This window comes from Polistes dominula, unplaced genomic scaffold, assembly GCF_049000335.1.
Source record: "Polistes dominula isolate Pdom_NZ unplaced genomic scaffold, Pdom_raw_medaka contig_6, whole genome shotgun sequence".
Lineage (NCBI taxonomy): Eukaryota > Metazoa > Arthropoda > Insecta > Hymenoptera > Vespidae > Polistes > Polistes dominula.
This window is the reverse complement of record NW_028301069.1, coordinates 100,756-172,844: the sequence shown is the minus strand read 5'-3', so window position 1 is coordinate 172,844 and position 72,089 is coordinate 100,756. Positions and strand designations below refer to the sequence as shown.

At 32.2% G+C, this 72,089-nt stretch overlaps 6 protein-coding genes across 6 annotated transcripts; all 6 read left to right on the top strand.

The window, feature by feature from the left end:
• Positions 1-21,960: 21,960 nt before the first annotated feature.
• Positions 21,961-24,029, top strand: LOC149031340 (uncharacterized). Its single transcript, XM_089176280.1, has 2 exons — positions 21,961-22,819; positions 23,011-24,029. Exons 1-2 carry the CDS (start codon positions 21,961-21,963, stop codon positions 24,027-24,029), a joined length of 1,878 nt encoding a protein of 625 aa, XP_089032406.1.
• A 342-nt stretch (positions 24,030-24,371) lies between these two features.
• On the top strand, positions 24,372-24,920 carry LOC149031339 (uncharacterized). The gene has a single exon (XM_089176279.1). It carries the CDS (start codon positions 24,372-24,374, stop codon positions 24,918-24,920), a length of 549 nt encoding a protein of 182 aa, XP_089032405.1.
• A 33-nt stretch (positions 24,921-24,953) lies between these two features.
• Positions 24,954-25,675, top strand: LOC149031338 (uncharacterized). The gene is made up of 2 exons (XM_089176278.1): positions 24,954-25,030; positions 25,090-25,675. Exons 1-2 carry the CDS (start codon positions 24,954-24,956, stop codon positions 25,673-25,675), a joined length of 663 nt encoding a protein of 220 aa, XP_089032404.1.
• A 78-nt stretch (positions 25,676-25,753) lies between these two features.
• Positions 25,754-27,268, top strand: LOC149031337 (uncharacterized). The gene has a single exon (XM_089176277.1). The coding sequence runs from the start codon at positions 25,754-25,756 to the stop codon at positions 27,266-27,268; it is 1,515 nt and encodes a 504-aa protein (XP_089032403.1).
• A 26,175-nt stretch (positions 27,269-53,443) lies between these two features.
• On the top strand, positions 53,444-55,251 carry LOC107073561 (zinc finger BED domain-containing protein 5). Its single transcript, XM_015334255.2, has 3 exons — positions 53,444-53,473; positions 53,621-53,653; positions 53,920-55,251. Exons 1-3 carry the CDS (start codon positions 53,444-53,446, stop codon positions 55,249-55,251), a joined length of 1,395 nt encoding a protein of 464 aa, XP_015189741.2.
• Positions 55,252-58,703: 3,452 nt separating this feature from the next.
• On the top strand, positions 58,704-60,800 carry LOC107072262 (uncharacterized). Its single transcript, XM_089176276.1, has 2 exons — positions 58,704-59,046; positions 59,128-60,800. The coding sequence occupies exons 1-2, from the start codon at positions 58,704-58,706 to the stop codon at positions 60,798-60,800; spliced, it is 2,016 nt and encodes a 671-aa protein (XP_089032402.1).
• Positions 60,801-72,089: the final 11,289 nt, after the last annotated feature.

Here is a 72,089-nt window from a genome sequence, read left to right as displayed (position 1 = left end):
GCAAACCAATGCCACATCAGCATGTCAGAGGGGCTCATGCGAAGGAGGTCTAAGAAGTGGGCCACGGACCGCTTCAGGGATCTCTGGGTGCAAGGCCTTGGCATGAGACACACAAAGGCTCTGTTTTCAGGGCCTTCGGAGAAGCTAGGTACCGAGTTTATTAACCTGGATCGAGCCCAACTGAGGCTGGTTGTAGGATTGGTAACCGGGCACTGACACTTTAGAAAGCTCCTTACGCGACTGGGCCTTGCACAAGACGATTTTTTTAAACAAACCAATTTTTCTAAGATGCAGTAAATCTAGAAACATCTTTAGATTACTAAAAAATGTACAATGATAATATAACATTTTTCTTGTAATTTTATCGGTTTTAAATTACTAGAATTTTTTTCATTAAAGGTTCATGAATCTTAACAATATATTAAGATAGAATTTTTTTATTCCTATAATTTTTCTATAGTGCAGTCAAGAAAAAAACAAACTTTTAATATCTGAAAAAAATAGATACATTTTTCAACAAAATTACTGTAATTCGATCGATTTTTACCGTAGGTAATTTATGTATTTAAAAAAAACGAAATATTTGGAAGATTATGACATCGGATTAGTTATGACCAAGGATTCCTCAATTAAGTGTCCTCTGGTAATTAGTTGCTGGGGATGAGGAAGAAAGGATTAGAATAAAATTAATAAAACACGTGGTTAAGCCGAACAAAGAAACAATGCCTTTTTTATTGGCTTGTCAGGGAAAAGCTTTGCGGCATAAAAACACTGAATGATATTTGATTATAACAATGAGAGTCTACCACGTGGTGTTGCCAGACGGGAAAATATCGTCGATGTGAAATGTATATAATGGAAAGATCTCACCTCTCGCTCGCTTCGGTTACGTTCATTAACTAATTTAACTTAACTCCTTTGATTTAGATATATATTCACAGGCGTCCAGTGATGAAATGAAAGAACGTCCTTTTGTACTGGCCCAGCAGGGCGTATGCGCTAAGGGTGCGAGAGGTAGGGGTAACTATAGCAGCGCTTCGATAGTTACTAGTATCGATGCTCGCAATGAGTATCGATCTAGAATCCTAATCGATAGAATCAGACGCGCGCGATTTAACTATAGCTAATTACCGTACGATCATTTTGGATCGTACAAGCATCGATATTTGCATTTTTGTAGAATTGGTAAAATAGAACATAAATGATCTATTGTCGTTCATAGAGGGATCTGCATTACTGACAATATCGGTCAGTAACCAGGTCAGTCGGTAAGCGGGGTCGGTAATACCGACATTGGGTTCTTCCAGTACTGACTTTATCGGTCGACGTTATAGTGGAGTGGTTTATTCGAATTTATTATTTTAACGTGCATAAAATATTCACACGTTCTTTAACTTTGTATTATATTTCTTATTCATAGTATGCATGAAATATTTACACGTGCATATTTGCTGACGGCGCGGTTGCCAGGATTCGCACTTAATAACATTTCAATGTAATTGACACTTATCTCTTTTCGGAGAATTCGCGCTTGATAGTAACTAATATTTATTCAGTTTCGAGAGGTGTGATTGTCAGCGAATTCTTCTCCTTGACTTGAGTCTCACGGTTTGGAAGTCAGTAGTGGGGGAAGCGTTTAGCATTAGTGGGAGGTACTGCTACCAGTGATCCCATTCGTACGATGATTATCGTCCGCGTACGATAATTTGAGGCCACGTACGATCCAAAAATCGTGGTGTACGATCCAATTTAAAATTTCGAAAACTTAATGACCTTTTTTTTTTTTAGTCAATAAATTTTGGAAAGGTGCACCACCACCCCTACCACTAATACCACCCCTACCACTACCACCACCACCACCCCTACCACCACCACTATCCGTGTACGATCTCTGTACGAACAAGTCTATCTCCCTCGTGGACCGCCGTTTGTATCGTTTTTTATGATAGGGGTTTTGAACTTGATGACTAAAGAAAAAAGAAAAAAAGGTCATCAACTTTGAAAAAAATGGAACTTGCACTCTTTTTCCACATTTTGAAAATCTCGTCCGAGAAATTGTCGGATTTCAAATTTTCCTGGGGCGTACGATAATTTTTCGGCGCGTACGATAATTTTACGCTCCTGTGTCGATCAGACGAACTAAAGTCTCTGAGATCACTGGTATTTGTGCCCCTTTTCTAGAGCACTATAGGATGAGTACTCTCATCCGCCATTTTCACTCCTACAGAGAAGACACCAGTATCGTTTTGTATAGTAAACACGTTTGTTGACATCAAGCGAGATTTAATTATTTATTGATAATGTAGGAAAATTGGTATTTAGTCATTTCATCTTCAGTTATATATATATATGTAAGAGTGCGAGTGTATGGTGTACATGGAAGTGGTTGATGAAAGATTTGTAGCGATATGGATATGAGTGTGAGTGCACGCAGCGATATGGATACGAGTGCATGTGGCAAGAAAGAAAAGCGTACGATATCGGCTGATATCATCGTTTGTAAACACCCTGAAATCTCTCGAATGTTCCTGAACCGGAAATCGGGAAAAAGTCTCTTTGTTTGACCGATTGGGAATAGTCTGGAGATTTCTAAAATGATTAACGGAAGTGATCGGGACCATTGGTGGGGTGAATGCATATATAAGCGCGGTGAAGAGGGCGGTCTTTGGCCCTTCTTGATTCGGTGTGACGAGTGAGTGTTATACGAGTGTAGTTATGGTTTTCTAACTCTGGTTACTTATTTTTCTTTCGGTTTTTATCTTAAACCTTAATAGTTAGGTCTTTGTTATATTATAATAAACATTTCTTTTATTCAATAAAATCATCTATATATTTGTCTGTCTGTTTGAAACCACGCTAACCACCACACCAACACCACCCCCACAATAATTGTATTATAAAAATACTGGATTTGTTTAGTAATATATATTAAATATACTGAATAACATATTACAAATAAAAGCTTAATAACTCTTATTTTTATTTTAAAACGGATGAAAAGTATGCCAGTAAAAAAGGAAGACAACAACAAAAGATCAGTCGCTGCTAAAAGCAAAATGGTATTATATTCTTATTTTGAAACATTAATTATTTATGTTTATGTTATATAAGTATGTAAATTAATTGTAAATTTAAAAATAATAATTGTATCTTTTTTAGAAGTGTGAAAGTGGAATAAAATCTGTTGACGAAGAGACCATTATGTCTTTGCTTGCTGAAAATCTATCTATATGAAAATCTATGAGGGCTCAAATAGAGAGAATGAATGCAATTTTAAAAGAATATAAATCATATTCAGCAGCTTCAGAATATTTAAGCTAATACAATGTTTCATAATCATGAACCTAATTAAACATGGTAAAAATTGTATTTATTTAAAAAAAAAGTAATGAACTGCACATAGCATAAGTGAGTAGTTAGAATTGTACATTTGAAATAAAATAAATTTGTATCATTTATATGAATATATCTATATTTATTTATTCATTTGTTTCGTTGTAAAAATATTTTAAAATTACTAGGTGCCCCGGCCACGCGTTGCTGTGGCTAATAAATAAATAGATAGATCTGAATCTACGCACGTAACATTTGTCTTCTTTTCCTCTTTTTCTTAATATCGAACGAACTGCGCATGAACGGTAACATAAGATCACCACTTACTTCACATCATATAATTTCACATTGTCTGAATATACGCACATAACATTTGTTTTTTTCTCTTTTTTCTTAATATCCTTTTAAAGGAAAAATAATTGTTGTGGGTCACTTTTATCACTCAAGGGTATAAGAAATATAAGAAAAAACTATTCTCATACCTACCGAATATACACAAAAAATTTCATAAATCGGCCAAGTCATTTCGGAGAATAAGAATAACAAACACTGTGATAGGGGAATTTTTATAGAGATAAGATAAATAATAAAATAAACATCATTAATAACAATGCACAATATATGTGCAGCAATTGCATAAATTAAATGTTTAAAAATCTTCATTTCATAGTCGTAGATCCGTATACTTTGGTATTGTTTTCAGACAGAAATCACTATTTGTCTACGATTATTACACGATTACAATATTTTTTCTTCTTCATTCATTCACAAATAATTAAAAAAATTGCAAAAAATAACGATAAAACTCACAGACTAACACTCACTACATATGTTTTTTTAAAACTGTGTGCTCACTCGAGGAGCAAAAATGGCGGATGAGAGTACTCATTTCTATAGTGCTCTACGTCTACTTGTCGCTAATGCCATCTACAGAAAAGCTATATGTCGACCGCTTTTTTTTAAAGTGGTTTAAGTTTAGTTTCTCTTGTTTCGAGAAAATTAAAGATTTGCATATCAAAGACTACTCATTTTTTTTTTTACCGATCAAATTTATATTGTACAAAACATATGCCCTTTATATGAAATTAAATATTAATTAGTAATCTATAAAAAGTTTACATTAAAATAAACATAAATTACGTGATATCTCTTTTTTTTTTTAAATGAACTTACACCACTTCCTAAAGATACGGTTAATATATGTCTATACATAATATATATTACTACTATATTTATATAATATAATATATAGGGGAGTTCACTAAACGTCGAACAGCACCTAGCGCCGGCCACTCATATATTTTAAAATATAATAATCAAAAACGGGTAATTGTGGTGCAGGGTCATACGAGTTTATCAAGTTTATCAAGTGACGCTTAATTCAGCATCAGGAGTGGCTGATTTTTGTTGTTGGAACGAAAACACAGCATCGCGTAAGATTCAGGTAAGTTTAAAAATCTTGATTACTCTTTATTAATACAGAATAAGTATAATAAACATTTTTAACTAGTAAAAGATAAAAAGTTTGGAAGTATAAAAATATTATTATCATTAAAGGAAAAGTAAGGATAAAATTTAGTAGCCAGAAAGCGACGAGAAGAAAAAATTTTTGTTGTAGAATGAAAGGCTACTTTTAAGTTTTTTCCATTCGGATTGATAATAAATGATAGGCAAGCGTAAAAGGGCCCGTGTATCGGTTTGAAGAAAGATATTAAGCCGTGTAGCACGACTATGCTCTATCGACGGATTTACAATAGAACAATCTGATTTCAAATAAACTTTAAATCACAGATAAAACAAATATATTGTCGCACATTTTCGATTGTGAATGAAACAATAGAATAATCTGATGAAAATGTAATTCACAAACGGTAATTATGTTTATGTAAACTTTTGTGTTAAAAAACAAAAAGAAAAAAACTGTAAGAAATAGGAAAAGAATGGCAGAGGGAATTTCAAGAGGCGCAAGGATTCCAATATATTCAAACGATTTCCTTGTCTATATATACTTTTTCTATTTTATCCGTAAGAATCAATATAGTTGATGTCGATTTCTTACAAAAGTAAGATGTCAAGGTAAGTTCGAGGGATTTACAGGACTAGGAGAATCACTCTCGTAAACACCCATGTGAAGTCATCTAACCAAACTTGACACGATAGTCTTTTCTTTCAACGTCGTCTTGTGAAATGGTAGAAATATTTGCTTGTTAAAGGACATTGTTGCTTGCTTCTGAATGAAACGAATCCATTTTTTTTCGAAAGTCACTACATCATAAATGTAATAAAAAAATAATATTTTTATGTTTGTTGTAACAAAATATAAGTGACGAAAACTTTTATCCTGAAAATTATCTTTGAGTAATGTGCAGATTGATTAGGTTCAAAAAAAAAGATCTTTTAAAAGAACAAAAGTAATGTTTAACATAAATTATATTTTAGATATTTATAAAATAAAGTTAAATATTTGAATAATCAATAATTTAGTAGAATATTTTTACAATTATAAAATAAATTTACAATAAATATGATAATATTATGTTTGTCCAAACATTATAAGATAACCATATCTATATTGGAGGCTCATTTAAATTTGCACTGATATTTTTAGAAACCCTGTCAAATATCAAAGAATTATTTTATTATTACTTGACGTAAAAATATTTCTACAGAAGATAAATCTTCTTCAATGATACTTTAACGATACGGAAACGGTTAATGTGTTCATTAGATAGGTAAAATGCGGAAAACTCTCGATTCCATACATTAAAGAAACAAATAAAATTATCTTTTTGAGTTTTTTTCTAACGTCCACTTCTCATTTATCTAAAAAAAAATATAATCAAAATAGTTGAAAGGGGTGTAGAGTCATACGATCAAGTTTATCCAGGGACGCTCAAGGCAACATCAGGAGCGGTCGATTTCTGTTATCGGCAGGAAATTACTGCATCGTCTAAGATTCAGGTAAGTTTTACAGCTACATATCTGTGCTTAGGTCAATGTGGTATTTGTTCATCAATAAGAAGCCCCATTATTATACGTTATATATGGATTTTTCGTATATTTTCAAAACGGATTTGGTATATATCACGTATTGTCGCTTTTATCCTGTCCCCTAGTACCAAACAGAACTAGTCCTTTTACGCTTTAAACTCAAATCTTCATATTCAAAATAACAAAAAAAAAAAAAAAGATAAGTATTTATATACACAGTGAGTATCAGAGTTATCTTATATATCATTGTTTATAAACAATAATTGATACAAAATATTTTCAAATTAATATACAAAGCTAATCTATTTAAAAAGTATTTATTCGTTTATTGAATAATTTTATATCAATTTTATTACTTTCGAAAGAATATTTTATTCTATATAAATATATTATTTCAGATAAATGATAAAAAAAAGAATTTAGGTATATTATATCATTTGTATCCAGTATGTCAAATATAAAATGAATTCTTTGAAACGACTGTTCGTAAATCAGTATTATTTTTAATACCTAGTAACGGTTTATGTAATATTATATACTGAAGAAATAAATCATAAATAAACTTTAATACTGATCATCAAAAATTGAAAACCAATATTTTTTTTTTTTATGTTTCAAATAAACAAACAAACAAACGAAAAAATAATAAAATTTTCCTTTATATTCCGCCGATTTCAAAAAGAAAGTAATATTTTTATTATATATATTACTATTAGATATAGAACTTTGCTTACGTCTTTTTTTACTTTTTATTTGTTATATTTTTTCACACTGTTTATGAACGATTGAGCTATAGATATGCTTATTTTACTTTCTTCTGCTAACTTTCGTCTGGAGTTAGATACGGAATTCATCCAATAAAAAAACGGCATATTATGCACTAATTCTTTATCTTCCGACTCTGTGCGTGGTGTTCTTGAAGTACTTGGTCTTTCTAAGTTGAAATTATATTTTTTGAAGCGTTTATACCATACACGACATGTACTTAAGGACTTAATATCTTATATATATGTAGGGATTTAATTTATTTAGGGTGAGAGGTGCGAGGTGAACATACACCCAGTTTAATCCTACTAATAAGATTTATTTAAAACAGGTATTAGAAAAGGTACAATATTAGTTTCACAATCTTACGGTTACAACTTAGATGAGCGACTGAATTCTTACGACTGTTACAACTGATACAACTGCGACCGTTACAACTGATATCTAACTACCTACGATTTACTACATTCTACTTCTACAACTGAGACTGCTTTACTTCTACCACCGAGACTCTGCTTTCTTTTTTTTTTTATTCCTTTCCATGTCTTTTATATCAGAAATCACCTACACCCCTTTTTGAGAGGGAAGAAGCTTACAAATCTTACTGACCAATAGCATAAGGACCCACCCCATAGTCCACCGACAGGTACAGCCTATGGTATTTCGGTAGTGGGAACTATGCATACAGAAACTTAATCTAGCACATCGGAATGTTACACCTTTTTATGGCATCGCATATGTTACACAGGTATCAGAAATTCTTTTTTTCAAAGGGTCCCTACACTGCACACATGGTTTTTTATTACACCAATATCCTAATAACCCTCAAGGTTCGTTTATGGTTTTATGGCCCACCTAATCTTTTCTTTTAATCTGGATAGATTTCTCTTTTTCAAATAAAATGAGATCTACAGAAAGGACTGAATACTAGCTTTTGTCTACCTCTGCTACACTTAAAACTCTCCTACATTCGGCCATTCTGCAGAATCTTCGGTCCCCGAAGATTGAGTTTCTTCTTCGTACTGTTTATCGCGTTCTTTTCTTTTTCTCAACAGGCCGTTTTCCAACGTGAAATCTTCATATGGTCGCGGTTCTGCAATCGTCTTAATCGCTTCTATTTTCTTTTCTTTCGGATATCAACATTGTTTCGTCTTTTTCAATCTCTTCTTCTTTGATTTCTCCCGTGGGTTCCACCTTAACCGTTGTTTTTATTTTTTCTTGAATTACAACTGCAGATACTGTAGGCTTTTCAAGCTTACTTTTTACAACATCTATCATTGGTATTCTTTCTTTGCTTTCTTCCACCGTGATCTTTATCAAATCTTCTACAATTTTTATTTCTGGTTTGATTTCTGCTTCCTCTTGTATTTTTTCAACACGTTCAGCTAATACTTCTTCTTTAATCTTCATTCTTTCCTGTACAACATCTTCTTTTAATTCCTCTTTGTCTACTGGTTCTGCGATCTCTTCTTTGGCTGGAGGCACGATTTCTACTTTTTCGTCAAACTCTTTAAATTTTTCAACTTCACTAGGTGAGACACTTTCGACACTTTCTTCCAAGTATTGCGTTATCTGTTCGTATAAAATTTCTTCATCACATGGAGCTAATCTACGCGATTTTAACACTACGGATTTATTATCATGCAACTTAATTCGTACTCCTATCGGAGTTTTTACCTTTTCTACGGGTTTATGATCTTTAATCAACTGATTTACTTCCCTTCGCTCACTGTGGTCTAACATCTAACTTACGCACCGTTATATCAAAAACACCTTTCGTTGTCTCTTCGTTCAACACTGTGTCAGCGTTTTCTTCGTCGACGGATCTTGCATAATCTTCTTGATCGGCGTGGTTCTTGATTTCTTCCTCTACATCTTCTCGTTCGGCGTGGTTCTCCTCTCTCTCTTCTCTTCCTGGTTCTTGATTTCTTCCTCTACATCTTCTCGTTTAGCGTGGTTCTTGATTTCTTCTTCTACATCTTCTCGTTCGACGTGGTTCTTGATTTCTTCTTCTAAATCTTCTCGCTCAGCGTGGTTCTGGATTTTTCCCTTCTCTTCGTTTTCTCGTATTGTACACATTTTCACAACTTTATCCTGTATCGCCATCGACTTTGAATCTTCCGAAGCGGCGATAAGGTTGACACGTTTTCCACAAGCCTTTGAAATGTGTCCAAATTCGTTACAACGGAAACATTTTGGACCTTTCTCTACCATCGGACATTGTTTTATCTTATGATCGAGTGAACCACACGAGAAACATCGTAATTTTGTCATCTTAACTTCCTCCGTTCTTCTTTCTCTTTTGTCAACATTATCACCTCTGCTTGAACTCTTCGTAGCTCTTGACTTTCCTTTCATAATGTCGTAAATTTCCATATTTCTTTTTAATTCTTCTAGAGATCGTGATTGATACAGAATCCCTTTATTCATCTCATCGTCTACCACCCCGTTAATTACGTATTCTATCAACGCTCTTTCTTCTACTTTACCAAATGCTGCTATTCCCTTCATCACGTAGATATATTGACGACCTGTTTCGTCCGGCCGTCTCTTTCTTTCAACCAACTGAGCGTGAATCGTCGCGCTACTAACATTATCTTTAAACTCACCAGATAACTTCCTTTTTAAAGCTGCCCACGAGATGATACCTTGCTCCGATTCTACAAATTGCTTAGCGGAACCTCGCAGCATCAGTTTTCCATAGATCAACTTTTGCAGATCATTCCATTGGAGGATTTCTGCCATCTCTTCGAATTGGTTTATCCACTTTTTTACTGAGACTAAACCATCTCCATCAAATTTTGGAAGACTATCTTCCACATCTCGAATCGAAAAAGGCGACGGTGCACTTCTCTTCGTTTTTTCGTATTCATATTCCGATTCTGTGTCTTCGTCCATCTCTTCGTCTGTTTCTTCGTCTGTTTCTTCGTCTGCTTCTTTATTTATTTCTTCGATATGTGTGAGCAGTCTCTTTCTTAATACTTCCTTCGTGCCGCTTGTTGATAACTGCAGCTTCCTTGCTTCTGCTTTTAATTCAACTGATTTCATTTTCTTAATCATTTCTTTTGTCAACTGGGTCTTGTTATTTTTGCAACTTTTGCGGACAACCGTTCTGTCCAATTATTTACCTGAGCCGCAGTCTACGGGTTCTACGTGTGCGTCGGTCATCTTACGGTGTTACAACTTCACAACTTCACAACTTCACAACTTCACAACTTTACGATTTCACAAATTGGCAGATTTGCAAATTGACAATTTGGCAACTTGACAACTTTACAACTTTACAACTTTACAACTTTACAACTTTACAACTTAACAAATTGACAACTATGCAATTTGACAACTTTGCAACTTAACAACTTTGCGACTAAACAACTTAACAACTTTCGTCATGTGAAACTAATAGCAACTTTTTCTTTTACCTTTTCAATCCCGGACGAGCCCCCAAATGTAGGGATTTAATTTATTTAGGGTGAGAGGTGCGAGGTGAACATACACCCAGTTTAATCCTACTAATAAGATTTATTTAAAACAGGTATTAGAAAAGGTACAATATTAGTTTCACAATCTTACGGTTACAACTTAGATGAGCGACTGAATTCTTACGACTGTTACAACTGATACAACTGCGACCGTTACAACTGATATCTAACTACAATTAAAACTACTTCTACTTCTCTTCTGAGACTGCTTTACTTCTACCACCGAGACTCTGCTTTCTTATTCCTTTCCATGTCTTTTATATCAGAAATAACCTACACCCCTTTTTGAGAGGGAAGAAGCTTACAAATCTTACTGACCAATAGCATAAGGACCCACCCCATAGTCCACCGACAGGTACAGCCTATGGTTTTTTCGGTAGTGGGAACTATGCATACAGAAACTTAATCTAGCACATCGGAATGTTACACCTTTTTATGGCATACCTTTATGGCATATAAATATATATATGTAGGAGAGTTTTAAGTGTAGCAGAGGTAGACAAAAGCTAGTATTCAGTCCTTTCTGTAGATCTCATTTTATTTGAAAAAGAGAAATCTATCCAGATTAAAAGAAAAGATTAGGTGGGCCATAAAACCATAAACGAACCTTGGAGGGTTATTAGGATATTGGTGTAATAAAACCATGTGTGCAGCGTAGGGACCCTTTGAAGAATTTCCGATACCTGTGTAAACATATGCGATGCCATAAAAAGGGGTAACATTCCGATGTGCTAGATTAAGTTTCTGTATGCATAGTTCCAACTACCGAAAACCATAGGCTGTACCTGTCTGTGGACTATGGGGTGGATCCTTAGGCTATTGGTCAGTAAGATTTGTAAGCTTCTTCCCTCTCAAAAAGGGGTGTAGGCGATTTCTGATATAAAAGACATGGAAAGGAATAAGAAAGGAGTAGTCTCGGTTGTAGAAGTAAAGCAGTAGTCTCGGTCGTAGAAGTAATGTAGTCTCAGTCGTAGAAGTAGAACAGTAGCAGTGGTAGCCGTAGTTAAATATCAGTTGTAACAGTCGTAAGAATTCAGTCGCTCATCTAAGTTGTAACCGTAAGATTGTGAAACTAATATTGTACTTTTTCTAATACCTGTTTTAAATAAATCTTATTAGTAGGATTAAACTGGGTGTATGTTCACCTCGCACCTCTCACCCTAAATAAATTATCCCTACATATATATATATATACATAGGACGAGCGCTTTCATTTCAAACTTTTTGGGCATTCGGGAGAAGAATTGGTCGGTGGGCCCTGGATAGCTCAACTGGTTAAAAGAGCAGTCGCCCGGAATGCGAAAGATCCGTGGTTCGAGTCTTGGTCCAGTCGGTCAGCGGTCCAATTTTTTTCACGAATCCCATATATATATGGGATTCTATATATATATATTAATGATATATCATTTTCCAATCGTTAAATTTAATTTCTTAAATTTTACAATTTTTTCAGAAAAATAAATAGAATATATATATATATATATATATATATATATATTCATACATAAAATAAATTTCATTTCTATAATTTTACAATTTTTTCCGAAAAATAAATAGAAGACAAAATATATATATTATATTATATTAAAATTTTACATATAAATTACCAGAAGGTATAGAACTTTGCTCCTGCTCTATTTCTTTTAATTTGTTTTTATATTCCTGACTGCTTTAGTATTTGGAAACTGTAAATTTGCTCACTCCTACCTCTGCTGCTATCTTTCTTTGAGACATACTCGGGTCTTCAAGTCTCAAACGCACTATTTTTTCAACTTCCCATTTTCTTTTTAGTGCGCTTGAAGTAAGTCTTTCTAAGTAGAAATCACATCTTTTGAAGCGTTTATACAACACACAACATGTACTTAAGAATTATAATATCCTATGTATATATATATATATATATATTACCAAGAGGTATAGAACTTTGCTCCTGCTCTTTTTCTTTTAATTTGTTTTGATATTCCTGACTGCTTAGGCAATGTGAAACTTTAGATTGGCTTAGTCCTAATTTTGCTGCTATCTTTCTTTGAGACATACTCGGGTCTTCAAGTCTCAAACGCACTAATTCTTCAATTGTCTGTTCTTTATTTAGTCGTTTTTTAGTAGATTTGCTTATGTTAAAATCACCTTTTTCAAAGCTGTTATACCACTTATAACATGTTGAATAGGATATAATACCCTGGCCATAAGCATGTAAGAGCATTCGGTGAGCGTCAGTGGCTAGTTGATTACTATTAAAATACACAGTACCACCTCCTGCAAATGATGTTTAGTCGGTATATAATTTGACATTTTTAATTACAAATAAATATATAATGTAAACACAAGTCACTGCTAATACTGTCAAGTTATGCTCACAGAATATTGAAGAGTATTCCAAGCTGTCTTATATATATGTATTCGACGTCTACTTGTCGCTAATGCCATCTACAGAAATCTATAAATATATATATATATGGGGTATTCGTCGTCAAATTGGCTACTTTTGACTCCGATGCCTTTTGATTTGGAGGAAAGTTTTTTATCCTATTATACCCTATGAAAAACAATTTTCAGAATATTTTATATCTTTTTACCAAACCCAAAAAACTTATTAATTTTTAAAAAGAATGGTTCTTTTATTTAAAATGGCTATAACTTTTCCAAAGTCTAACCTATTGGGACGTATTTATTTTTCAAATTTTTGCTTTTATATGGGCATCTGAGAAAAACATAAAAATAAAATTTTAAAACTAAAATATCCATGAAATTTTCGCATTTTTTGAATAAAATCATTATATTCTCGAAGTTCGGTGTACGATCCGAAAGGATCATACGGTAATTAGCAGTATTCAAAATTCGCGCGCATCCACCTCCATCGATTAAAACTCTAGATCGATACTCATTGTGAGCATCGATCAACTACTCCGTAACTATCGAAGCGCCCCTCTAGTTACCCCCACCTCTCGCCTCCCCACTTCTCACTCCCAGTCGGTACACCCTGCTGGGCCAGTACAAAAGAACATTTTTACAGTCCATTATCGGAAGCCTGTGAATATACATCGAAATCAAAGGAGTTAAGTAAAATTAGTTAAGGAACGTAAGCGAAGCGAGCGAGAGGTGAGATCTTTCCATTATATACATTTTATATTGACGGTATTTTCCCGCGTGGTAATACCACGTGGTGGACTCTCATTTTTATAATTAAACCACATCCAGGGTTTTTATGCTGCAAGGCTTTTCCCTGACGAGCTAATAAAAAAAGGCATTGTTTCTTTGTTTGGTTCAATCACGTGTTTTATTTTACACCTTAACCTAATCCCTTATTCTCCACTTCATAGCATACAATCAATGATCAGAGGAATTTTCATTGAAGAGTCCTTTGGTCATAACATTCCCCATTCTGCGTTTTCTTTTTTATTCTCTAAAAAAACTTTGACTAATTCTGCTATTATCCTTACCAGTCCCAGAGTCGGCAGAGTTAGTTTATTACAATTTTTATTTGATCGAAAAACAATTTTTAAATTATCAAAATTTAAAATGTTTTTTTTTGGAAAAACTTTGTTTTTTGAGCCTATAAATTAAGTATATAATATTATAAAATTGTTTAATTGCATTAATTTAAGGGTTTATACGCAGTAGAATTTTCAAAAAATCGATTTCTTTTTTTTGCATTTTCGGAATGTACATATATTTAAGTATATTCTCTAAAAATTTAAAGCTAATCCGAGAAATTTTTTTAAAGATAACCCTGAATTTTTAATTCTACGTCAGAGTGTTAGAAAGCAAGTAGAGTAATAACTGGAGTAGAAGCTGCTCATACGACTCCGCGAGCTAATAAAAAAAAAATACAAAATCAGTTAAAAAATGCGAAAAAAATTGCAAAAAAAAAGTACTTTCAGGGAAAGGTAAACTCGCGGATAAACTAATAGATATGCTGGCAGTTTACTATGTTTTGGCAATAAACAGAAACCTTGATTCTGTGGATAATATGTATATTGCAATTTGGGGAACATATTATCACTATTGTTCGACTTATGAGAAGCCTCAACACGAAATGTGCCCAGGTGGAGAAGGTTCATGGTGTAGTTGGCAGCAAGTGCTAGCAAAAGACACATTATCTTCTTACACCACATGATTATCCAACTTTGCAAGCTGATGTTGCTGAAGATATATATCCAATTTATGAAGACTATAGAAACCTAAAATTATTGGAAATGTATGTTGGTGGATTTACACAAAAATATAATAAGAGTTATAATCAGTTAATAAGGAAAACAACTCCAAAAATTGTTCCATGTTGCTCTAAAGTTGTTGAAATAGTGGCTTACATTTTAATTGAAATGTTTAATAAAGGTACAAAATAACTATTGTACTTCAGTGAGTGCATTAGGACTTTCATTATGCAGTGCAGCTCCTGCTTACGTCGACAGAGAGGACGCAGAGCGTGTGATGATCTCCGACACGAGAACGCATGGGAGCTCCGAAGAAGGATAAATTGCTCGACGACAACAACAGCTGGAATTATTAGAAGCTACTGATACGGCAAAGGGGTCCCAATTATTGCACTAGAATAGATGATACCATGTAAAGTAAAGAAAAAAGAATTTAACTATGTGTAAACTACTTCTGAAATTATAAACGCATTTTTCTCAAAACGTTGTTACAAAAGTTGGTGATCTCGATTTCTCAGAAATGGCTTAACCAATCCGTCTCAAATTTTTACAGAATCTTCTTATATATATTTTCCTCAGGTGATAAACCAATAAATACAAATTTTTAAAATTTACTAATATTTTTTTTTAAATTATTTTTGAAAGGAAAATTTAAGTCAAAAACAAAACATTTTTCCAATACCTGCCATTTTGTCAAAAATCAAAATATTTATTATTACTTTCTTTCGATACCTGCATTGATCTATTGTTTAAAAGAATCCACAACAGTTTTTGATTTCAAATAATCCAAACCGCTGAGACGGAGATCAACGCTAAGCACCTTTTTTGAAGGTCCTTCGAGAGATCATCTACAGAAGCAGTGCAAATTAATATTTTTACATGATCGACGCGATATTGTATTCTCAAAAAAAGCCTCTATTTGAATTACCATCACTTGTAATTGATAAATAAAAACTGTTTTTATAAAAAATTCATAAAAAGACGTCCTTTTTGAGCCTCGCAACTAGGCATAACCCCTTAAAGGACTTCTTTTTTTTTGCTGCGTGCTTCAGAATGAGACGAATCATTTTTTTTTAATAGCATATTCGAAAGAAGCTGCACCATAATTATAATGATAAAATAATGTTTTTATGTTTGTTGTAACAAAAGATAAGTGAGAAAATCATTTATCCTGAAAATTATCTTTGAGTAAGCTGCAGATTAGTTAGGTTAAAAAATAAAATCTTTAATAGAACAACAGTAATGTTTAACATAAGTTATATTTTAGATATTTATAAAATAAATTTAAATAATCGAATAATCAAAAAATTAGTACAATATTTTTACAATTAATAAAATAAATTTACAATAAATATGATAATATTATGTTTTTCCAAAGATTATAAGATAAGCATATCTATATTTGAGGTACATTTAAATTTGCGGTTAAATTTTCAGAAACCCTGTAGAGTATCAAGGAATTATTTTATTATTAGTTGACGTAAAAATATTTCTACAGTAGGTAAATCTTCTTCAATGATACTACAACGATACGGAAACGGTTAATGTGTTCATTAGATAGGTAAAGTACGGGAAAATCTTTATTCCACACATAAAAGAAATAAATCAAATAATCTTTTGAGTTTTACCCTAGCGTCCGCATCTCATTTATCTCAAAAAATAATAATCGAAAAAGGTGAAAGGGTACAGGGTCATATGATCCAGTTTATCCAGTGACGCTCAAGGCAGCATCAAGAGCGGTCGATTTCTGTTATCAGCAGGAAAAACACTGCATCTTCTAAGATTTCATTAAGTGTTAAGCTTCATTTCCTGCTTAGGTCAATGTGGTATTTTTTCATCTATAAGAAGCCCCATTATTATACGTTTAATATTGATTGTTCGTTTATTTTCATAACGGATTTGGTATATATCACGTATTTTCGATATTGTCCTGTCTCCTAGTACGAAACATAAATAGTCCTTTAACGCTGTTCAGTGAGACCTACATTCAAAATAACAAAAGAAAAAAAAATAAGAAAAATATTTATATATACAGTGAGTCACAGAGTTAGTTTATATATAATTGTTTATAAACAATAATTGATACATAATGTTTTCAAAATTATATAAACGGTTAATCATTTTAAAATTTACTTATACCTTTGATAATTAAATTAATATCAATCTTATTACTTTTGAATTAATATTTTATTCTATATAAATATATTATTTTAAATAAACGATAAGAAAAAAGAAATTAGGTATATTATATCCTTTTTATTCAGTACTTCAAATATAAAATGAATTCTGTGAAACAAATATTCGTAAATCAATATTATTTGTAATACCTACTAATGGTTAATATAATATTATATACAAAATGAATTTATCATAAATATACTTTTACAATGATCTTAAAAGTTTCGAAATTTTTTTCGAACAAACAAACTAAAACAAAAAATAAGACATATATAAATTTTTCTCATTTTAAACTGACCGATGTTCCAAAGTTTTCAATAAAACAATAACATTTATATTATATAAATATGTACATATATATTAATAAAATATCATTTTTCCAATCGTTAAGCTTAATTTCTTAAATTTTACACTTTATTCCAAAAAATAAATAGAAGAGAAAATAAATATATTATATTGTAATAATATTTAATATATACATATATATTACCAGGAGGTATAGAACTTTGCTCTTGCTTTTTTCTTTTAATCTGTTTTGATATTCCTGACTGTTTACGCGTGTTTGAACTGTACCTATGCTCACTCCCACTTTTGCTGCCATCTCTGCTTGAGTAATACCCGGGTCTTCAAGTCTTAAACGCACTAATTCTTCAAGTTGCTGTTTTCTACTTAGTTTTTTTAAAGTATGTCTTTTTAAGTTGAAATCACCTTTCTCGAATCTTTTATACAAAGCATAACATTCGAAGTGAAATCTCTCTCGTACTAGGTGACACTTCCAGCGATTGTATATTTTTACAACAAAGTTTAATTCTTATTTTTAATTATGTTTATGCAGAAGTTGTATTTTTGGTAATTTATGTTGATTCTATAGTTTGTTGACTTCACTTATTAATAAATAATGTCAATTTTTTCGAAATAGTTTTTATTTTATTTCTAAAAAATCTTATGAATCCGCTACTTGGCGACTGAACATTTAAAATGAACATTATATATTTTTAAGTATCAGAAATGATTGTATTACCTATCCAATCGACTACTATTTCACATTCTATATTAGTATATATAATTTATATTGTAAACGATCATTTAATCATTTACTTATACACTATAGTTTTATAAAATACTAAAATCTCGTAATTGTTCTCAGTTGCAAAAACATATAAAATGAATGCACTATTAATTGTTAAATAAAATTAAATATTTTTAGTACACTAACCAATTAGTAAAAAAAAATCATGTGTGCAGATTACACGTGTTAGAAGTGAAACCTTCAAAAATCTAATTTCGAGAGAAAGAGACGAATGGACAGTATTAAGAGTAAGATAATTGTAGGATTTATTTATTATAATATTATTACTATATATAATAAGGGTCACCGGTATGGTCTCTGGGTGGAATAGCTGATAAAAAGTGCACTTTTCACAATTCAAACAATAAAAAACGGAATGCTGAATGCGATAGTTATAAATAATCACCAAAATGGTAGGATGTTTATCAAAGGAAATATAATTCGTCAAAAATTAGGTAAAAATAAATAATCCTTTTTTTCAACTCAGGTATAAAATCTTTTTTGTTAGTATGGTTTTCTATTTCCTATTTTCATCTAAATTCTTACGCTATATAACAAACATTTTAGGATAGATGAAATAAAGACGTTACGAAAAACATATGGAAAATACTGCTGGACTGAACGAAGATTCTGGTAAAATGCCTGATTCTGGTAAAATTTAATGTTTAAAGACGCCTTGTAAGTCTATTTATTATCTCGTACTTATTCCGAGTTCAAACTTCGCGGAAATTACGCGAGGTTACGCCGTAACACGACAAAGTGGTGACGAGTAAAAGCAGCTCCTATGAATTTTCATGATTTACACGAATCGTCGTCGTATTACGCAGAACCGGTCTATCCGTTCGACGAGTTACCTTCCATGCTTTTTTAAAAGTAAACGTTTTCAAAAAAACATAAGATTTACGATTAAAATTAGAATGAAATATGCAATAATATTATAATAATATTACAATTCTTACTTAAACAATTATTATATTAAATTAAATCGTTAAATTTTAATAATAGATGATTTAACACACATACAAATGAATAATTTAATTATACAAACACATACTCTAATAATAGTTATATAAATTAACAATGTTCTTATACTAGCTCGTATTTCTTTGATACAAAATTAAATTTAAAAAATTAAAAACTGCAACAATTATGATATCGATAGAAAGTAAAAGTTAAAAAATTATCAATGACTATTTCAATTATTCAAGGATAATAACATGAGTACAATGATACTATTCTTTCCGCGTTCCAGAACGTACACGCATTCACGTGAATAAACTATTGTCTATTGTCTTTTATATTTACAATTTCAAGGTTATCTAGAAAACATCTTTAACGCAGAAAAACCTAATAAATCATCGTGAGAATGTAGATGGATAGATAAATAGATAAATAAATGAATAGATGAGATATATCAGAATATCTTGATTGTAAGTATATTTGTGATATCGATAAGTTACACGTTGCAGTCTCCGAGTGAATATAAAGGCTGGTAGATGGTTTACAGTGTTCGGACCAATGGTGGAACCGGTACTCCCGTTGCCACGCCCTACGTCTCACTGAACAATCGCTACCTGGACCGGGAGAGATGCTGCGAGAGGTTGATTTAAAATTGTCCTATTCAAGCTAACTGTTGCAATCCTTTTATTAACAATACTTCATCGTTATTATGATTCTTATTACGTGAAAAATGTACGAATAAAAATAATACGTATGTTACATTTTTATTTAGTTTCTTTAATACGTACCGGTGTACCATACACAATAATAATAATAATGTTCAGGATTGACATATATTATTAAGACAACCCCCCCTTTTTGGGCATTGTAACAAGTGTGAGTGTGTCTGTAGTGGTATTGTCACTACAGCGCGTTTGTTAGTCAGGTGTGTCTGTGTTGCGTCATCCGCGGTATTGTCGCGGACTACTTGGTGCGTGTAATGTATGTATTAATGCGCGAATCTTGGGCTAGCGTGCTCATCGCGCTATGTGCGTCGCGCCGTCAGTCGCCTCTTGTATTGCCGATCTACTAGACGTACTACCGAACGTCATTAACTCAGCAGTCGCCTCTTGTATTGCCGAGCTATTAGACGTACTATCCAACATTTTGTGGTCCTTCGAACCGACTTCACTTTCTATTCTAATTTTACATTTTCTCAGCCCTAAATACTAAACATTTTTTGGTCCTTCGAGCTAGATATCACTTTTATTTTACTTTTACATTTTTCGCACTAACTTTTGTTAACTCTCTTAGTTCAAATATTGCCATTACAAGTGATTGTGTAAATTTTTAAATATCGGCACGAGGCGACTCAGGGAGTTCTCCCAAAAGATTTCAGTAAAAGCACCTGTGTTTTGTCAGTGTGCTGAGTGGTTTAGAGCACTCATTAATTCTGTCAAAATTTTTATTTGACATACTAATTCATTTCTTAAATTTCTCTCATTAAATAGAGATCTTTTTGTAAGTCTCACGTCTTACGTTAGCAAATCATCACTCATCATTTATCGAGAGTTGCGTCCGCGCATCTCGAATCATCTCATTAAAAAGCCTTATAAAATTATAGCATACTAAAATTCCAATGCGTCATGTAAATTTTAGTTAGACATTAAAATAACGCAGGCAGCCGAGAGTTTCAAGCATCAAGGTCAACTCAAGCAGTAACAGTACGACAAGGACTTCGAACATCGCAGCATTTCGGAAGGTTGGACCTTAAAAGGACGCAGGCTGCCGAGAGTTTTAAGCATCAAGGTCAGCACGAGCAGTAGCCGTACGACAAAGACTTCGAACAGCGCGGCATTTCGCGAGGTAAACAACTTTGGCCTTCAATGACTCATTCCTTGTTAGATCTAACGAAGCAAGAGAATATCAGTGAGTATAAACTAAAAGTCACGCGAACATTCTCTTCCGAGAGAGAATATTATTTTCAAAAATAAATTGTGTGTTAGCATTAGCTTAATATGCCAGGTTATTTTCAGTTGGATTGCGAAATGAAATATTATTTCCTTTAGTCAAAGGTTACATAGTTTATAAATAAGCTTTTATTTTCCTCTTGAAAATAGATATTATAACCAAAAGTAATATGGAAAAAATTTAACTGATAATATTGAATGTCGTATTGGCTTTGTTTACTCGTTTGCGTTCTGCTACATGAAGTATCTTTCTGTATACATCTTATATTTAGAATAATGCTATACACCCTTGATGATAAACTATTCATTTAGCTAACGAAAATAATTCTATACTTGAAACCAATAAAGTAAAATTTCTTTAGAAATAATAATTTAATAAAACAATAAATTTACAAATAATATTTTAAATCGTAAATACGCGTAGATTTTAATTTAAATTTATTAATTATTAAATTGTTAAAATTAAATATTTCTAATATTTTTACAAGTAATTTTGAATAATATTCGTTAGAGCTAATAATTTCTTTGGATATAATATTTGTTTACATCAATCGTGTGAGCATTAAGCGAGACCAAGCTAAGGGTCAACCATATACAGACTCAACTTTCATCTATAATCTTTGGTAATCACATTATATTAATTATAATCATACATTCTTTTTAATAATTTACATATTGGTAATTTGAGAAAATTTATATATATATACTACTTTAGATATAAAATTGAATTAGATGATATAAAGATTGTATACACTGTTGCACTCTCACAGCCGTACATGTTAGTCGGTAACGGTACCATTTAGTAACCTATTACCCTGTTGTGGTTAGGATATATCTCTAGTATTGCACTAGTAGAAAATTCATCATTTGATTAAGCGTTTCTCATTTTGAAACCATTAACTATACTTTTGAAGTCTCTTATTGTTATTAGGCGACTATACAGTCCTTTTGTAGTATACTTGTAGGACAAATTACTCTATAGAAAATCAATTCAAATAATCACTATTTCAATTATTAATTCAAGGTATTCGTTCACTAATTCACTTATTAATTCAAGGTAGTAATCAAAATAAGAAAAAATGGAAGTATTGTACTCCAATCAGAAAAGGTTGCAAAATCAAATTGCAAATGCCTTTTCCAATTTTAAAAAATTAGGCCAGTCTAAAATGCTAGCTGGTCATGGTAGGGCAAGATTACAGCAAATGAATGAAAGATTTGAACAGTTCAAGAGAAATCACAATGACATATTAGAATTAAAGGATATATCTGTTAATCACGATTACTTTGAACATGACCTCTTCGATAATGTAGAAGAGAATTATTATAATAATTTAGGTGAGTTTAATGAGTTTTTAACCCCTTTAAATACATCTGTCGGTGAAAGCCACCAAAACCAATCTTTTAATAGTGATAATTCTGTTAATTTTCAAAGTTTACCTACAATAGAAATACCCACCTTCTCTGGCAAATATGAAGAGTGGTCTAACTTTAGAGATATATTCAAGGCTATTATTCATAGTAAGGCTGACTTATTACCAGTGTTAAAACATCAATATCTAAGATCTCATCTGACAGATGAAGCGTCTGATCTCATAAAAAACATTCCTTTAGCTGGGGAAAGTTACCCACAAGCATGGAATACTATTCTAGATTACTATGATAATAAGCGTAGGTTGGTCACTGAATATGTTAAAACAATTGTCACTGCTGGGCAAATGAGTAACAGTTCTTCTTCATCTTTGAAAAAACTTATGAAAGAAACAATTGGCCCCCTCGATACCTTAAGAAATATGGGGAGAGATGGGTATACAGATGTTGTCATAGGGTTAATAACTAGTAAATTTGAATTTTACACAGCTAGAGAATGGCAAAGGTATTTAGGCTGTTCCACTGAAGCTCCTAGTATGGATCAATTGAGAAGTTTTCTTTCCTCTCAAGGTTATTACGTTAGAATCCTTTACGCAAAAGCCACCTATTAACAATAAGAATGTAAAGGAAACTATTTCGAAATCAACAAAAGAAACTAATGTCAAATCAGCCCACCAAACTAATGTAAAACCCGGTATTTCTTGTACATACTGCAAAGAGGAGTCATTTTATCTCTAAATGTCCGGATTTTTTAAGATTAGGTTGGACTAGTAAAACGGAATTTGTAGGGAAAGCCAAGCTTTGTATTAATTGTCTCGGGAATCATCCAAGCAAGATCTGTAAATCTAAATACACTTGCTTCAACTGTAAAAAGATGCACCATACTGTTATGCATAGGGATAAGGATCTTACAAGGACTTCCAATAAGGAGTCTGAATGCATTTCGTCTGAAGTAAAGCAACCAATTGATAACACAAGTTTAAATGTTTATACTACTCAGATCAATAGTAGTCACTCAGTTTTGTTAGCTACAGCTAGGGTTTTAGCTTATACCAAGTCTGGTAAGCCAATAATAGTTCGTGCATTGATAGACCCTTGTTCTCAAACATCATTAATTTCAAGATCCTTAACTCAAATGCTTCAATTAAAACAGAATAAGGTCTGTATCAAACTTACTGGTGTAGGTGAAAAGATTATGTCGGAAGTGACTAGTGCTGTTGACCTTACTTTAAAGCCTTACTTTAAATCAGATTTTTCGTTAAAAATTAATGCACTGATGGTAAATAAAATCTCAGCTTATCGTCCACCTGATCATTGTCATTACATTTGCAACAATACATTGAATAATCTTCAACTAGCTGATCCAGAGTTTTACAAATCTGATCAAATCGACTTATTGTTAGGTTCTTCGGCCCATGCCTTGATAATACAAGATCAAGTGCTTAAGTTAGGCATAAATATGCCTATCGCTTCAAAATCCTCTTTAGGGTGGTTATTATCTGGGCCTGTCAGCTCAAATAACGATAATAACAAGACAGGTACTGTAACAAGTCTTCATGTTACTGAAGTAGTACCACTTACCGAATTAGTGAAACAGTTTTGGGAAGTAGAGGAAATTCCAAAGCCTTCAGAATACTTAACTAATGAGGAAAAGGAGTGTGAAAAGATCTTTTTAAAGACACTCATCTTATTACAGACTCTGGCAGATTCAGTGTTAAATTACCTTTTAAAGCTTCAACTGATTCACTACATGCTGAGTCGCAGAAAAGCTATCAATTAGCTAAAAATATGTTACTTAGAATGGAGACTCGTTTCAATTCAAATGTAAAATTGAAATCTCCTTATAGCTCATTTATGAAAGAGTACCGTGACCTCAATCATATGAGTCTAGTTAGTTCAGATATCTTCAGTGCCCCGTTGGTACTTACCACATCATGGGGTTATAAAGGAAGCCAGTACTACCACAAAGCTTCGGGTAGTCTTTAATGGCTCAGCCACTGTTGGCAAAAACACATCTCTCAACGCTGTTTTACATGCAGGACAGAATCTGCTGCCCAACATTTTCGATTTAATTTTAAAATGGAGAAACTATAGATTCGTCTTTATTGCTGATATTCAAAAGATGTTCCGACAAATTTTAATTCAGCCTTCAGATAGACCATATCAATCAATACTTTGGCGGGAAAATCCTCAAGATGACTTCAGTATTTATGAACTAAATACTGTCACCTATGGCCTAGTTAGTGCCCCTTTCTTAGCATCTAGAACTCTGAAGCAATTGGCTGAAAATTATAAATCAAAATTTCCTTTAGGTGCCTCTGTTTTAGAGAATGAAGTCTATATGGATGATTTCATCTCAGGAGGACACTCTTGTAAGGAAGCTAAGCAGAAAATAGACCAGTTAATAGATATCACTCAAAGAGGTTGTTTTGAACTTCGTAAATGGACAAGTAACTGCTCTGAGTTACTTGAAAAAATCCCTTTAGACTATAAAAACGAAGAACAACTCACTCTTTTAACCTCGGAAACTTACACCTCCATTTTAGGTTTAGTGTGGAAGCCTAATACTGATTCATTCTGTTTCAAGATTGAGACTGCACCACAAAATATTAAGTGGACCAAACGATCTATGTTGTCTCAACTTGCGAAGTTTTTCGATCCATTAGGTTGACTATCCCCTACAATCATTAAGGCAAAAATTCTGATGCAAGCCACTTGGCTTTTGAAAATTTCGTGGGACGACCCATTACCATCAAAAATAGCCGATGATTGGATTAGGTGGTTAGATGGGACGAAATTATTAGAAAAAAATATAATATTTCTCGTTGGAATCATTTTAGTCCTGACATTGAACAGCTTGAACTTCACGGTTTTGCTGATGCTTCCAAGGAAGCTTATGCTGCAGTTCTATACTTGCGCATAGTTGTTAAAAACCAAGTCCACACTCAATTGTTAACTTCAAAAACAAAAGTGGCACCAATCAAGATACTCAGTATCCCTCGCTTAGAACTGTGTGCTGCTAGTCTTCTAGCAAAGCTAGTTCAGCATTACACATCTTTAACCGCTAGTGACAAATTGGAGACTCATTTGTGGACTGATTCAAAGATAGTACTACATTGGCTCAATGACTTGCCTTCAAAGTGGCCAACATTTATTGCTAATAGGTGTTCCCATATTCTAACATCAGTTCCTGAAGCCTCATGGCATCATATATCTTCTAAGGATAATCCAGCTGACATTGCGTCACGTGGAATTTATCCATCTCAGTTATTAGAGTCTAGTCTTTGGTTTAATGGACCCAATATAATTAAACAAAATACTTGTAAATATCCTACTCTTAGTATAGATTTAATGGAGAAGTCGCTTGAGGATCTTCAACCCTCAGTTATTCATACTACTCAAGCTGAACCAGTTAAAGCTTCTTAGGAACTATATTATCGGTATTCTGATTGGAATAAACTGCTAAAAGTTACAGCTTACTGCATTCGCTTTGCTGTCAAACTTATGCAAAAATCACAAAGGTTGCAACCAGGTTATGTTATCAATAACCTTCAATTCTTTGACTTTACAGATACCATCAATGCTAATCATAAGCATTTAACAATGAGTGAGATAAACAATGCCAGAAATTACTGGATTTTTACTCATCAAAACCTGCATTTTGAAAATGAGATAAAGGCTCTCAAGAAATCAGAATCTGTTAGTAGAAACAGCAATCTAGTTAAACTCAACCCCTTCTTGAAAAATGATATTCTTAGAGTTGGCGGAAGAATAGGCCAAGCTGAACTGATCGATGATTCTAAACATCCTTTGATACTCTGTCCCAATGATCACTTGACTAATATCATTGTCAGGTATTACCATAATTTATTATTACATGCTGGTGTTCAATTAACACTTTCAGCACTTAGACAACACTATTGGATTATGAGAGGCCGACAGGTTGTTAGAAGTATAACACATAAGTGTTTAAGATGTAGGAGGTATGCAGCAGTTCCTCAGCATCAGTTAATGGGCGACTTACCATCAGTTCGTGTTCAAATTGAACCTGCATTCACAAAGACAGGTGTGGATTTAGCAGGTCCATTTTCTATCCGCTTATCCAAAAGTAGAGGAAAGGGTACGCAAAAGGGTTATGTTGTAGTTTTTACCTGTATGGTAACAAAAGCAGTTCATCTGGAAGTCGCAGAAGATTATTCTGCTTCTGCTTTTATTGCTGCATTTCAACGGTTTGACGCACGTCGAGGGCCATGTACCGACCTTTATAGTGATCAAGGCACTAATTTTATTGGCGCTGATACTGAGTTTAAACTTAAGCTGAAGGAGTTTCTTGCCTCTGACAGCCTCCATAACAAATTACTAAACTTGAGTGTAAATTGGCACTTTAACCCCCCAGCTGCTCCTCATTTTGGAGGACTCTGGGAGGCAGGGGTAAAGTCCTTGAAATATCACTTAAAAAGAGTGATTAAAGATCAGATTCTAACCTTCATCGAAATGTCAACCTTACGTTGTCAGATAGAAGCGTGCCTCAATTCGCGCCCACTGGTACCTTTATCAGATGATCCTTCTGACCTTCTAGTACTGACACCCTCTCATTTCATAAAAATGAAACCCTCTCGTATTATAGCTGAGATTTCTGTTAGTAAAGACTCTCTCTCTCCTCTTAGAAGGTGGAAGTTTATAACTTTTAGCTTACAACATTTTTGGAAACAATGGTCTTCTGAATATTTAAATTCCTTACAATCTCGTTACAAATGGGCTTTAAGGACTAGATCTATGCAAGAAGGTGATCTTGTACTTATTAGAAATCAAAACTATCCTCCTGGCCATTGGCCATTAGGTCGCATCATAAAAGTATGGACTGGTACAGATGGACTTGTGCGAGTTGTGAGAGTGAAAACGGCAACTTCAGAATTAGATAGACCAATTACAAAGTTAGTATTGCTTTTGCATAATGATGATTTAATTAATAATTTTGATGATGCGTTGAAACGTGAGTCTAATATTAATATTAAGTAAAAATTTAGTAAACCGATTATTGTAAAATGTTTACCTAAGAAAAGGGAAATCGTCATATGTCAAAATTAAATAATCTTTCAGTTTTTTTTTGTCAATTTAATAAGTTAATTTTCCTTATTTTATTTGTAATGATAGCACTTAAAAAATTGATGATGATTTAAGTTCAAACATATCATATTTAATGATACTGTTTTCTTTTTTTTTTTTTCTCTTCGTTTTCTAGCTAATGTAAGATGACACATTAGAATTCTGACTTTTCATTTTGTTTTTCATGGATGCACCCGACGCTCCGCTGATGCATCAACCGGGGAAGTATGTTCAGGATTGACATATATTGTTAAGCAGACCCCCTTTTTTGGGCTTTGTAACAAGTGTGAGTGTGTCTGTAGTGGTATTGTCACTACAGTGCGTTCGTTAGTCAGGTGTGTCTGTGTTGCGTCATCCGCGGTATTGTCGCGGACTACTTGGTGCGTGTAATGTATGTATTAATGCGCGAATCTTGGGCTAGCGTGTTCATCGCGCTATGTGCGTCGCGCCGTCAGTCGCCTCTTGTATTGCCGATCTACTAGACGTACTACCGAACGTCATTAACTCAGCAGTCGCCTCTTGTATTGCCGAGCTATTAGACGTACTATCCAACATTTTGTGGTCCTTCGAACCGGACTTCACTTTCTATTCTAATTTTTACATTTTCTCAGCCCTAAATACTATACAAATAATAATAATAATTTTAGCCATTTTTATTCTAAAAAAAATAGAAATATTTTAATGTAAAATTTATCTTTTGTTAAATATAATGAAAATTGTTACTCGTATTATTATTAACAAAAATGAAGAAAATCAAAATTTAGGAACACTATTATCATTATATTTGGATTCGGATTTGAGATACCGAAGCGAGTAGACGTGTCACGCGCGAGTTAGAACGCGAGTGTAAACAAATCGTGATTGTAAAAATGGTTCAGGGTATAAATTTAAAGTTCCACTGTAATATTTAACTGCTATCTTGTAAGTGATTAAATAACGCATTCAAACTGCTTTTGCAGTTTGAAATGCAAGAACAATCCAACAACATGGCTTCTGACAACAGGGGTCAATTATATAAAACTGCACTACAAAAAAATACAGCATCATACGCCAATGTTACCTCTCAATACACCAGTCCAAAGAAAGAACAAGCAATAATACTTGACTCAATCGAAGGTTTTTCTAATGATGATTATATTGATGGTTTAGAGAATATTATAAATCCTCTGGAAATACGCTACATTTCTAAAATATCTGGCGCTCGTGTATGTATATTTTTATCCAGTGAAGCTTTAGTTGATACTCTTATAAATAAAACTGTGCAAGTTAAAAACATGAAATTAAAAGTAAGACCGTTAATTGAAAAAAAAAAGAGTAGTAATATCTAACGTTAATCCGGTCATTCCGAATTCAGTGTTACTCGAAGAACTTAAACATGCAGGCATCAATCCAGTATCAAACATACATAGCTTAAGAGCAGGATTAATAAAACCAGGCAGGGCACACATTCTTTCGTTTAGACGACAATGTTACATAAGAGAAGAAGAAGAAAGTTTATTACCAGAATCGCTTAAAATCAGCTTTGACAACGTTACGTATTGGATTTTCTTAAGCACAGATACAACACATTGTTTTCTTTGTAAACAAAGCGGCCATATAGCTAAGACGTGTAATAAATACAGTGAAGACGTAAGTTTGAATACGAATAACAAAAACGATACGTCAACAGCAGATAACTTAACGGACGCTTTGAAACCAAATAAACTTGTAAACACATTGAAAAGGCCACCTTCTTCTACTGTTTCAGAAGTAACTACAGAAAATCAAATATTGTATGACACAGCTAAAAAACTCTTAGAGAAACCTTCTGAGGAATGGTGCTTACCTAAGCCTAAGTCCAAAAAAACAAAAATAGTTCATGATAATTCGAATGACTCTCAGTCAGATATGTCAGATGTGGAAAGTAATATAAATCATCAAAAGGCACTTTTACTAGCAAAATTAGCACTGGAAAATTCAAAAGAAAAATGTATTATTCCCTTTACAGAATTTGAAGAATTTTTCGCTGCTTCATATGGCGTTCATGACGTTATAGACTTAGCTAAAAAGTACACTGAAAACTCAAGACGCTTAGCTGATATGATTGATAAAATTTATCCTCACGTTATACATCGAAATGCTAAATCAAGGCTTAGTAGAATTAAAAAAAAACTCTTAAGAATGTAAGTGCTGCCTTATACAATTTTAATACTTATTAAAATGGCTAAGTCGTGTGATAAAAATTTAAAAATACTATACTGGAACTGTCACTCTATTTCTGAAAAAAAAAGAAGAAGTACGTCACTCGTGTCGAAACATGGCTCACCAAAAACATCGAATTTCCTGGATTTAGAACATTCCAAAAAAATAGGCTTCATTCAAGAGGAGGAGGTATACTAATTTTAGTACGCAAAAACCTTGTATGCTATGAAATTAAAAATTTAAGAGTGCCGGACATAAGTGTTGAATTAATGGGAATATGTATTCAAAATGTTAAACCTGCCATTGATATATTTGCGTGTTATAGAGCAACAGGTGGAATCTTATCTGAGTCACAGTGGGATACGGTTATTAATAATATAGATAATACTAAATTTACTCTCTTCGCGGGAGATTTTAATTCCCACCATACAATCTGGAATTGTCTAAAAAATGATTCTAATGGTGAAAATTTACTAGAAAGTATTAATAAATCTAATCTTTTATTACACAATACAGATACTATAACATACATTCGCGAACCAATTAACTATACATCCAATTTAGACCTCATTTTTTCTAGTATTAATCTAGCTGATAGATTACATGTACAGGTCAAAGATGAAACTTGTGGCTCCGATCACTTTCCTGTTAATATAGACGTAAATATTCAAAAATCGGTTTATAATAAAAAAAGTTTCAGACTTAAATCTATGAAAACTAATTGGACCCTATTTCTAGAAGTATTGGAATTAAATTATGTAAAGTTATTTACTGTAGAGTATGAAAGCTCTAATGCAAGCTCAAAATATTCAATTCTCACTGATTTAATAGTTAATGCACTTCAAACAAGCACTCCAGAGAAAAAACTTGTCAATAATAATATACACAGAAATCCTGTTTCTTGGTGGGATCCAGAGTGTGAAAAAGCCTTAAGACTCAGAAAAGCTTCTTTTTAAAAAATGGCGGTTTTCCAAAAGTATGAATGATCTTATAGATTATAAAAAAAACTGTGCTATTGTCAGGGTTTCTCAAAAAGAAACCCTTCAGGTTTATTCAAAATAAAACGTAGAGAAAATTATAAAAAATTTGCAGAAAAAATCAATTTACATGTAGAGGAGTTTTAAGTGTAGCAGAGGTAGACAAAAACTAGTATTTAGTCCTTTCTGTAGATCTTATTTTAATAAAAAGAAAAAATCTATTCAGACTAAAAGAAAAGATTCGGTGGGCCATAAAACCATAAACAAACCTTGAGGGTTATTAGGATATTGGTGTAATAAAAAACCATGTGTGCAGTGTGCAAAGCAACCCTTTGAAGAATTTCCGATACCTGTGTAAACATATACGATGCCATAAAAAGGGTAACATTCCGATGTGCTAGATTAAGTTTCTGTATGCATAGTTCCCATTACCGAAAACCATAGGCTGTACCTGTCTGTGGACTATGGGGTGGATCCTTAGGCTATTGGTCAGTAAGATTTGTAAGCTTCTACCCTCTCAAAAAGGGGTGTAGGTGATTTCTGATATAAAAGATATGGCAAGAAATAAGAAAGGAGCAGTCTCAGATGTAGAAGTAATGTAGTCTAGGTGGTAGAGGGAAAGCAGTCTCAGTTGTAGAAGTAGAACAGTCGTTGTTAGATATCAGTTGTAAGAGTCGCAGTTGTAACAGTTGTAAAAGTCGTAAGAATTCAGTCGCTCATCTAAGTTGTAACCGTAAGATTGTGAAACTAATATTGTACCTTTTCTAATACCTGTTTTAAATAAATCTTATTAGTAGGATTAAACTAGGTGTATGTTCACCTCGCACCTCTCACCCTAAATAAATTATCCCTACATACATACTAGTCAAAGCTACGTTTGGAATACTTGTAAAATAATGAAAAATAAATACACAAGAATAAGGCCTTGTCACACAATAGAAAACCATCAAACCGATAATAGTTTATTAGGCACAGCCTTAAATAAAATTAGTCCATCTTGGTGCCATACTGATCCTAATTTTTTACCAGATTGTGAAAAGAATGAAATGCTTAGTAAATCATTTAATTTCTCAGAATTTAATATTGCCTTAGATAGTAGAAACATACATTCTAGTCCGGGTATGGATGGAATAGACTACGAAGTGCTAAAAAAACTACCTCTATAATATAAACTTATCCTACTAGACATATTCAATGAAATGTATAGTACTTATAACTACCCTGTTTCTTGGACAGACGTATATGTACATTTCGTCAAAAAACCAGATGGTACAAGCATGAGACCAATAAGTCTAACGCAGTGTCTATGTAAACTCTTTGAAACGTTAATAAAAAATCGTTTGCAATGGTGGGTTGAGAAAAAAAAAATTCTTCCAAAAACCCAAATCGAATTTAGAAAAGGGCAATCAACATCAGATAATCTATTAAGTCTAGCCCTTCAGGTAGAAGAATCATTTATTAACAAAAAAGACATTTTAGCTGCTTTTCTTGATGTCAGTGGAGCATTTGACAATGTTAACATTAAAATTCTATTACTTAAACTCACACAAATAGGCTGTCCACAAGAATTGACTAAATTTATAAAATTTATTACATTCGAAAGATCAATATACACTGATAAAACAGGTAATGAAGCTAGAAAAGTTTATAAAGGAGTGCCTCAAGGTGGTGTGCTTAGTCCCCAACTATACTGTATATATGTTTCTAACGTTATTGATAGAATTCCAAAAAGTGTAAACATATCACAATCTGTAGATGACATTGCACTTTACTGCAATAGAGGTTCTTTTGAAACAAGTAAAAGACTGCTGGAAAAAGCGTTAAAACAAATGTTCGAAAATCTTTGTGAACTGGGGCTCTCTTTAAACGAGTCAAAAACCATTTTTATACATTTTAACAATCGCAATATTAAGCCTGGCGAAACTAAAATAAATATTAATAATACGATCATAAAATCTAGTAACCACGCACGATTTCTTAGAGTTTTATTTGACTATAAATTACCATTTAAAGAACATGTAAATAAAGTATTGAACAAATGTACAAAAGCAATAAATATCATTAAATTCTTGCGAGGTACTAAATGAGGTGCAGATCTTGAAACTCTAATTATTATGTATAAAAGTTTTGTACGATCAATCATTGATTACGCTAGCTTTGTCTACTTTCCTATACAAAAAACTCAAATAGAAAAACTAGAAAAATTACAATATATGGCTATAAGACTAGCCTTAGGATACAGAATCAGCACCCCAATTAATATTCTTATCTCCGAATCAAAACTAACTTTTATACAGGAACGTACTATATATTTATGCAATAGTTACTTGTACAAGATTGCCTCAAATACTAGTTTAAAAATATATGAAAATGTTTTTGATTTTAAAAAACAGATAGAATGTAAAGAACATTTGTTTGTAAGTAATAAACGTATTTTTGTGAATTGCATAAAAAATATCAATCAAGTAGACTCTCTTATATTCAAAAGCGATTACTATACCTGTTACAAGCATGCATATGATATAATAATAGGTGATATAAATATCGATTTCGAATTTGGTAAAAAATTAAAAAGTTCTAATGATCCTTACTTGCTGGTGGACGAACTTACTAAAGATAGAAATACGTATGCAATAAATACTGATGGAAGTAAATCAGAAAATTCTAACTCTGTTGGTAGCGCTTGCATCTGTCCGAAATTAAATATAAGTATTCTGACTAGCACCAACAAACATGCTTCAATATTTACTGCTGAATGCATAGCCTTATCGAATGCAATCGACATTACTTTGAATCGTCCACACTGTAACTTTTTAATTTTTACTGATTCTTTAAGCACTTTAGTTTCATTAAAAAATTGTAAAAATAGTGTACATACAAACCCTTATATATACGAAATCAAAAAGAAAATCCTTGCATCCAACAAAAAGCGCAATGAAAATTGTAAAATAAGGCTTGTCTGGGTATCGTCCCATATAGGTATCAAAGGTAATGAAGAGGCTGATGCTAAGGCTAAATTAGTATCTGGAAAACCCTTCTCAACTCATGTTAAAATTCCGTACACTGATTTCAAAGAACTAGCAAAAAAAAAGCTTTTACGGCAACTAATAACATAATTATTTAAGAAGGACGTACAAAAGGTTTTGAATTTTTTCAAAAGTATCATAACACTAAAGCTAAACTTTGGTTCAAAAATAAAAAATTACCACGTAAATTTATTGCTACAATTAACAGATGTAGATCTGGCCATTATTGTTTAAATGCATCGTTAATAAAAATCAATGTCTATAATGATCCGTCTTGTAATTGTGGTTACCAACAACAAACTCTTGATCACATACTTTAGCAGTGTCCTCTGTATGAGGAACAACGAAATAAGCTTAAAAAGTGGCTTCACAAAGTTAAACTAGCCCAACCTCTAGCATCTTTTGTTTTGCTCCATTCTCCTACAAGGTATATTTGTAATAGTTTCTGTAATTACCTCGAAGACTGTAATCTTAACTTGTAGGCATGCAATTATAAAGTAATGTACTTGTATATCTTCTTTTTTCAATAAACTACACAAAATAATCTCTCTTTAGAGATTAAAATTGTTTATATAAAAAAAAAAAACATCATATTTCTGTAACTAACTGTACTATAACTATATATGTAAATAAAATTGTTATATTTAAATAATTGGTACAATTTATTTTGTTAATATTACCAACAACACTTGTATAAATAAATTATGTACAATAAATGATTGTATTATCTACGAATCAATTATTATTATTATAAAAAAGATCGTGTTAAAATTAAATATATAAATTAATATATAAAATTTCGTGTTAAACAAATAACAATCGTGTTTGGTAATTAATGAGTGAAAAATTGTTACGGAAATTCTTGAGTATTTGATCGAAATGTCCAGAAGTTTGATATATCAAACGGACATCGTTAGATAGCAAGCATAAAAGCGGCGAGTCGTGACAAGTTCTTGGAAAAGATTAGGCGTCGTTAACGGCCTTCGCCGGGCGTCGACCCTTTGTCGGGTTATATAGTGTCGTACCTTCCTTTTTCTCCCACTTTATATATAAATATATATATACCTTGTATGTTCGTAAATCTTAAGTATCGTTAAACGATACAATCTAATCACAAATAGTTCGACATCTTTTTTCCCACAAAAAAAAAACTTAAGAAAACTTCGAAAAATGTCGGCCACCAGTTTGAATTGGACACAAGTTGCCGCCTCCTACCGGCGCCATTTTGGTACCCGTCTATTCGCCGAACGCTAATACGAGAGTCAAAACAATAATCTGTTCAAATATTAGCATTTTATTTTCCTATGATTTAATTATCAAAAATATTTCATCAATATAATAATAAAAAGTTTATTGAGAGAAATTGATTAAAGTACACAACGAACTAATGGCAAATGCAAATGCGATTAAATTTTTGAAGAGGAGTCCTGGGGAATATTTGAAAAAGCGCATGCGCTAGTATGTTCTATTGTTTTTTCTAACCTAAAAAAAAACATTTACAGCTCGTATAAACGGTAAAACATCGGAATTACGGTTTGCTGTAGAGAAAAAAGAACATTTAAGAAAAAAAAAAAAGAAGAAGAAATGAAAGTACGTAAATCCTTTTATGGGTACCTTTGACGGTACACGGTAGAGTGCATGAACATGATGGTGGTTGTATTAGTAGTAGTAAAGTCGAACACAACACAAGAGGCGAATCCACTTCCCCTCCGACGATCCGCTTGATTCCCACCAAGTAGCAAAGTTCTCCTCTTGCCCTCCCCCTCCTTGTAAGGTCCCCACCCCTATAACTTCCACCCTACCGCACCGGAACCGCCCGAGAATAATCCACAGAACGTGGGAAGGGATGGATCTGCCCTCCCTCTACACCAAACAAGTTTTTACCTCTCTGTCAACAAGTTAGGTGAAACTTTGTACTACACGATGTACAATTTGTCGTCATCGTCACGGCACAGGTGGTGGTATCTCATCTCGACGTTTACTTTACGTTTAATGAAACAATTTTTAAGGTTATTTTTGTTACCAAACTAATAAATGTACTCGTATTTAGAAAATGAAATAATTTTTGATGAAAATGTTTAGTTTTGAAATAATACTTGATGCAACTTTAACTTCACTTAACCCTAAACAACTTAACTTAACCGGTTCAATTCCAAAATTATATTTAAATTTTGTTATTGGTAGGTTTTAAACGACTATTGAATGTTTTTTTTTTTTATATTTACTTTAACTAAAGAAATAAATTTGATTGAATACTCGTTTTGTTTATAAGTGTATGATAAAAACTAATGTCGAGTGACACTCGACTTGTTAAAGGAACATTTTTGTATCAGTTTCAAGTACATTTTCTGTTTTTTCCCAAATTCTAGAAAAAAGGTTTGCATATTCGATCAATTAAAAAATATTTATTGATTCTTGTGATTGAATGATAAAAAAGAAAATGTTAATGATCAATGACATTAAAAAAAAAAAAAGTAAAAAGAATATTCCGAGGTCGACGTGACTTAGGATAATAAAAGACGGTAGTGACGTATGGTACGTAAAAAAAAAAAATTTAAGAAAAACAAAGAAGAGAAGGTAGGCGCTAACGGCTTGCGTTTTTGCGTCGTCGCCTAGTTAATTAGAAGAATTAATTAACATATTTAGGTAGGATAATTAATATGCGCGACCGAGACGCCTTCCTCCGGATGTAGACGCGGTGTCGAAAATGTCGCGATTTTCGGCACCGCGAGAGCCTAAACGCCACACCTAAGTTCGTCGACCACCTACCGAGCGCACTACACCTAACTTCCTTTTTTCTTTCGTCGGCAAAATCGTTCCAACAGAAACAAAATGAATACAAAAAATATTCGAGTCTGTCCAAAACGAAATGGCGACATTATAAAAGTAAACTCGTTGCATTATTCCGTTCATGTGATTGGTTCATTCAATAAATTCACTTAGGCACACACGTGTATTTAAAATGATTATTAAAATAATATCCAATGATCAATGATAATACAAATATTTTATGACAATCTATTTTTTTATTTTTTATTGCAATTAATTTTAATAACAACAAAAAATGATTCAAGCAAAGTTTCTAAATAAATCTCTGAATTAGTGAAATTATTTTTTCATACAATTAATTTTAAATTAAACAGCAACAAAACAACACCAATTTATAAATAATTAAATAAATTATATATACAAAATTTATTTGGAATAAATAAATAATTAAATTATTTAAATTTGATGCTAAAAAAAATAATATAAATAATAGTATATGAGTTTAGATAAGGAAATGTTGGCAAAGTCGAATCAAAATCGATCGTTATCGTTATTCGATATATCAATGATGACTATAACTACTACTAGACTACAGGCCCGACCTAAAAAATCGATGGGTTATATGATCCCGCAGGAAACCTGTATTGGACGATAGAAGGGCATAAAATAATAATTTTTAGCACTATGCCGTGACTTGTAAGCTGTCCAACTGAGTGCAGGTGAGAAATAAAAAGCACAAAATAACCAGGTGCTTTTTTATCAAATGATTTTTGACGGCATTCTTACCACCTATAGATCTATCGAAAATAATGAGAAAACACGTAGTGCCGTTAAAAAATAGTAAGCCACAAAGTCGGAAAAAATTTTTGATTTTCTGACAAAACCCCGTGTCTATTACATCATTTGATTATTTACGGCGTTTGTTTCATACAATTTAAATACCTATTCTTATTGATTATTCCGCAACGCCGTGCAAAAATCATGCAACAAGAGAGATAAATCCAAAGTTAAAATCCACCTTTTTCCACGGGTCTGGGGGATAATCTGAAAAACAACGGCATTAGTTTCAGTTTATTTTTTAGAACTCAGAAGCAATAATTAAAATAATGCCGTTTAAAAATTGTTGTATTTTAAATGTATACCAATTATTAACTTAATTTAATTGTATATTTGATTTTTACAACTGTAAAATCATTTGACTCTGTACGGCAACTTGTTTTTTAACATGATATTGCTAAGTACAATTGTTCTTTATTATTGCCGTTAAAAAAAAAACTGTTCTAAAAAAAAATATAGAGAAAACCAAAAATGAAATTTTTTCAATTTTTGTAAAAGTTTAAGTTTTCGTACATTAATAACAACAAGCAATTTCTTAAATGTTATTGTTGTTTTAAATAGTATAAAGGTCAATAAATTAAGAAAAAATCATGCCGTTTATTTTAATGCAGACCATATTTTTTTGCAAATAAAAAAAAACTACCATTTTATTGTCATCTAATACTGTACGGCATAAACATATTTTTAAGGAGAACATTTAATGATATGTAAAAATCATTATGCCGTTTATTGAAAGTGAAACAGTGTCAATATTATATTCAAAAAATAAAAACTATCAAACTCAGTATTAACATTTTTCAATAATTTTTGATGAAATATACTTCAAATATTGTTATAATTTGTTTATATAGGCAATATTATTACAAAATAAAAAGTACTACAATTTTATGAAATAATTTCACATATGTTTTATGAGTAAACAATAAAAATGCTGATAGTTGACTTAAACTACACAATATTTATGTGGAAATATATGTATTTTTAATTTTATGTCTTGCCTATTTAATATTAAAAGTACAATAGAAAATAACTAGTATTGGTAAACTAAAAAGTTGTTATAAGGAATTTTTTTTGAATGAAAAAATTAGGTTTTTTACCTTCACGTAAGTATTTTCAACAATTATTTTTTCTGGTTATTCTAAATTGTTTAATCAATAAATTTACTCATGCTTATATTGTTTTTGTGTATTGTTATAGCGATTGATTCAACTCGAACTTATTTAAAAAAAACAAGTATTCCTAGTCAAAATCTTCCTTTAGGGTCATCCAAAGAATGTGCTTGTCCTGTAGATCAAATAGATTCTCGAGAAGAAAGAATACGTAGAAGATCAATTAAATTAGAGACAGTTAATGATATTGCAATACTGCAACAACATATTTACAAATACCACTTAAACCAGCCTTGTATGAACAACTCATTTCAATTATTCGACTATTTTTTAATATTCCACCAGTTATTTCATGTGGATTTCCTTCAATATGTGAAGTTTGTAGACAAAAAGCTAAAATACTAATAGTATTACAATCACGACTTGGTACTTGCCAACACTTAATCACATTTCCAGCATTTAAAACACTTTCACTACCAACAAAATTTTTATTTCTTGGTTTTGTAATATGTTTATCTAATATACACATACACATACATATACAGTATGCGTATATATTATATTGTATGTATACTTCGCGTTCGTACTACCCTCCTGAACACTATATGTACGTATTAAAAATGTAAATTAAAAAATAGACAAGTATTTTAATAAATAAAACATTCATTTAATAAATAATATTTATTATTTCATTAATATTAATTTTAAAGTAGAATTCATTTTACGAAGCAAACAACATAAAATGAAAATTATATATATATTATTTTTATTGCTTTTTTATGAATATAAATTACAAGATTTGTACGACATTGATTTTTTATAGACGATTGCATTAAATAGAAATAAACTTTCTAAACGCTGTACAAAAAAATGTCGTACTCAATATCACTCAAAAGTACATTTTTTTACATCGATTTTTCGAAAATTCTTTTCCTCCCACAGGCCCTTGGCCCAAAAAAATTTACGGCATGTGGAAAAATGTTATCTATGCATGAAATACTTTCAAAATAAATTAATTTTATGTAGTATCAGATCATCCTCCAGACCCGTGGGAAAAGGTGGATTTTAACCCTGAATTTTTTTCCTTATTGCATGATTTTTGCACGGCGTTGCGGAATAATCAATTAGAATAGGTATTTAACACATTGTACGCCGGTGGCATATGAGCCATTCAAAGTCTGAGCGCCGGCACCGTGTCAACCGCCTAAAGCGTGGGCGCCGGCATGATTCGCTTGTTGACGACCAATAAATAGGTGAAGAAAATATTTAAAATTTTATACATTATTGTAAAACACTAAATTTGGTTTGCATATTCGTTATATGCAATTTAACGATAACGAAAAATAGAAGCAAAATAAACAAATTTAATTTATAATTATAAAAAAATACACCTGTCTTATTTGATGATTGATTATTACATATATATATATAATATAAACACAAAGAAAAATATTAGTATTTAAGGGAAGTATGGTATTGTTCAAAACATTTTCCAAGATGTAAAGGTACTTGGCAAAGAGAACACATAAAGCTACTCTCGCTTCTTTTTTTGCTAGCAGAGCAAACTTTGCATGGACGTCGTACATATCGGTTTTTGTTCCCAGATCCAATAATTCGAGTAACGTTGTGCTTCTTCATATCACCCGATAGTCTCTGATGGTGATAATATTTTGATGTGCGAGGTGTAGGAACTAATACCGAAGGTTGTTCGCCACGAACATTCGATACATCTTGAGTACTTGTATGATTGTATGATTCTTGTATGATTCTTCGATCCATAAAAGTGCAACAGCATGTAAAAATTTCTGATATTTTATAGTGTTACCATTGAACTCAGCATATAATCTATATGCATTGAATAATGCGCAGTTTAAAAGAAACAAAACTGTTTTTTTTTGTCCATTTCACGGTTTTCCTCATAATGGAAAAATATGATAAAAACTGATCGGCCAAATCTACGCCCATCATATATTTGTTATAATCTATGACCGATTGAGGTTTTATAATTTCTTGTTTTGTTTTCCAATGTACTTTTTTTGTGTTTGTTAGTTCTCCCGAATGTATTGTAGAAACCATGTATACGATTTTGCGTTTTGGCTTCCATGCCTGTACTAAAATTTCATTTTTTCTTTTAAATGTATAATCTCCAGTTTTTAAACTGATATGCTTCATAGATTCTGGAACACCTCTATTTACTCTCATTGTACCGCAAACTCGTGTGCCATTTTTCAGAAGCAATTGTGCGGTAGGAATACTGTTATAGTAATTATTCATGTATACATGATATCCCAAACCTATATTTTTATCGAGCAACGACATTATAGTTTGGTCCAGTTTTTTGCTGTTCCCGCACAGTATATTTCCAAGTTGCAAATATATCCACTTCTAGCTTCACATAACATACGACAAAGTAGGCCATACTTTACTATTTTTGCTGGATTGTACGTTTTTATAGACAATTTTCCACGCCATGGAATGATGGATTCGTCAAGCGAAAGCTCTTTTTTAGGCGTGTATACTGATTTAAATTTATCTAATAAATAACTTAGTATCGGCTGAATCTTCTTGAGCTTATTAGAACCAGCTGTTGTAAGATTATTTAAAAAATGCCATGTGTCCCAAATCTGGCGAAATCTGTTACGCGACATTACCGTGGAGAACGATGGTGTTTTGGTATAAAACTCTGAGGACCAGTAATCATCTTTTTCGATCTTTCTTTACTTGGCCCATCAATATAATCAAACTAAGAAATTTCTTCATGTCGGCCAGAGAAACATCATTCCACTTAGGCATTTTTTTACCCTTACACATCATATTCTTATTTTGGTGATAATAGATGTTTGATTCATTTACCATCAATTGAAATAAATCATTGCCATAAACATTTCCACAACTTCTTTTATGCTTTGCTTATTGGCAGGAAGGACTTTTGGACCAGATTGCGCAATAAAATCTGGTACATTAGGAGCTTTATCAACATCCGACCATGATTCGATGTAACTAGGTGATTCTGTAAACATTTCACTATCACTCAGATCATCGGAATCACTGGAATACTGTAATGGAGCAGCTCTTGATCTTCTTTTTGGCATCACATCACTGTCACTCTCCTCGACCCCTATATCAGAATCTTCTGATTGTATTGAATAATCTGATAGAGGATCAGCAATATAGTCAGTAAATTCACTCATATTAGAGGGGTAAAAATGCACAGAATAAGAAGGCTTATTATGCTGTTCAACTAAAAGCGTAAAGCTATGAAGGATGTACTGGCTACGGAACACGATACTCAAGAATGACTCTTGTTTGTACTTGTTCCTGAACCATCGTATACATTTTGTTTCGACGTAGTAAAAAATGACGATCAGCGTAGTCATGACGACAGAAAACAAATCGCCAAAAAAAAAGAATGTTGCATTATCGCAGAGCCGGCGGTGAAACGACAGACCTCGAAACCCGCGTTTTCGCGAGGGCGGCGCTCAAGCGATAGAATTCGAATCCCGCGTTTTCGCGGGGCCGACGTACAATGTATTAAATTGCATGAAACAAACGCCGTTCATAATCAAATGATGTAATAGACCCGGGGTTTTGTCAGAAAATCAAAATTTTTTCCCGACTTTGTGGCTTACTATTTTTTAACGGCACTACGTGTTTTCTCATTATTTCCGATGGATCTATAGGTGGTAAGAATGCCGTAAAAAATCATTTGATAAAAAAACACCTGGTTATTTTGAGCTTTTTAAGGGGACGTTCCACCCGAAGCACCCAAAAAAAAGGTTATTTTCGCGAATTTTTTCCAACAAAACTATAAAAGATACCGATATAAAAATTTTTGGGTTTGTTAAATTAGGTCTCAAACTACATAAATAAATTTTTGTTTTTTCATTTTTTTTAATTTTTTATTACAAAAACAGTAGTTTTAAAAACACCTCAAAACTTTAGCGCTTTGGTAGCTCCATCAGAACTTGAGAATAGCTTAACTGAAACATAAAAATAAAATGGTTTTATATTTTGTATGACTTCAGCTACAAAATGACGCAAAAATATGAAATTTTATTAATAAATAAAAAAATGGTGGACAGATTACAAGAAAACGTTATAAATGACCTTTTTTTTCGTTGTTTGTGCCTAAAAATAAATAGTAAAAATTAAAATTAAGAAAAGATTTTGCGTCACTTTGTTACAGCTCATGTGTAGAATATGTGGATTAAATTTTATAAGAATCGGCATACTGGTTCGTGAGATACGATGGAGCTAGTCTTTCAAAACGTAGTTTCGAGAAAAACGTGTTTAAAGTTTTTTTTACTAAAAATCGTGAGAAATTCTTACCTAAACCTAATCTGCGATGCCTGGACCGTACAATAGACTTTCTTTTTGTTTAAATTCTTCAATTTCTTCCAGTCTTGCCTTCTTCCACTTTGATTTGGCAATTTTTGAGCACTCAGAGCTTCGACGGTTCGCAGATTCGATGCGTCGGTCGTCGCGTCTTTTAGCAAAGTCGATCGCTCTTGGCCCAATTTTCATGCCCATCGTTTTCTTCATCTTCATCACTGTGCGGAATCCTTCGTTAATGATACCTGCAGAAACTTTGCACGCAATTTCAACAACTTTTTTGCCGTTAAACATGTGTTTAGGTGCCATGTGCCTTAGCTTTGAGATACTTTCACCAGTCAATTGAACACTTAGAATGCTTCGGCTTGGCATCAGTCAAAATTTTGTGGTAGTATCCTGCCCAAATCTCGTTACGCATATCCTACGAAGAATTCAAATTTCTTCTGACTGCTAAACCGTAGTTCTCTAAGAGTTCTTTTACCAATTTGATTGTAAGTTTTTAGTTTTGACTTCAGGAACTTTTTCCACAATAGTCGTTTTCTCTTCACTACTGTTTTTGCTACGGTTCTTATTTTTTTTGGCGGTTCGGCGTTTTTCTTTTTAATTTTCTTCTTTTGTATGAGAGCTTTTCTTGCCTTATTAACGCGCTTAAAAATACGTTTTGCCACATGCAAAATACACTTCAACTTTTTAACAATGAGATCTCCACCGTATGGATGATAATAAAGCAGCATTTTAAAAGCCTTGGTGTCTCCGTAGCCGATATAAAAACCGTGCGCGCCGAACGCTCAGGAGAGCGGTCCGAGATAGTAACGTTCAGGCAGCAAAAAAATGTAGTTAGAGGCATCGGATCTTTTTGAAATTTTAACACAATATTTTTACATATATATACATTCGAAAAATGTAAAATAAATTAGATTTTTTCAAAATTGCAGAGTAGAACATCCCCTTAATTCTCACCTGCGCTCAGTTGGACAGCTTACAAGTCACGGCATAGTGCTAAAAATTATTATTTTATGCCCTTCTATCGTCCAATACAGGTTTCCTGCGGGATCATATGACCCATCGAGTTTTTAGGTCGGGTCTGTAGTCTAGTAGGAACGCTCCTCTCGATACGAGCCGGTATACTATTTTTCTGCTTTAAAGTTATCATTTTGAGGTCAGAAGAATGAAAAATTTTTTTGTAAAACCTCGCAGAATCCTTTTGTAAAGATTGCAGACAATATTTTTAAAAAGTTTGTATGTTTAAAAACTATTTAAATATGTTATCAAAAATACTTTAAAAAATGTTGCAAAAAAGTTTTTAAAATTATTATTTTAATACACGGGATATATTAATTGAATTGAATTGCTAAAAATGAATAAGTATTTACAGTATTTTTTCTTATTTCAAAACCTAATTTTATTTAGGAGTTATCACATGCATTCAAATATACTTTTTAATTACTCAAGTTTAATTTTGGCTTCAATTGTATTCTTTGACTACTCTGCACCAGTAATAATGATGCGCACGCGCTCCCCGCTTTATCAGCACAGTGAAGAAGCAACTGTACAAGAATAAAAGAGACACACTGTACCTATATTTCCAAACATTCTATGGATGATGCAAGTTTTGCATGATATTTGTTAATTTTAAGTAATTGTTCATGATCCATTATATTATTGTTCATCCATCCGTTAATATAAAACATGTAAGTATGTATTATTATTATTTTTTTCAAACGTACGCGTTTGTATAATTATTTTTTATTTTTATTGTATTTCCAATAGGATAAGATATACATACTGCTTTTGCAGGTTAGATATCAATTCTATTTTTTTGTAGAATTTTTTATTTACAAACGTCTATTTTATTTTATTATTATTTATTTTATCATTGTATATTATTATTTACTAATTTCTATAAATATTAATTTCAAAAATTTACATTAAAAAATTTTTTTATAAATATATCTTGGGATATACTAATTTGTTAAATATTCATTCTTATAATTACTTTTTATTTATTTTATCTAAATAATATTGTTGATTTTTTTATTCAAGCAGCCCTTGTTATCTGCAATATTTCGCCAATTTGTCAATATTAACAAGAGAGTACAGAAGCAGAGTCTTGGAAGCAACATCAGTTAAATATTTACTGGTTGTTGTACCTACAGTTGTACGCTGACCTTAGAGGAAAAACCTGTTGACACAAGAAGTAAATGCTTCCACTTTTAAACGTATAAACCATATACTCACCCTACCCAATTATACGGTTATCTTCAACAAGGAGGTTTGTGACACAAGAAGGCTTCATAAGTTTTGCATTACTGGCACTCAGGGTAATATTTGTGCTTTCTTTATTTTTATATACTTTCTCATTAGATATGTTTTATACATTATTTTTCTCCTTCACATATGTTTTTTCCATTATTTATAAGTGTATTTTTAATACAAAGTGGACTAATTATAATTTTATTTTACTTAAGCAGCTTCAAAGCAAATATTAGTTGCAAGGATTGAAGCCACTGGTCATACCTACAATTCTACGCTGGCCTGTAAGAAGAAAATTGTTAAGACTTGGAGTGAATTTTTCTGTGTTTCAACATATAAGCCACACACTGATCATATCCAGTTTATCTTCAGCGAGGAAGTTGGTGACACAAGGAGGCTTCTTAAGTTTTGCATTTTTCAAGTTCTGATAAAGCTACCAAAGCATTCAAGTTTTGAGGTGTTTTTTCACAACTACCGTTTTTGTAATAAAAAATTAAATAAAATGAATAAAAAAATTTTATGCATTTTAAGACTTCATTTAACAAACCCAAAAACTTTTATATCGGTATCTTTTATAGTTTTCTTGGAAAAAATTCGCGAAAATAGCCTTTTTTTAGGTGCTTCGGGTGGAACACGTCCCCTTAAAGGAGAGATCACATTTCTTCCGACATGCAAAAAAAACACTACGAGATGAAGACTTGCCAACGATCGAGCATCAATTTATCCCTATACCTATACATGTACTTTAAACAGGAGTTCCCATCATAAATAAATCGCAAACGCTGAATTCTAATCATTATAAATCAGAAGCAAAACAGGATCTTCAAGCACCATCACGATGAATTAAAACAAGAAGAATCGTTAGTTGATCAGGGAGTTCCTGATAATTTAACACATGTGATTGTACAAACTGAACAGGATTTTGAAATACCACAGTTGAATCAAGAGGCTCATAATGATATACTGAACGATAAAGAACCTGAAATACCTTCTCAGTCAGCAGATAAATTTTTGGATAATCTAAAATCTTCAGTGCTACCGCAAGGTTGGACGTATTTCGAAAAACCTAAAGGGCTAGAATTTGTACGGATGAATGCAACAACTATGCAAATCAAAAATCGTCTACGAGTAAACAAGGACTTCTGTGTTACTCTAAATACTAAAAAATCCAAATGTATTTGTCGTTCTTTCTTTATAACTATAATTAATTGCAAAAACATTGAGGGTTATTTTTTCTACTAATGAAGAATTGACTGTAAATGACAATATTTGTTCATTCAATAGTATCGACAATTATTTGACATCAGTAGAAAGATGGCCATTATGCGTTGGTACTTAAATTGACAAGATAAATCAAGTTTGATTTTTAGAATGAATAAACTGCTACAACAAATAAGATTATAATTACCTTTTTTAATAATTACATTAAATTTAAGGTATTCAGAAACTTGTAAGGGGTTAATTGTTAGTAATGATTCTTGTAAGAGAAATCAAGCGAATCTAAGATGTAAATCTTGTAGAATTTTACGGCATCGTTTGTAGAGCTGTAGTTCTACTTTAACTATTTTAGACACAACAATTTCTCAAAAATGACGTGCTTCTAATCTACAAAAACAATGTAAACGTCTAAGAAGAATGGTAAGTTATTTTAATAACAGCATTTATAAAGCTTGAAGCAGCTATTAACACTAACAATGAGCCTATTTCCTGAAGTACGAAAAATTACTCACTAGCAGCGCTAGTAGTTCGGTAAGGACAAACACTGTCAGAGCTTCATTTAAACACATGGTAAAGTGGACTTATAAAAAACATGTTTTTGACCGAAGACGACGTTCCTGGAACAAAATTAAAATTTGCAACCATAAAAGACAATAATGTTGTCACATTAAAACTTTGGCTTGCGTGCCGTAACTTAAAAGTTACCGGGAAAAAAAATGAATTAATTGACAGGTTAGTATACAAACTCTAGTAAAAAACTAGCGGTAACGATTTAGTTGTTTAAATTTACAATACATTAATTGGATCCATGTTGTTGTTATTTTTGAAATATAACTCATACTCACACCAAACCGACAACTTAAATCGTACAATAAAAAACCACATCCTAATCTCATAAGGGTTAAAAAAAGTTGATTTTTTAACGATAATACTTTAAATTGCTTTATCGTTATGCGGTTATTAGTTCCTGATTGTGAGTGCCAGATCCTCAGTGATGATTCAGTTGGCGGTTTTAAGAAATTCCACACAATATCAAAATCTTCTGGTATAAGACCTGTATAAAACTTAAACTTCTTACTGTCATTTATACATGATTCATAGTTAAGGGTAGATGTACTTAATTTTTTCGTAGGTGTTTCAATTTCATTTTGTAGTTTTTTCACAAAAATACTTTCAACTTCTATACAAGTTTGACTTTCTGCATGAGCTACATATTGATTGGTGTGCTCTTTATCACTTGGTGGTGGTTCAGTAAATTTAGGAGTTAAATAGTCGTCTACTGAAATATCTTGAAATGAAAAAATCTGAGTTAGCATCTTTGCCTTTTTTTTTATTTTTGGTCTGGATTGCACAGAGAATTAATTGTTGAAGTTGAAAGTCGTTTTTTTCGTGCCTTTTGTACCTGTAAAAATTATAAATTTGTTACTATAAAACGTTTTTCAAACAGATAAGAAAATTATTTTTAATTTATTTATTATTCCAGTAATAAAATTGCAAATTATTTATGACTTTAACTCTGACAGACATTAATTAATTTTCGAGCTTAAGAAATCAATAAAATTTCATGAACAAATTTATTTTTACTCCAATTGCAAATATTCGTTTTCAGATAAATATTATTATTATTATTTACTTTGCTAATCGTTGCAGAAACAGGATCAGGATTTTCTACAGTTAGACCTTTTCCACCGATAAAATGTTTTAAGCTTACATATGAATATTTATTAATTTTTTCTACTGTTAAATCCACTCTCCTTGACGCATGTATCTATTTTTTGCATTTAACCTTGTCAATGTGAGGTTTCATAAATGGTATAAAAAACACATTTTCCTCTGGATAGCGATTATCCGACATACACCTCGCAAAACTACAATGTTTTGTTGGCATAGTGGTAATTAAAAAAATTTTTTTGTGTTTAAATATTATTTTTAAATAATAAAATAATATAGCGTAAATAACACTGTCTTAAATGAAAATATTTTGTTTGTCCCCACTACGAGTGCTGCCTCTCGTGACACGTTCGCTGTACTACTCTTAGGAAAAAGGCTCATTGAGTAATCAAACTCAAATAAAAAAAATTGTTTCTTATGATACACTATTCAATTTTGTGATATATATTTAATACGAAATCTGAAACTGCTACAATGATTTCATGAAGTAAGGAATAATAAAGTCTTGCAAGATGATGTTTGAATCCCAATGATAATATCTAATTCAATGAATCGATAATTATTAAGAATTCATAGAAAATTATAATTACATACCAAACACCTTTAAGCTAGGTTTTATTATTCTCAGATAATCCGGTGATGGTATTTTATTTATGATATCAAAAGAACACGTAGAATTAAACGATATTATGTTTTTTTCCTACAGGGAAACAACAATATTTGTACTCTTTCAACGGCAACAAAGTTTATTAAAAAGCTTGATTTTATTAAGGATAGATAAATAATTAATAATATTTGTCCTGAGCTCAAAGCAAATGCTCGGCGTTCTTCTCTTTAAGCCTGCTCACTTCCTCAACACTGCGATACATTCGTTTCGACAAAAAAAATCAGAGGAGTCAACGTTTGCAAACAGACAAATTCGCTTAAGTCTCAGCAGTTTGGGACAAATTTATAGAAAATAGTCAAAATTGCTTCAAACCGGGAGCTTATATTACCGTGGATGAACAACTTTTTCCAACAAAGGCCAGATGCAGATTTACCCAGTATATGCCAAACAAACCCCATAAATTTGGCATAAAACTTTGGCTGGCGGTTGATGTAGAGACGAAATATGTGGTAAATGGCTGTCCGTATTTAGGAAAAGACGAGGCTCGAAATGCATCAACCCCTCTAAGCGAATTTGTCGTAATGAAACTTCTTGAACCGTATACCATGAAGGGTAGAACTGTAACAACCGATAATTTTTTTACAAGTATTCCTTTAGCGTTAAAATTAGGATCTAAAAATACTTCGTTGGTTGAAACAATACGCGCAAACAAGAGGGAGCTGCCGAAAGCTTGCAAACTGAAAAAAGACAGCATGGCACGTTTCTCAACGTTGTTGTACCAATCCAATGGATGCACACTTACAGTTTATAAGAGCAAACCAAATAAAAACGTACTTATACTAAGTACAAAACATAAACACATCAAAATTGTTAAAGCTGCTAAGAAATTACCTGAAACTGAACTGAAATCAGGTTCCAGAAGGTGGCCACTTCAAGTGTTTTTTAACATTTCAGATTTGGCCGGAATAAATAGCTGGACACTGTACAAAAACACAACAGGAGAAAATATCTCACGGAAAGACTTTCTGTGTCGATTAGCAGAGAACTTGCTTCAGATTATCATACTTCAGTTCAAAAACCACACGAAGCTGATGATGATGAACTGAGCCAACTACAAGTGGCACGGCTTCTGTACGAAAATGGTGTCAAATAGGATATTGCCATAACAATAAGACTACAAATATTTGCTATACATGCAAAAAAGTATATGCGGAAAGTGTACATACAGCAAAATCTACATATGAGCCGTTTATTTTGAAAGTGGCCTAACTCCGTTTTTCAGTTTTTTTCGGTTATCATGGTTACGTGTACAACTTTGTTATTTATCAGTAAAGCATTTCAGGTTGCTTATAATCCGAGCAAATACGATAATTCTTGACACATAAGTTTTCAGAGTTAGTTTAATAATCGAACCGTGTAGTTTGAAAGTGGCCTAACTCCACTTATACTTAAATAATCAAGATAATATATTTTACTATTGATAATGTCGGAAAGTAGTGATGAAGATAATATTAATTAACTAGTATTTACAATTTAACCTCAGTTTTTGGACAATTGCGTTAGTTTAATAACCAGTACGTTTAATTATTATGAAACTTAAAATTTAATATTAAATTTTAGAAATTATTTCACCCATGGGGAAGAATAGAACAAGACTATTATTTAGTTCAGATAGTGAAGAAGAAATAGTAAGCAATGATTTAAAAAAAAATCGAAAAAGAAAACGAATTATAGAACAATATTCGTCTTCAGAGGATGAAGATATGAATAACAATAGAGAAAAAATTGATGAATCACACATCCAAAAAGTGCGAAAGATTAAACGGAGCTCAGGAAAAAGATATTGTACTCCAACCGGAAATATTGTACCGGAAAAAATTTTCGTATTTCGTAATTTCGAGATTGCCGTTGTCGGAATGCATGCACAAAAAATTATGATGAAAAGGAAAGAAAGAATATTTTTGAGAAGTTTTGGGGTTTTGGAAATTTTAACAAACAAAATGTATTGTTTTACGAAGCTGTAGAGCGCAAAATTGTGGAACGAAGACGTTCAACAAACGGAAAAGGTTCGCCAAGAAATTGGAGTTTTAGATATTTGTTGCATTCTACAAACGGAAAAGTTCCCGTGTGAAAAAATTCTTTTTGGATACTTTTAAAATAAATGAAGAACGCTTAAAACGAGTATTAAACTCTGCAAATGTAGGCAATGATTTACGTGGAATGATGGTTGGATAATCAAGAAAATTATCTGAGGAAAGAAAAAAGCATGTTCAAAACCATATTAATAGTTTTCCTAAATTTGAATCCTATTATACTAGATCTCATAATCCTAATAGAAGATATCTACATCCTGATCTAACTCCTAAGGAAAATGTTTAATTTATACGAGCTTTATTGCGAGGAAAATAAAATAAAAGCCGTTAATAAGTGGACTTACAGAAAAATATTTAAGAAAGATTTTGATTTACATTTCCACCAACCGCACAAAGATACATGTCAAAAATGCGACTTATTGCACATCAAAGTTAAAGCATCGAATGATAATGAAGAAAAGAATAAACTTAGAGAAGAACACGATGTCCATTTAAGACTAGCAGAATCAGCTAGGAATTCACTGAAACAAGATCAGAAGCAAGTATTGCGTAATTCAAATTATTATTTTGCTTTCTCGTTCGACTTGCAAAAAGCATTAACGTATCCCAAGTTGACTACCTCAGTAGCATATTACAAACGCAATATGTATGTTCTAAATTTAGGCATTCACAAGTTTCATAACGATAATGTTTACATGTACGTTTGGGATGAAACTATTGCATCCAGAGGTGCTTAAGAAATTGTTTCATGCATCCTAAAACATGTTAAAAATTAAAAAAGTGAAAGACACATTATAGCTTACAGTGACATGTGCACCGGGCAAAATAGAAACATTAAAATAGCTTTAATGTGGTTAAAAATTGTCCAATCTTTGGAAATTAATGTAGAAATCATAGATCACAAATTTTTAATATCAGGACATTCGTTTTTACCAAATGATAGAGATTTTGGCGTGGTAGAAATGTCATTAAAAAACAATAATTTACTGTTAGTTCCCAAAGATTATTACAAGATTATGAAAAAGTGTCGGAAAGGTAATAGTTTTATTGTAAATGAAATGAGACAAGAGGATTTTGTATTAACAAAATTATTAGAAGATGCAATTTTTAAAAGAGTAAAAAATTCTAATGGAGAATCAATAAACTGGCTAAAAATATGTTGGATGCGTTTTGTCAGAAATGAACCGTATAAAATTTTCTATAAGACATCAATGAATAAGAATGAAAATTTTAAAGTCCTCAATTTATTACCACGTCGGGGTAGACCAAAAAAGTTCAAAAATATTGTATTGACACGACTGTATAAAAATATCAGACAAATTACAATAGCAAAATTCAAGGACATAATGGAGCTATTACGATATATGCCACCGGAACATCATGATTACTTCAAATCCCTATTACACGCACAAAATGTAGATAAGTAGTAAATTGTTTTGTAATAAATTTATGTTTGTAATTTTGCACGTTATGTAGTTTTTTTAATCGCATAAATTATGTTCCTGAAGTGTTTTAAGGATATGTAAAATAAATTCAGTATTGTTTTTTTTTAATTTGAAGCATCTTAAATTATGATGAATGGAGTTTGGTCCTTTCGAAATTTTATAACAAGTCAAATTGGTAATTTTGAAAGTAGCCTATCTCCATTTGTGGTTAGAAAACGCATATTATTCACTTAATAATTGCCACTATTTTGATAGGAAATATAAATTTAAAGCCTTTAAATACACTTAAGCAGTATAACTCGTTAGTATCTTGTACGTATATTTTTAAATTCATTGAAACGCAAACCCTTAAATATCTCGATTTTAAGATAAATGGACTTAGGCCACTTCCCAAATAAACAGCTCATTTACTTAAAATTTTTTAACTTTTTCAGTATTGTTTTGTGGAGTGAAAGGGGCTCCGACCCTACCCCTGACGGAGCTCTGCCCCTGGACCCCAATTATGTACCAAATATTTCTCCGCATTCGTAATAAAAAATACCTTTTAGTTGTAATCAATGGATTTACAAAATTCACCTGGTTGTATCCTATCAAGACGACTAGCAGCAGGGAAGTATTGGTCAGGCTGAAAGAACAACAAAAGATTTTTGGCAACGCGAAGCAGATCGTTAGCGATAGAAGGCCAGCCTTCATATCAGAGGACTTCCGCGAATATTGCCAATCCAAAGGATCCACGTGCTGGTTACGACGGAAGTTCCAAGAAGCAATGGAAAAGTAGAAAGAATTACTTGAACCCTGATACCGGTGTTGACCAAATTGTCGTTGTATAATCCGAGACAGTGGTATCGACACGTAGAGAAAAGCCAGTGATCCCACTCGAACGATAATTATCGTACATGTAAAATAATTTGAAGTATTGTACGATCCAAAATTTAACGTGTACGATAATTATCGATTATTCGATATGAAATATAATTTTCTATATGTCTTGATTTTGTTTTTGTAACGCGATTCGGTTGCAGCGCACTCAGTTATTTATGTATTGAAAAGTTTGAAAAGCAATTTTTTGATTAGCTACAGTTATTTTCGGTAGCCACATATATAGTCACATAGCCATGGCAGTAAAAAGGGTAAAAAAGGACGAAAACAGCAAATAAACCAACTGGAAAGGGTTAAATAAACGATCTAAAAAAAATAGTCATCAAGTTTGCTAAGACATATACATTTTTACTTTTTTTTGCTGTTTTTAAAAATCTTAAAATCTGGAATTTCAGAATTTCAGAAAATCCAGAAAATCGGATCTGATTTTTCTGTGCGTACGATGATATTATGGCACTGTGTCAATCAGACAGGCAAAAGTTTCTGGGATCATTGAAGAGATAACAGCATAGCAACATAAGCATACCAGCAATAGCAGCAACAACACTTCTCTCTAATTTACAGTTTTTACATTTTTTCAGTTTTTACATTTTTACAGTTTCTAAAATCTCTAAATAATCATAAATATATATAAATCTGTGTTAACATTTGTAAACATATTGTGGCATATTGTGACATCACATAAGATCACATGAAGAAAAAGAAGTTACTAATTGACCAGGTAAATATTTGATAACTATTAATCTAAGTAATTTTAAAAGTATAAACATAACCTCAAATGTGAATATAGTCATAATTTTTTTCAACAATTTAATTATTATTCTATTTATTCAGTCATTTAACGCTTTGAATTCTTTATGTTATGCAGAATATTACTGTTGCAGCATTATCTAATGAAGAGGTTTATAGTAAAAAAATTATGACCTGATAATTTAATGTATTCAATTATACATGTTTTATTTTAACCTAAAAATTTATTCGCTAAGTAATAACGAACGTTTGAGTTTTGCTAATAAAAGAGAAGAGTAATTCTAAAGTACTGACTGCACATTTTTTTGTCAAATATTTATCTTTAAGCATATTTTTAAAACTTATTTGGAAAGATATTTTGTAACACTTCTTCTTTATTTATTTAGGTTTTTATTTATCTTCTGTATTTTTTTATAGATTATATTTACCATGACAGATAAGACGTCTCCTACGCAATTAAAAAAACCAAGCACACGGCGGCCACAAAAGTTCCGTAATGAGTGGCTTAGTAATCCGGATTTTTGTTCGTGGCTCCTGCCTCATTCTGATAAATTAAAAGCTCAATGCTCACTCTGCAAAGCAACAATTACTGCGGAGTTAACAGTTATTCGCAAACATGCGACTAGTAAATCTCATTTAATAATGTTAAAAGGTTTAAATAAACAAACAAAAATTGCTAGTTTTAAAGATAAAGCTTCAAATAAGTTCGAAAATGTTCCAATGAATGGTACAGTTTCACGCGCAGAAATTAAATTGTGTAGTTTTTTTGCACAACACAATGTACCTTTTAAGATTATGAATTACTTAAAACCGTTACGCCAGGAGTGTGTTCCTGATAGTGACATTATAAAGCAAGTCCGATTACAATCTTCTAAAAGCGCGTGTATTATTAGAAACGTAATCGGATTTGCTGAAAAAGAAGAACTAGCTAGTAAATTACAAAAAACTCCTTTTAGTGTAAAGATAGATGAGTCAACTGACATTTCAATGACTCAAACATTGTGTATTATCATACGGTATTACGATGAATGTCTAAGACGAATAGCTAGTAATTTTTGGGAGTTATGTAGAATTTTCAATGACGATTCTAAAGAAGTATCTGCTACAGCAGAGCATCTTTTCAATTGTGTCCGCGAATATTTTCAACGCTTCTCTGTATCCTTTGATAAAATTATTGGTTTCCGGTCAGACGGATGTAATGCTATGATGGGTAAACATAATGTAGTAAGAACAAGATTTAAAGGTAGTTGTCCTAACATTTACATCATGACATGTATTTGCCATTCGCTTCACCTTTGTTCCAGTAAAGCTTGTGACGCAATACCGTTTGATTGTGAAAAATTATTTCATTCAATTTATAATCACTTTTCATCAAGTTGTAAGCGGCAGCATGAATTTAAACAATATCAACAGTTCTTAGAGCTAAAAAGTCATAAAATTTTGTGTCCAGTGGAGACTCGATGGCTTTCAGTAACAGCTGTAATTACCAGGCTTCTAGAGCAGTGGAACGCGTTAATTTTATATTTTAATAATATTGTTTACGATATTGAAAGGAAAAGATCTAATTCACGAAAAACAAAAACTTCTTCGACGGCTTTAAATTTTGAAATAGAAGAATTTATACTTCAACATCTTAATAACCTGATTACAAAATTATATTACCATTCTCTTGAGTGGATTTTACCAAAATTCTCAACTTTAAACAAACTTTTTCAGTCCGAGAAACCATTAATTACAGTCGTTCATTAAAAAATGAGTTCAACATATGCAGAGTTACTTAACAACTTTATGGTCCCTGATTACGTTAATAAAACATCGTTAAGTAAGATTAATCAGGACGATGAATCGAAATATATAAATATTCTGAATGTTTAAACGGGTGTATATTCAATTGATTTTTTTAACGAGCCTGAGTACTCGACATCTCTACTAAAAGAAGTACAAATCGAATTTCTTACTAATTGTAGAAATTTTTTCGTAAAAGGCTGCTTAGCAATAAAAAAAAGGTATGAATTCGATATCATACTATTAAAAAATTTATCTATTATTAATCCTGAAGAAGCTATTGCTCAATTTACTCGAAATATAACACCTTCTTTATTACCAATAATGCGACAACTACCTCGACTTGTCCCTAAGGAATGTTACCAATCAATCGACGATGAGTGGCGACAGCTACCAAACTTTATTTTACCAGAAGATATTAAAGTCACCGACCCTGTAGATTCATTTTGGCACAAATTAAAAAAATTTCAAGATAAAGACGAAATTTGTTCTTTTAAAAATCTAGCTATTTATATTTTTTTAAGTACAATGTCACTACCGTTGTCAAACGCAAATTGAGAGCGTATTTTTAGTAAAATTTATTTAAATAAATCAAAGGCTCGTAATAAGTTATCTGTAGAAACGCTTAATGGGTTGTTATTGTCTAGACAAAGAGTAAATTCAAATTGTGTTAATTATGAACCCAGTCAACGCGAATACTATTTAATAAAAAAATCTTTATATGTTAGTGAAAAGAAAAGCAATGATGATAAAAACAATAACGAAGAAGAAGTGATTTTAGAAATGTCAGACATGGACGACTGATTAAAGCCAAAGTAATTGTTTTGTTAATGATTATGTGTTAAACTATTGAAATAATTTAATTTATTGTTATTAATTTTGTTGTTTCTTTTTGAAAGTTTAATTGAATTGATTATTAATTAGATTATATTAAAGTATAATCTAAAAAACTATTAAGACAAAAAAGAAATGTTTAATTTACTGTTATTACCAAAGAAATTAAAAAGTGGATGATTTGTTATGCTTCTGTTTAATAAGTCAGTATTAATTAACATTTAATTAAATTATGTTCTGATGCTTGAATTGTAATACCTGTAAGTATACGTAATGTAATGCTTATATCCTGCAGCATCCTAATGCTTTATATGAGCACTGAGGAAAAGAAATTGTTAGAAAAATTGTCATTCTACTTAATAATGTAACAATGATGTTGGCATAGACTTGAAAGTGCAGTGGAATTCTTGTCGATATGCTTAGATATCGATGTATATCAAAACTTCGATATATCGATATATCGAAGCTTTGATACATATCGATTGTGATGCAGTTTTGCTTTGCTCCGCCACTGCCGTACCGATATAGCTTGGTGTCATGAAGCAAAATTTGATGAGTAAAAAAAAAAAGAAAAAAAAGGTCATCAACTTTGAAAAAGTTGGAACTTGCACTCTTATTCCAGATTTTGAAAATCTCATCCCAGAAATTGTAGTAAATCAAATTTTTCCCTGGGCGTACGATATTTTTTCGTACATATACTTTTTTACTGTATGGTGGAAAATTTACAGTAAAATATATGTTATTCTTCATATACTAAAATACTTTTTTGCCAAATTTCAAGAATTTCTCATTACTTTTTCATACATTTTGGTGACTGAATTTATCTGTAAAATGCTCATTTCGTAGCATATAAGTCATTTGCTCGTATGCAAAATTCGCAATTTTTTGATAAACGATATCTTGAAAACGGTATGGTGAGACAGTCTCAAATTTTGCAGGAGTATTCTTCAATAATTTCTTTAGTATCTCACAAAAATTCATTAAATTAGCATTACTTTTGATTTGTGTTAGAACTACCTTAAATAAAAAGACTTTTGTTTATAGCAACACAATTTGATTTACACATAAGAGAAAAAAAATTTAACCGTCTCTTTTGAAACGATTATTTGAACGGATAATGTTCGCTTACATATATATGCATACTAGTAATATACAAGTATATCAAAGTTCCCACAAATAAATGCAGTAACTCTACTATGCAAACAATTATCCAAAAAATGAGAAATATTCAATATAAAGGGTATAGCCGGATAAGTATGGGAAATCTGCCCCCGTGGCTTTTTTGACTCGCACTTGGGTGATCGATTTGGTGTCGAATCAAAATAATTCACCCCAAATTCTAGCTCTTTTACTCAAACGGTTCTCGAGATTTTTAAAAAAACCTGTTTTTTCGATTTTATTTTTTTTTATAGTAAAATTCAAAACTAATCAATGATTACTTTTTTTCTAGTTCTTAGGAGTCTTAGACATGAAAAAAAAAATATTATCATAATATTTTAACGAAAAGCCGATTTTTGGCGGACGAAAGAAAATTAAATTTTTTTTTTTTTAGCTTTTTTGAAATATGTCAGTCACCAAAATTTTTCAGAAAATGTCTTTTATACTCCTTTACACTCAAGAATTTTCTTGAATTTTTTGAAGTGGTGGAACAATATGAAAAAAATTAAAAACTCATCCTTTTTCTAAAATCTCAAGTTTTTACTAACTTATAATTTTTTTTCAGTTAAAAAAAAATGTGAAAAATAATTTTTTTACTCAAAATACACAATAACATTACTTATCAAACGTTTTCAATCATTTGGTTTCACAATGATTACGTAAAAACTATTTTTTTTTTTAATACGTTCCGAGCTGACGCATTTCAACGCTATATATCGGGATTTTCACTAACCAGCAATCATTTTTTCTAAAGTTTCGCTTTAAAGTTTTCTTCATTTTGCTTTGTTGTTTGCTTACAGTTGTAGCCTTACAACCACTTGAATAAGTAAATTTTTTCATTGAATCTGTCTGTATATTTCTCAATTCCCTATACTGTAGGAAAAAAATCTAGTATTCAGCTCTTTTCGTTATATTCTATTTTCTGGAAAGGAAAATTCTATTCAGAAACTGAAGGGAAAGATTAGAAGGGCCATAAAACCATAAACAAACATAAGAATTATCGGGATATATTGGTGCAATAAAAATCCTTTATGCAGTGTCGGGACCCTTTGAAGAATTTCGGATTCCTATGTAAACATATGCGGTATACCATAAAAGAGATAACATTCCGATGTTCCAGATCAAGTTTCTTTATGCATTGTTTCCACTACCAAAAACTATAGGCTGTACCCATCGGTGGACTATGGGGTGGATCCTTATGATATTGGCCAATAAGATTTATAATCTCCTTCCCTCTCTAAAGGGGTGTAGCTCATTTCTGATATAAATATTTGGAAAGAAGTAAGAAAGTGTCCTTAGTCTTCAGTCCTCAGTTAGTCCGTCTGTATCTGTCCTTAGTCAGTCCTTAGTCAGTTATCTTCAGTTTTATATTTCTTTCTCTGTCTGAAAACCTCACAATACATAATTCAAATCTTTATTTAAGAATGGATTTTGATAAAAAATGCATTAATTGTAACAGATATTTGCGAAAAACAGTTGGATATAAAAAAGTTATTATGAAAATTGATGAGGCTAATATTGCGACAGAAAAAATTGGAAAGAGAGTCTTTATTAATGATACCTTTTGTGGTAAGTGTCGAGTTATTTTAACAAGACCACCTATACTTAAGAACACTGAGGATTCATCTCCAGATCAATTAAGTATCGAAAGTCAGCCAATTTCATCTCAATCCTCATCCACTACTATTTCATCTGTATCGTCAACTGAAGATCCTTCATATGTTATTGAAGAAAAAATGGAAGAAGAATTAGAATTTGTGGAGTTGGGTTTTCCTCGAATTGTTGCTACTCACAAATAGTGTTGCATTTGTGGATCATCATCAAATATCAAATCTGTTCCATTTGAAGCACGCAAACAAGTGTTTTTCAAAAGACAACTCCTTATTCCCGAAGGAAATCGGTGTTGTAGAGACCATCTTATAAAAAAGCGGTTCTACGATGAAGACATTAACAATTTTCGAATTTATTCGAACACCAGTGTATTTGAAGTTCGTGATTTGGAAAAATTACTGGGGCAGCTCGCTATTGGTACTGACTCGTCCATAATTGATAAAATTGGAGATCACTCGTTTTCAGAAAAACAGTTAGAGGCATTTACTAGTCTTACCTGGGAAAAATTGATAAAACTTCGTGAAAAGTTAACATCGATGAGAAACTCAGTGAATCGTAATATCGTTCAAGCTCTTGTTATTTTTTTATTCAAATTACGAACCGGCAATTCGAATGCATTAATATCTTCCGTTTTTGGTTTAGTTCGGGAACAAATTGTATCTGACTACTGTGATGAAGTTATATCTTCGTTTGAAAAAGATGTTTTACCTCAGCATTTTGGAATTGATGCTATCAGTAGGGAGACATTACTCACTAATACGTCAAACACTGCTAAAAAATTGTATCAAGTAGAAGATGACCAGTTGATACTCATTTGTGATGGAACATATATTCGTCATGAAAAAAGTGAAAATAACGAATACCAGAGGAAATCATATTCTGGTCAAAAAAAGGTTCCTTTGTGTAAACCATTCACGATATGCACTACAAATGGTTTCGTTATAGATATGCTTGGGCCATATACAGCTAATATGAACGATGCTGAAATTATGAGAGTGATCTTAAATGACCCCAATGGTCTGATTAAATTGCTGAAAAAAGATGACATTATTGTGGTTGATCGTGGCTTTCGTGATGTGATTGGATACCTAGAAGAATTAGGGTTCAAAGTGCTAATGCCTGCTCTCAAAGGAAAACGCAATCAGATGACCACAGATGAATCGAATAAATCCCGTTTCGTTACCAAAATTCGTTGGGTTGTTGAAGCAGTACATGGCAATATTAAACAGAAGTTTAAGCTATTAGATCATAAACTGGATAACAAATTGCTTCCAAAAACTAGTGTTTTTTGTCGAATCGCTTGTTTTTTGCACAATGAATTTGGAACAAGACTTGATTCTGATCTTGATCTTGCAGAAAAAATAATTGCTGTCATGAATTCAAAAAAAGATCAAGAGAATACTTTAGCTTTGGAGATAGAAACTAATCGTTGGGCCAGAAGAAAAGTTCCTTTTGCAATAATAACTTCAGAGCAATTAACTGACTTTCCAGAATTATCAGAGCAAGAACTCAAAATTCTTTTCACTGGATCATATCAAATGTCTCAAGCTGTATCGTATTTAGCTGAGATGATGGATGAAAACGGAATATTCACATTCCATTTTTTAAAAATTACACCTAATATTATAAAGTTTGAAGTCAGATCTCGACATATTAATTCGAAGACATATCGTAGTTTTATTGAATATCAGCCAGATAAGAACGATATTTCCGGAATAACTCGATATTGTTGTGATTGTGCGAATGGTAGACGCACTGTTGGATGTTGCTCTCATATTGCTGCTATCATATATTATTTATCTTACGCTCGATATTTGGCTAAAATTGTAAGACCTGCTGAGATCCTGAGTCGCCTGTTCATCGATGAAAAAATTAGTGTCGTATTGAATGAAGACAGTGATGAAGACTAATATAGTTACATCTTTTATTATAATTTTTATTTTTGTTGCATAAGATTTAGAATAATATCTAACCGTATAAAGAATATATAAGTACTATTTTTAAATGTATTTTCAATAATCAATAACCCTTCTAATTACGTTAGACGGAATATATCTTAATTGTTTTATAATAATCTTTATGTTTATTTCTGGCAAAGTGTATTTTGAGTAAAAATATAATTTTTCACATTTTTTTTTAACTGAATAAAAAATATAAATTAGTTAAAACTTGGGATTTTAGAAAAAAGATGAGTTTTTAATTTTTTTCATATTGTTCCACCACTTCAAAAAATTCAAGAAAATTCTTGAGTGTAAAGGAGTATAAAAGACATTTTCTGAAAAATTTTGGTAACTAACATATTTCAAAAAAGCTAAAAAAAAAAAAATTTAATTTTCTTTCGTCCGCTAAAAATCGGCTTTTCGTTAAAATATTATGATAATATTTTTTTTTCATGTCTAAGACTCCTAAGAACTAGAAAAAAAGTAATCATTGATTAGTTTAGAATTTTACTATAAAAAAAAAATAAAATCGAAAAAACAGGTTTTTTTAAAAATCTCGAGAACCGTTTAAGTAAAAGAGCTAGAATTTGGGGTGAATTATTTTGATTCGACACCAAATCGATCACCCAAGTGCGAGTCAAAAAAGCCACGGGGGCAGATTTCCCATACTTATCCGGCTATACCCTTTAAGAATATAGAAACGTGTATGTGTGTGTGTTTTACATCACACGTGATATGCAGAAGTAGTGCTTTCAGTATTTAATGATGTATTAAATGAATAAAAAATATAGCGAAACGAAGTACAGTACACACTACCCAATACGCACACTCAGATGTAAAGTACATCGTGCAATCACTAGCACAATAACAGCCGCCACCAATAGGGGAAAAAACTTTAACTAAACCAACGCAACTGTTTCTCACCCATACATGTGTAACACCTGGGCACATGCATAGATGAGAACGCAGAAAGTACGGGGGGAGAAAAGAAAGATTAGTATATTAGAAGCTGAAAATCCTGATCTAAGAAATATAATTATGACAAACACATAAATACATTTGCATAAAAAATAATCTAAGCGACTAATGACTGTACAAGTTACTTCATAAATAATGACTAAATATTTTGTAATATATTTAATTAATATATCTCAAAACCTCGGACGACTCCTTTCATTAAACTATTCTAATTCTTCTAAGCTTCTATTCTAATGAAAGAACTGGGCTTTGAGCTGCCACTTAAATGCCAAAGTCTATCCGTCGCGAATGAGTTTGTTTCTTGCCCATTTATTTAAAATATTGAAATATCGACATATCAAAATTAATCTCGATTAGATAAACTATGTACGAAGCAATGCATGTAAGACATTTATTACATACTTTTCTGGACGAAAACGAGTAAATTAATGCTCGATTTCATAACTACTGACCACGAACAAAACACGTAATAAAAAAGAGAGTGCATTCATTAATTGGATTATTAATTAAATGAATTTAACCGATGAGACAAGAAAACCTATCCTGAACTAATAATAAAACATACAATAAAATATACAATTTTCATGAGTAACTCCTAAAAAGCAATTTCTCATGTGCTTGTTAATAATTCATTTAAATAATTACAACGAGGAACTCGTGCAAATTAGGATATCTTTCATCCTCGGAATGATTGAGCACTGGAGGGACTTTAAATAAAAACTCACGGTTTAAGAAGTTCTGCGATGGCTCCAAAACACTCCTACTTTGCAGCAAGTATTGTAATCTAACAATGAAAGACGATACTTGATTTGACATTGAAGAAGATCCATTGAAGATCCATTGAAGATCCATCAAAGATCTATCAAAGAATTCATCCAACATCTTTGAAAGGACGAGAATCCATGGTTATATCTGTAAAATAAAATAGAACAAAACGATAAGTTATCTGGAATATTATCCAAAATCATATAAAATAAAATCGAATAAAAGGTAAATAAAAATGAATACTTACACAATACATTCCAATAGGACGAAGCTCAATGGCATATTATGATCATGCACACCTCGCGTGAATCTAATAACGCGCGGTATAAACGAAAATAAGAAACTATAGATGAGTTTCTTATCGCGATACCGAAATTTTATTATACGACGAACAACACTGACTAATTCGCGTTTAATTTTAACTTATTACTCGCCCGATCACTGATTCTAGACTGCACTAATTCAAAGACTGCATTGCTCGCAGTCAAATGCAAGAACAAAAATTTCACTCCTGGTCACTTCACATGGGCCATTCGTGCACGATTGCAATCTGAAACTAAAATAAAAAACAATACTATTAATATTATTACTATTACAGAAAATCATTAAAATTTTTAAAGAATTATTTAATAAAAAAATATACTCATTTTAAATCTATATTGACGAATGCATAATGGGTCTCCTATCCTTAGGATGACGATGACAATGCACAAATAATGACTATAAAACTGCATTAGATGCAATTAATTCAATTAACACTAGATTTATGGACAGAGAAAATTTGATTCATATCTCAAACTTTTTTTTACATATATATAAAATAGAAATATTTTAAATTATTTGTAATTTAATAAAATTTAAATTTAATTAACTTTAAAGTAGAATATTTTTTTAAATTATATGGTAATTTTTAATGCTGTAATGAAATATACACATAAATATTAATTCCTTTCCTCTATCAACTTTTTCATTTAAACAATGTTTGTAAATTTTTAAAAAATAGTGAACAAATCTAGTGTAAAACGAATTTTTAAATGAATTTAATAAATAAATTGTGAATATATACCATTCCAACGATGATCTGAAACACAAATAAAAACAATATTATATAAATCTTTGTTATATAAAAATTACTATAGATATTGAGAAAATGTTAAATAGAAAAAATATACTCACTTCGAAGGATGCAGGATGAATGCACGATGGGTCCCTACCCTTAGGATGACGATGAGCACACGTTTAAACCGAATAAAAGAAACTTGCGAGTTTCTTAACCGAGCAAACGAAACTTTAACATGCGACGATCAACACTGAATCTACTTGTCGACTTTTTTATATTTTATTTTAATGCGATACAACACACATTGCCTACACGCACAATTGCAATGATTTTCTGAAACCTAACAAGAAAAAAAACAATTAATATTTGTTGTGATAAAAATCAATTGAAATTATCATAGAAATGTTTCATAGTAAAATATACTTACTTTTAGTCGTCGTTGATGACTGGAGGATGGGTATCATAATACCCTTAAGATGACGATGCTTAAAATAAAAATAAATAATAAGTCTGCAAAGTTGAAACATACTAAAGAAAATTATATTACAATATTTCCTGTAAATCATTTCTGAAGGCAGGGCACACATTAAAACCATTGAATATTTTGTCAAAAATATTCAATGGTAAATAGAAAGAAACTATTTAATAATCTATGAGAGTTGACATAATTAAAAGTTAAAGTTATTAAATATTTGTGAAATTGATCAAAGTATGCAACTATTTGCTTGCAATATTACATATCAAGTATGTAATGTTAGTAAAAATATTAATTAAAAATCTTTAAAGTTGTCTAAATAAAACAGTAATTGTATCAGCAAACTCAATAAAGAGTAACATAAAAAATAAACCAGATTTTATACCATTCTATGCAATTAAAAACTTTTTAAACTATTAAAATCAAAACGATAACGTTAGAAATAATATTCCTAAATAATTTGATACGCCTCATTTTCGTTTATGTTGTCTCGTTGAAGAATAGAAGGCGAGTAGAAGGTACGTTACTACGTAACCTTGGTAGAAGAGACTTCGGGAGTGTCGAACGCATAGCTATTATACCTATGTAATCGACTGTTAACGTTTTGTAGTCGACTCGAAAAAAATATCTGGGAATATACATAGACATTTATAATAGCCTATATTTAGAGAGTATTGTGTTCTTATTCTTCCTCTCTCTCACTTCACTCCTTCTCACTCAACTCTCAATCTCTCTCTCTTTTTCTGTAGAATTTCTATATGCCAAATATACTTAAAAAAAATAATGCTCACCTCCTCGACGTATATAGAGAATAAATAAAAGAGCTGTCACAAGGTTAAAAGGTTAGGTATGTGAATTCGTGGTGTAACTCTCCTCATATCAAGGAAGCTAAAAAAAAGTAAAATATGAAAACACGTATAAAAATTTTGCATGTAGCTATCATTTGTTATATATCATTTCATTACATAACATGATATATAATTTGATATATAACATCATTTGATAATAGGAAGATGTAATTTAGAAAATTATTTGAAAAAATTACCAAAAATAACGGGATAACAAAATCCGCTGCAACAAGTATACAAATGACAGATTAACAGATTTGAAAGATTCGCCATATTGCTGGGCTTAAAACAGGCTCGTAAGAAAGCCGCGAAAGTAATGCGCGAAAATATTGCGCAGTACTTCTTCTTTCCACCTATAATAAAGAAAAATTTTGAATGATTAAACAAACAATATAGGAGCATAAAAATTGTCAAAATATACTCAAAAAATCAAAATTGATCCTTATACCCTTTATAAATTGTAATAGAAAGGTGTGTACCTTACAAAATATCTTCTAATTACCTGATCTTAACGGGACGATCACACTCCCATGTAATCTCCCCGAACGACGCCAAAGAACTAAAAAACATGGACGACGGATTGGTTTTGAATAACACATTAATGCACAGTTTTTTCATTTGAAAAAATATATTTTTTTTAATTCAAAAGAACAAACAAAAGAAAAGAAGTAGAATTGAGTATATTCAATATGAGGAAGTAAAATCTTATACTTGAAAATAAATTGTATGTTTAGGGGGTATTCTGGAAATTTGAAAAAATCGATATTTTTTTCATATTTTCAAAACTTAACCTTTTAAGAATATGTCCTCAAGAGGATTTTTTAAAATTTAAATTATTTTTGGAGCTGTTTTAGTAAAGCTGCATCCTATGCCCTACCCATATTACGCGAAACTTTGAACGCCTTTTTTCTCGAAACTGTTTTTTTGTCACGGTTGCTATTGGAAGAATATTTAGGCTAATGTAGTATTGAGAGTGCCGCGTGGCGTCGTGACGGTGGACTCGTAGACGCTACATTGTTCTTCCGTTGTTTTTTTTGTGTGCTGTACGTCTCGAAGTGCGTGCGTTGTTAGTTATAGGACGTCAACCGAAATGCGTGGACGTAGCGTTTCTTATTCTTAGTTTTTCTTTTGTACTTTTATGTAATGCATATTATTATATCTGAAATATGGTTGTTCAGTATCTTAACCAAGAGTGTTGGAAATCATTAGATAGAATTTTCCAATAGGTTATGGGCCCAGCACGCTTCCACTGCGCTTAAAGTGTTATTTTCTGGGTTATGATACGTGCGCGTTACTTGTAAAAGAATATTCTGTAGTGTTCCATAGTGTGTTTTCTCGGCTGTGTTTTATTGTAATATAGAACAAAATGGCAGATAGGGAGAAATATAGTCTTACAAAATTCGATGGGAAAAATTTTCCTTTATGGAAATACAGTGTATCGTTCTTGCTTGAAGCAGAAGATTTAACGAATTTTGTCAAAGGAACGGACGCAGAGCCAGAAAGTAAAACGTCAAAGGAATGGAAAGATTGGAAAACGCTTCGTGCTAAAACGTTGGTTATTCTCCTTAGCTCGGTGGAAACGTCCTTACATGGAAATTTGATAAACTGTGACACGCCGAAAGAAGTTTGGGAAAAACTAAATACGCTGTACGGGGATACCAGTGAAGATCTGAAGCAGAGCAACTGGCAAGCATTCTACAAATTTCGAATTTCTGATGGTGAATCGGTAGCATCGAGTATTGAAAGATTCGAAAGCATTTGTAGGAAATTAGAAAATGCCGGAGATAAGCCTTCCGATAGCGCGGTTATGTCGAGACTCCTAGATAGTTTACCGTCGAAGTTTTCTACATTTAGAATGGCATGGGAGAGTACAACTGCAGGAGAGAGGAAGAAAGATAAATTAATCGCAAGAATAATCCGAGAAGACAAGCGTCTCACATCGGTCGAAGCAGAAGAATCGTCGTTAGCGTTAAAGGTGAGAAATATGAATTTGCAGCCCGGGAGGTCCAACGATAAGGCAGTTTCTAGTAATCAAGCTGGGAAAAAGAAAAGTAAAACCAGAGGGGATGAAATGAAACACAAATTTTCGTGTAATTGTTGCCATGAAAAAGGACACTGGTATCGTGAATGTAAGAAAAGAATTGCTGATAAAGAAAATAAAAAGAAATCGGATAAGACGTCTAATCTTGAAGAAACATATAATGTCGCGGCGTTTTCTTTGGAGGCAACAAATAAAAAACAATCGATATGGATAGCTGACTCGGGGGCGTCGATGCATATGTCGCCACATAAAGAAATATTTCGAGAATTGAGACCGGCCGATAAGATAAGATATGTGAAAGTGGCAGGAGGCGAAACTTTATCCGTGGCGGGTATGGGGACAATAGATATCGTCGCGTGTGTGGACGATAAAGAGGAGAGCCGCCAACTTTCAAATGTTCTTTTTGTTCCGGATTTGGAAACGAATTTGTTTTCAGTGGGAGCGATTACTGAAAGAGGGTTCTCATTTCATGTTATCGGAAAGCGGTGCGAAGTTCGAAATAGTAGCGCTGCTTTATCTTCAGTGGGAGAGCGCCATGGACAATTATTTAGAATGCTATTTAAAACGAAGAAGTCTATGGAATGTTATTTAATACAAGAAAGCTCGTTAAAATTATGGCACGAGCGATTAGGCCTTATCAATGTGAACGCCATCAAGAAAACTGATGAAATAAAAGCTGTAAATGGTATGAAAATTAAAAATGGATCACAGTTTTTCTGTGAGGCTTGTACGCTGGGGAAACAGGCACGAAAACCTCATTTCTCAAGTAGGCGGGTCAAGGCAGATAAACTGGGCGAGATGATGCATTCGGATGTGTGTGGCCCAATAAATGTGGAGTCTGCAGGTGGTTCGCGGTATTTTCTACTGTTTAAGGATGATTGTACAGGTTTTCGAACAATTTATTTCCTACGGAACAAATCGGAGGTTCTAAATAAATTTAAGGAATTTGAAGCTCTTGTCCACAGGCAGACAGGTAACAAGATAAAAATTCTACGTTCGGATAATGGGAGAGAATATATTTCGAAAGAATTTCGAGATTTTCTACAATCGAGAGGAATCATCCACGAAAAATCTACGCCGTACGTTCCTCAACAGAATGGACGATCCGAGAGGGAAATGCGAACTCTTGTAGAAAGTGCAAGGTCCATGTTAATTTCAAAAGGCTTACCAAAATATTTGTGGGCGGAAGCGGTAAAAACAGCAGCGTACATTCTTAACAGGACTGTTACAAAACAGTTGGATGAAATGACTGCATATGAAAAATGGACTGGACGAAAACCGGAAGTACAACATATGCGAATTTTCGGAAGCATCGCCTACAAGAACATTCCCAAGGAAAGTAGGAGGAAGTTGGATAGTAAAAGTCTTCGGTTGGTTTTGGTTGGCTACGAAGGCGATTCTACTAATTATAGACTATGGGACAAGAAATCACGGAAAATACATATAGCCTGTGATGTCACCTTTAATGAAGAAGCTGCAGAAAATTTTGATGAAGAGTCCTGTAAACGTTTTTCTGAAAACTTGGATTTTGGAATATATAATGAATCACTTGAAGAGGACGAAGAAGATTTTGAGTCGGCTGAATCATCAGGTGAAGATAATGACGAAGCATCTCCAAGTGTAAGTAACCGTCAACAGGATGAAGTGCAACAAACCGGTAGACAATTGCGCGATAGAAGAACATTACGTGTGCCAGACCGCTATAGTGAGTTTGGTTATGCCTCCATAGCGGATGTGGTGCCCCAAACGTATGAAAGTGCTGTGTCTAGTGTAGAAGCAGTGCAATGGAAATGTGCGATGAATGAAGAAATGAGTGCGCTTCGTAAAAATAAAACATGGACACTAGAAAGATAAAGAAAATAAAAAGACTGTAGCTTGTAAGTTGGTTTTTACTAAGAAGCTGGACTCGAACGGTAATGTGCAGCGTTATAAAGCTAAGCTTGTGGCAAAAGGCTTCACTCAACGAGAAGGAATTGATTTTTCTGAAACTTTCGCGCCGGTGGTTAGATATGAGTCTATTAGAATATTATTGGCGATCGCGGCGAGAGATGATTTGGAGTTAGCACAATTTGATATTAAAACTGCTTTCCTTCACAGTGAGTTGAAAGAGCTTATTTTCATGGAGCAGCCACAAGGTTTTGTCGATAAATGTCAACCACAAGCAGTTTGTAAATTAAATAAGAGTTTGTATGGGCTTAAGCAGTCACCACGGTGTTGGAATTCTAAATTTACAAATTTTCTAAAGAGTTTTGGTTTCCATCATTCTGAAAATGATAATTGTGTATTTTTAGGGAAAGTGAATGATGCAGACGTTATTTTAGCTTTATATGTAGATGACGGGTTAGTGTTGTCAAAATCAAAAGAAGCGGTTAAAATGGTTTTAGATAAATTAAAAGAAAATTTTGAAATCACTATTGGAAACGGAAAACAATTTATCGGTATGGAAATTGAGCGCGACCGCAAAAATCGTACTATTAAAATAAAGCAGGAACAGTACATCAAAAGAATGCTTGTAAGATTTCGAATGGAGGATGCAAAACCAGTTAGTACACCGTTTGAGCCTGGTTTGCATTTGTCATCACAAGAAAATGTAAAAATGTGTGATGTACCATATCGGGAAGCTATAGGTTCATTATTGTTTGCAGCAAGGGTCTGTAGGCCGGATATTGAATTTGCGGTGAATAAATTAAGTCAGTTTTTAACGAATTATGGGCGGGAACACTGGCAAGCTGCGAAAAGAAATTTCAGATATTTGAAAGGAACGCTAGATCATGGAATTGTGTACGGAACAAGTGGGAGTAATGGCATTCTAAACGGGTATACGGATGCAGATTATGCAGGATGTGTAACTACTCGTAAATCGACGACAGGTTTTTTATTTGTATTAAATAATGGGGCAGTTTCATGGTCTAGTCAGAGGCAGCGTGTGGAAGCATTGTCAACAACTGAAGCGGAGTATATTGCACTTGCGAAGGGTACTCAGGAGGCTTTGTGGTTAAAGCAATTTTGTTTAGATATTGGTTTAAAATGTGAAGCGATACCTATGAATGTAGATAACCAATCAGCGATTAAACTAGCAAGTAATCCTGAGTATCATAAACGAACAAAACACATAGACGTTCGTTATCATTTTGTGCCAGAAGTCTTCGAACGAGGCGATGTTATTGTAAATTATGTCGATACCACACGGCAGCTTGCAGATGTTTTTACGAAGCCCTTGAGTAAGCAACAATTTGAAAAATTACGACACGGGATCGGTGTATTAGTCTAAATAAGTGGGAGTATTGGAAGAATATTAAGCTAATGTAGTATTGAGAGTGCCGCGTGGCGTCGTGACGGTGGACTCGTAGACGTTACATTGTTCTTCCGTTGTTTTTTTTGTGTGCTGTACGTCTCGAAGTGCGTGCGTTGTTAGTTATAGGACGTCAACCGAAATGCGTGGACGTAGCGTTTCTTATTCTTAGTTTTTCTTTTGTTCTTTTATGTAATGCATATTATTATATCTGAAATATAGTTGTTCAGTATCTTAACCAAGAGTGTTTTAATCATTGGATAGAATTTTCCAATAGTTGCAATGATATCTCAAGTTCTACTTAACCGATTTATTTGAAATTTGGTGAGAGTCTTCTCTATACATTTCTCTATCGTACTAATCAAACTTCTTACAACAATTTTTAATTTCTACTATTTTGAAAAAAATTCGGAACAGTAAAACAAGTTGTAAAAATAATGTATCTTTTTTTCCCGACAGCTGTAATTTAGCGAAAAAAAAAAGATTTTTGTTATCTCTTTTTGTTCGTACGATAGCGGCATTATTCTAAATTAATAATCTGCTTTACTTTTTTATTTTCGATTACTAAGGAGAGCTTCAATCGGGCAACCGTCTCGCGCCGTTTTTCTGGGAACCCCCTCCTACTTCATAAGCCTATATCTTTTTCAATTTTAAATTTTTTCACTATTTTTTTATTCATGTATTCTTGAAATATTAATAAATGTCTTATAAGAATATACATAGTGAAAATATTATTCGTCTTTTTGCAATCACACTTGAAAAAGTATCTAAAATTCATGCCTCTAGACCAGAATACCCCCTTGACGTTTAATTATACATTAATATTCGTGCAGTTTCTTTATTTGAAAAAACATTGTTATTTTTAAAATTGAGAAAAAAAAAACATTTAAATAAAAGAACGATGTTATAGACGATAAAAGTAATATTTAACTCTTCCTTTATTTTATTTCCTGTTTAAATCGCTATTGTAGACGATAAAATTTAGTTCTTTCCTTATTTTATTTCCTGTTTGAATACGCTATCGATCTTAGTGAAAGAAAACTCCGCTCAGAGATTGGAAGGAAACGATATTCCGTTGTTTAGAAAAAACAAAGTTCCTTTATGTACGATTTCAACTACGATCTTTACTAAAAACAAAAGCTCTACCCATCGATTGATGGAAATCTTGGAAAAGGAAGGAGATTATGAATCTTATCGACCAATAGCAGAAGGATCAACCGATAGGTACATAGTCCACCGATGGGTACAGCTTATGTTTTTGGTAAAGATCGTAGTGGAAATCCTGCATAAAAAAAACTTTGTTTTAAAATAAGGGAATATCAATTGTTTTTAGGGTGTTGCATGTGTTTACATTGAAATCCAAAACAACTTGAAGAGCCCGACACAGCACAATGGTTTTTGTCGCACCAATATGTCCCGATAATTCTAAAGTTTATTTGGAAATTGATTGTCCTCCAGAATATTCCTCCTAATTTCTGAGTGGAGTTTTCTTTCACTAAGAGATCGATAATGTATTTAAAACAGAATTCTATTTTCCTCGATAATAAACATCCTACGATTTTGATTCTATCTGTGACAATTTGACAAATTATAAAATAAAAGAACGTTTTCTCGTTATTTCAAATGTTTAAAAAAGGATGATTATATTGAATGTTTTATTACATTAATTACAGGAGTTCTATTAATTAATTGTTGAGACGTAATAGATATTTTCCTGTTTTGAACAAAAAATACTATATTAAAAAAGAAAATCGAAAAAACAAAATAAACGCTTTTTATGTTAATTTTTTAATTAAATAA

Bases quoted from the DNA above. Each gene is read 5' to 3' on its own strand.
- LOC149031340 (XM_089176280.1), top strand. From the start codon at position 21,961: ATGGAAGTATTGTACTCCAATCAGAAAAGGTTGCAAAATCAAATTGCA. The intron at 22,820-23,010 runs GTTATTACGTTA...TTTTAAGATTAG, and splicing joins AAGTTTTCTTTCCTCTCAAG to GTTGGACTAGTAAAACGGAA.
- LOC149031338 (XM_089176278.1), top strand. From the start codon at position 24,954: ATGCAAGCCACTTGGCTTTTGAAAATTTCGTGGGACGACCCATTACCA. The intron at 25,031-25,089 runs GTTAGATGGGAC...GAATCATTTTAG, and splicing joins GCCGATGATTGGATTAGGTG to TCCTGACATTGAACAGCTTG.
- LOC149031339 (XM_089176279.1), top strand. From the start codon at position 24,372: ATGTTCCGACAAATTTTAATTCAGCCTTCAGATAGACCATATCAATCA.
- LOC107073561 (XM_015334255.2), top strand. From the start codon at position 53,444: ATGAAGAAAAAGAAGTTACTAATTGACCAG. The intron at 53,474-53,620 runs GTAAATATTTGA...TATGTTATGCAG, and splicing joins AGAAGTTACTAATTGACCAG to AATATTACTGTTGCAGCATT. The intron at 53,654-53,919 runs GTTTATAGTAAA...ATTTTTTTATAG, and splicing joins CAGCATTATCTAATGAAGAG to ATTATATTTACCATGACAGA.
- LOC107072262 (XM_089176276.1), top strand. From the start codon at position 58,704: ATGGATTTTGATAAAAAATGCATTAATTGTAACAGATATTTGCGAAAA. The intron at 59,047-59,127 runs GTTTTCCTCGAA...TTCCATTTGAAG, and splicing joins ATTAGAATTTGTGGAGTTGG to CACGCAAACAAGTGTTTTTC.
- LOC149031337 (XM_089176277.1), top strand. From the start codon at position 25,754: ATGCAAAAATCACAAAGGTTGCAACCAGGTTATGTTATCAATAACCTT.